This window comes from Peromyscus maniculatus, chromosome 16 (genome assembly GCF_049852395.1).
Source record: "Peromyscus maniculatus bairdii isolate BWxNUB_F1_BW_parent chromosome 16, HU_Pman_BW_mat_3.1, whole genome shotgun sequence".
In the NCBI taxonomy this organism is placed as follows: domain Eukaryota; kingdom Metazoa; phylum Chordata; class Mammalia; order Rodentia; family Cricetidae; genus Peromyscus; species Peromyscus maniculatus.
This window is the reverse complement of record NC_134867.1, coordinates 20,989,320-21,061,408: the sequence shown is the minus strand read 5'-3', so window position 1 is coordinate 21,061,408 and position 72,089 is coordinate 20,989,320. Positions and strand designations below refer to the sequence as shown.

Here is a 72,089-nt window from a genome sequence, read left to right as displayed (position 1 = left end):
TAGTCAGGTAGACATCCAGTTGGAGGGGCTTCATTTTTATTTCTGAGCAGTCTAAACCAGAAAAGAACAAATAAAGTTTGCTGTTCAATAAGTATAGTGTCTTGACTTTGTTACTCACTTATCTTCCCTTCAGTGGTAGGAAGCTGTTGGTTTGACCACATCAGAGGCTGGTATGAACACAGACATGACTTCAATATTATGTTCCTGAGCTATGAAGATATGAAGAAGGTAAGATGAGAAAGATGTTTTGAAAATTATTTCTCATCTCTGAGTTTAAACAACACACTCCCAGATGTCCTCATATCACACTCTTCCCTGGGTTCAGTATTGAAGGAGGTTCCTGTCAGCCAGCCTCTCCTTTATTGATTGGTCTGTCCCGAGGCTTTCTTTCGCAAGTGGTCATCTCTTGTGATTCCTTCTAATGTATCCACCTGTGTCAATAAGACAACCTTATTTGTCTAGAATAGACTTATCTTTTAATGATATTATCAACCCTCTTTAATTATTTGTATTAGTAGATCCATTGGGGTATTGACATTCATGAACACAGCATGCATTGGTCTTATCCAATCACTCTTACTCCACCGATTGTTTTCTCAGGACTCTTACCAATTCCCAATAACCATAGTTTGACTTTCAGAAAGACCCTTACTTTTTTTTTTTATCTCCATAGGAAAGAGATTTGATTTCTATTTCTTTGTATTGCTTGATTTCACTTAATCTGATGTTTTAAGGTTCATCCATTACCGACACAGATTTTTACTTTTCTTTGTTGTATTTGAATACTAATGGACTAGATATTGTAACTGTAATTCTTGCTTGATAACTGTTCTTTATATGTAACTTTACTATGTTAAAGTTAAAACATTCCTTCTCAATTAGACAGAAAAGGGGAAATGCTGTGGGATAATGCTCTTTTTTTCCCTTTTATTTTATTTTACAATACCATTCAGTTCTACATTATCAGCCAGGGATTCCCTTGTTCTCCCCCCTCTTGCCCCTCTCCCCTTCCCCCCAGCACACCCCCCATTCCCACCTCCTCCAGGGCAAAGCCTCCCCCGAGGACTGAGATCAGCCTGGTAGACTCAATCCAGGCAGGTCCAGTCCACTCCTCCCTGACTGAGCCAAGCATCCCTGCATAAGCCCCAGAAACCAAGGTTGGATAAAGCACAGGGACAAATAGCCAAATGAATGGAAACACATGAACTATGAACCAAAGGCTGAGGGGCCCCCAACTGGATCAGGCCCTCTGAATAGGTGAGACAGTTGATTGGCTTGATCTGTTTGGGAGGTCCTGTGCTCATTGCATGAGTTGGCTGTTTGAAACCTGGCTCTTGTACACTGGTTTAATAAAACACTGATTAGCCAGTAGCCAGTCAATAAGTAAAGGTGTGGCGAGGAGACAAGGAGAATTCTGGGAAGAGGAAGGGCAGAGTCAGGAGTCACCAGCCAGACACAGAGGAAGCAAGATGACAAGGCAGAACTGAGAAAAGGTACCAAGGCATGTGGCTAAACATAAATAAGAATTATGGGTTAATTTAAGTGTAAGAGCTAATCAGTAATAAGCCTGAGCTAATGGCCAAGCAGTTATAAATAATATTAAGCCTCTGTGTGATTATTTTATAAAAGGCTATGGGACTGTGGGTGAGAGATTTGTCCCGACCACAGACCAGGCAAGCGACAGGAAATCTTCTGACTATACTTTGTGTCTAAATAATACTCTATTTTTGTATTTATAGTGTTTTTTTTATTCTTTTATACATTGATTGGCATCTAGGCACATTCCGTGCTTTGACTAGGGAGAAGAATGCAACAACATTGGATGCCAGTTAGGTTTTGGAATGCTGACTTTATTTTCATTGGAATACAACAAGGAATGTTGTCATTGTGTTATATTGTGGGCCTTTTTTTTTTTTTTTTTTATTCCGAGACAGGGTTTCTCTGTGTAGTTTTGGTGCCTGTCCTGGATCACCCTCTGCAGACCAGGCTAGCCTCAAACTCAAAGAGATCCATCTGCCTCTGCATCTCAAGTGCTGGGATTAAAGGTGTGTGCCATCACTGCCCCCTCGTGGGCCTATTTTTAATTGCGTAAGATCTACACTGTTATTCATGGTAAATGCTCTTGCACTCAATATCTAATCTGATACACTATTTTGAGTATCTTGGTTTTGTTTGTTTCTATGCTGGTAATTGAAACTGGAGTCTCATGCATGCCATACAAATGTTCTCCTTTTAATCTACATTCTCAGTCAGAGTCTAGGTTTTTGGATAATTTTTAATTTTGTCTCCTTGAATTAATAACCAGAGTTATAGTTAAAGTTTTCAGGTAATCTGATTCTATTTCTGTCTAATGTGCTTTCCATTTCTTCAAGTCCCTTCATGGTCATTGAACAGTGAAGCTATTTGTAGAAGTAAGTTACTAACTATGATGTAGTTATTGTATGGGCCACATAAGTTCCTTTCACATGAAAGAAAGATAAAGAAAGGAAAGCTGGGTGAGAATGCCATGAGGAGCAAGTCAGTAGGGAGCATTCCCCACAATCTACCTCAGTTCCTGACTTCAGTTCCTGACTTCTCTTGATGATGGACTATCACCTACAAGGTGAAATAATTCCTTTTCTTCCCACATTGTTTTGGTCAGTGTTTTATCACAATAGAAGTCAGACAGATATAGATAAAGTGTTCTGTAAATAGTTGTTATATCTTTTTAATCTGTAGTGAAATTTAACTGAGTTTTTTATGTTGATTTTTAATTTGGATGGCCTATTTAGAATTGAAAATGAGGTGTTGAAATCAGCTACCAATATTTTCTCAGGGTCTATCTGGACTTTTTTTTTCCATTGTTTTTTTTTTTCATAAAAATGGAAGTCACAATTTCATATTTAAAATTTTAGTATATATGTTTTATCAAACATTTTGTTTCAAGTAACAGTAATTTAATGCATAGCCATTTATAGAAATTACGACAGTCGATTAAAATGACTGATGGAGTTCCAGAAAAAGAATTTGTGTCACATTCTCTATTTATAGAATGACTATAGCATTTTTGGGTTCCATGATATTTTACTAACTTTTGAAATCTGGAAAATATGAATACTGCAAACTTAACCACTTCTTTCAAGGTTATTTACCCATTTAGTATCTTTTCAAATAAATTTTGCAATGGGTTTTTCTATTTTAATTGAGATCTTAAGAACTTCACTGAATGCAGATTGTTTTGGATATTACCTTAAAGTTACTGTTTTGCAATTCTTTTATATTAGACAATTGTCTGTTTGTTATCTTGTATTTCTTCAGTAATGGCTGGATATTTCAATAGGCTAGTCTCACTGCCTTTCTTAACTTTAATGCTAAGATTTTCAGTGTTGTTGATGCAGTTTCCTTATTAATGTATAGAAATTCACCTGGTATTTGTGTGGTTTTGATTTTGTACACTACACCATTGTAAAACGGCATTGGTATTTGTTAGCATTTTCTGCACTGGAAACCACATGAGCTACTTAGCATGCTTCTAGATTACAATCTCTTTTACCTTTTATTGCCCAATTGTTCTGTTCTTTATTATCAATGTTGTAGTAAAGAGAGGTCGGAATGTTTGAGTGATTCCAACACCACCTGAAAGTCTTTATATCTATATCTACTACTAAGATTGATTATATGTGTTTACATGCAGCCTTTTGATTTGAAATACTTTCTACTGCTATGTGCTATGTTTTACAGAAATGAAAGTTTTTTTCTATTATCAATTGAAATAATCATATTAATTTATTTTCCCCTTTGCTTTTGTTCAGCCATCTTTGCTGTCCAGGAGGGAATTTTAGTGTTCATGTCACATGGTTGGCTGAAACTCACACCTCCATCATAAAGTCATTAATTTCTCAACCCATGACTTCTCTAGGACCTCAGGAACTCAGTGCTTAAAATCTGCAGTTTTCTGGAGAAAAAACTGAGTAAAGAAGATGTGGATGCTGTTGTGAGACAAGCTACGTTTCAGAACATGAAATCTGACCCACGAGCAAATTATGATAATATTATAAAAAATGAAATCGGGGAGAGAAACAAAGGCTATTTCTTGCGCAAAGGTGAGAAACACCTTTATATGTAGTAGTAAAAGTACTGATACTTCCCCGAATCTCTTCCCTTGGAGCAAAAGTACTGTGCTTCCAATGTGTTTCTCCAGGTGATAAGGGCACTGGGAACCTAGAGAACATAATAAATCTTAATGGACACTGAACTAATAGTTTCTCCAGAAATTTAATGGTATTTTAGTAAGAAACATGATAGTTTTACAAGTGTGGCTTTCCTTCTTTAGAGCTCATATGACTCAACTCTTTGAAGGCATGTCCGCAGTCTTGACCTAGGCAATGGATATTTTAGAGGAAACAGTTCTAAACTGGGTGATTTTATTTATTTTGAAAGAAAGTCATGCTACGTGGTCCAGGCTGGATCACAGACACTGTGTAGCTCAGGCTGGCCTAGAACTTGGTTTCCTCCTGCCTCTTGCTTGCAAGTGCTGGGAATAGATTTGAGGCATCACGTTTGGATTAGTCCAGAAGAATTTTTATTTTACTTCTGTTTATTTCCTTCAGGATATTATAAAATATATCCTGCTGTATATCTGGAGTGAAGGAGGTTAAATTGCTCCATCCTCGTGTGCCACCCTCCTTCATTACAGTAATTACAGTTGTGTCTTCTGTGATTTGCTTTTGTATCAACCAACCGAGATTTTATTTTCACTTCTGAGACATGGCCTCATGCATGTGACTCAGGCCGGTTTTGAACTTGCTATGTGTAACTCAGGGTTACCTCTAACTCCTAGCATTGCCTCTACCTCCCACGTGGTGGGGACACAGGCATGGACAAACATATGCAGGTATTGTGACCTAATTGTGTGTCAGCAGCTGTCAAGAAAGAATGGCCTCCTCTCTACTGATACTCTTTAACCTCATAAGTCAAAATTTTAATTTATTATATCATTTAATGTAACATTCCATAATGTAATTTGACGTGTGTTTTGATTACTTTCCGATAATTCATCACTTACCATTATAATGATGGACATTGGCTGTAAATAATTTTTGAATGTTTTATTGAAATTGTTGTAGATTTTGATAACTACAAAAATGTTCCTTTTTTTCCCTCTTCTCCCATTTAATATCCCTTTACTTCTTATTCTCCAACTAGACCAATGCTCATCAAGTCTCATACCAATGCTAGTTTGCTGTCCTTCAAATGCAAGGAAAACAGTTTGTATAATCACATGTTCTAGCAGAAAATATCATGTGCTTGTTTCCATTTTAAAAGGCTGTAATGGTGGTTGTAAATATGTGCACTGTAGAATGGTAACAGTGGCGACAGCGTTGACCTCTGTGACCTTAGCTTCATTAATTGAAAGTCTTTGGATTTAATTTTACAATGAAAATTGAGGAATTGACAAGTTTGAATCTTATGTATGTCTCTCCCCCCCACACACACACATGAAGCACACATTTGGGGTAAATAACAAAATAATTTTTTTAAAAGTCCTCTAATTGTGGCACTCTGCAATTACATTTTTTTCTGGCCTTTACATACTCTTTAATTTTTATTAGAAATTTTAATTAAGATATTGTATCATTTGCCTCTTTACCTGCCCTTCTAACCCTTGGCGTGCCCCTTCCCTCCCGCCTCTCCCATGTGCTCTCCTCTCTCCCTCTTAAACTGACTGCCTTGTTTTGATTCTTATTGTTACATATGTCAGTGCCTAAGTATATAAACACAACCTGCTGACCTCTTCTAGCAAGAGTCCAGAGTCGAGAGTCGTGTGGTGTATGGATTCAGGGCTAACCACTTCGTATTGGTTAACCAGTTAGTGGGCTCATCCTTGAATGGTCAGTTCTCCTTCTCTCAGCCCTCACTAGTTGCCTCTTCAGTGTCTAGGGGTGGGACCCTTGAAAGTTCCTCCTTCCTTGTTAGCGTGCCCATTGACGTTATCATTGTTCAGGCCCTGCTTAGGCAGCTATGTTCTTCAGATATCATGGGGTAGAGCATCTCTGTCACTTCTAGGAGGCACAGTATCACTCTTAAGATCTTTCTGCCCCCTCTTCCACAATGTTCCCTGAGTCTTAGGTTCAGGATTCCTGTTTTAGGTGTGTTCCTTGGTGCTGAACTCTGCAGAAGCCATCAGTGCTGCATTATGAACTGCTATGTTTTTCTGTAATGGTTTCTGTTTGTTTAAAGAGAAATTTCTTTGATGAAGCATGAGAGCTACACTTATCTGTGGTATAGGGATATATTTTAGAATGCAGCTAGGAATCATTCTCGTATTTTAAACTGGTGGCAGTAGATTCTTTTCTAAAAACCATGACCTTTCTGGGGTGTGGCGTCACATGCCTTTAATCCCAGAACTTTGGAGGCACATGGAGGCCAATCTCTAAAATTAAAGCCAGCCTGCTCTACAAAGCAAGTTCCAGGACAGCCAGCATTACATAAAGAAGCCCTGTCTCAAAAAAAAAGTAAAAAATAAAAATAAAATAAAATCCACGACCTTACAAGCCTTAAGTAGTTATCTTTATCCCAGCAATGTGGAGCTGACTCAACATATGTAAGTCCATAAATGTAATGAACCATATAAATGTACCTAGAGACAATAATCACATGATTATCACAAAAGATGCAGAAAAAGCATTTGACAAAATCTAACATACTTTTATGATATCAGTTCTAGAGAGACTCGGAGTGGAGGGAACACACCTTCACATAATAAAGCCTATCTATGACAAATGTACAGCCGACATTATCCTGAATTGAGAAAACCTTAAAGCTGTCTCATGAAAACCAGGAATGAGACAGGACTGTCCACTGTGTCCACTTCTCTTTTTAACAAAGCGACTGAAGCAGTAGCACAAGGCAAGAGAAGGAAATTCAAGAGATACAAACAGGAAAAGAAGAAGCCAAATTATCCCTATTTGAATATGATATGATATTATACATAAAAGAACCCTAAAATTCCAACAAAAACCTGTAGAAACAACCAACAATTTCAGCAGAGTTCTGAATATATGGAACCAGTTTACAAAAATATGTAGCCTTTCTACACATCAACAACATACATGTAAAGAAAGACATGATGGACATAATCCCACTTACAAGAGCATCAAAGGCAATAAAATATCCTCGAATAAACCCCACTAAGAAGGTGAAAGACCTCTGCAATGAAAAGCTGAAATCTGTGAATAAATTTTAGGAAGACATTAGAAACTGGAAAGACCTCCCATGTTCACGAATTGGGAGATTTAAGATAGATAGAGAAAATGACTATCTTACCAAAAGGAATTTATGGATACAGTGCAACTCCAATCAAAATATCCGCAACATTCTTCCCAGAAATATAAAAAAGGCCAACCCAAAATTCATATGAAATTATAAAATACCTTGGATAGCCAAAGCAAGCATGACCAAAAAGAATAATATTGTAGGGATTTCCATTTTCGATTTTAAAATACATTATAAAGCTATAATAATAAAATCACTATGGTACTGACATAAAATAGACATATAGACCAGTGAGATAAAATGAAAGACTGAAACATGAGCATATGCAGCTACAACCTTGGGATATATGCTGCATTGTATCAATTAATATTTCTCATGTATTTATATTTGTTAGGGTTTTTGTTTTCTGCTAAAGATTGGTTATGACTGGTTAGATAATGCAAGGGACAGTGATCTAATGTATTTGTTGTGTTATTGCATAGGTTTCTTTCACTGCTCAGTCTTCCATAAAGAAAGGTGAGGTACTAAACTCCACAGAGAACTCACAATGACTTTGCATGGGTTGGAGAAGATACTGAAGTTGCTCAGAGTGACCTTTGCTTTGATAGTTTCATTTACTCACCTATGTGCCTATCCCTGTGCTTATCCCACTAGGTACCATTGGAGACTGGAAACATCATTTAACTGTGCAGCAGAATGAAAGATTTGACATGATATTCAAGAGGAACATGAAAAATTTTCCCTTGAAGTTTGTCTGGGATGTAAATGAAGAATAGAATTCTAATGTTAGTATAAAAGAAACATAAAAGTCAATTAAGCAGAAGGCCTAATTTTATATCAATATTGATATGTTCTGTATCTTAATCATTAAATGCCAAACTTTATTAAGGAACAAAATGAGTAAACTATGCCTGGATAAATTGCAATAAGTTTAATGAATGATTTCCAATTTCAAAATTAAATTAGTTTGGTTCTAGTTAGCATTGGTACTGTGCACTAAAAGCATAAAACATGAGCCGGGCGGTGGTGGCGCACGCCTTTAATCCCAGCACTCGGGAGGCAGAGGCAGGCAGATCTCTGTGAGTTCGAGGCCAGCCTGGGCTACCAAGTGAGTTCCAGGAAAGGCGCAAAGCTACATAGAGAAACCCTGTCTTGAAAAAACCAAAAAAAAAAAAAAAAGCATAAAACATGGTGCTTTGTGATGTAGGAAAATCACTGCAAAGAGTTCTCTTTTTTTTTTAAATTTATTTATTATTATGTATACAGTGTTCTGTCTGCATGTATCCCTGCAGGCCAGAAGAGGGCACCAGATCTCATTGCAGATGGTTGTGAGCCACCATGTGGTTGCTGGGAATTGAACTCAGGACTTTTGGAAGAGCAAGCAGTGCTCTTAACCTCTGAGCCATCTCTCCAGCCCCCCAAAGAGTTCTCTTTAGTGGACAATTTTTCTTCATCTTCCATGATGAAATTTTGGATCAAGAACTCTGGAGAAATGGCTCAGCCTGTAGAAGACTCTGGTTAAATTCCCAGCACCAACATGGCAGCTCATAATTATCTATAACTCCAGTCCATGTGATCAAACACTCTCATACAGACATGAGTGTGGGCAGAACACCAATGGAAATAAAAATTAAATTTTTTTGTATAAAAAAAGAAAACATCTTCCCATTCACACAATGAATCTTGAACTTTCGCTGATTCAAGAAATCAGGAGGGGGATGTAGATGTAACCAACCGTCTTATTAAATAAGAAACACAGAAACAATGTAAAAGAGAAAGCCAAGAGGTCAGAGCTCAGAGCTAAAATCTCACCCTTCCTCCTCTGTGTCCCAGCTTCCCGAAAGAGAGCTATATCCTGTCTGTACGTATTTTTTATAGTATTATTGTTCTGCCTTCTCATTGGTTGTAAACCCAAACACGTGACTGCCTCGTCACTGTCTGAATGTACAGCCCCCTAGGTCTTAAAGGCATATGTCTCCAATGCTGGCTGTATCCCTGAAAACACAGAGATCTATGGGAGTAAAGGCGTGTGCCACCACTGCCACACTCTGTCTATGGCTCTAATAGCTCTGACCCCCGGGCAACTTTATTTATTAACATACAATCAAAATCACATTTCTGTACAATTAGAATACCACCACAGGGGGATATTAGAATTTTTAATTTGGAAAATTATAACCAAGCATTGAATAAAAATCAGAATTGACAAGAACTGGAAAAGAGGGAAGAAGATGTATTCCCTACTTTAATAGATCTAAACTTTTAGTTGATTATTTTTGTTGTTTGATGACTTTATACTTATATATAATGAATCGTTATTACTATTTTTATCAACATTTGTGGACAATGCACTTAAGATTTTCTTTCACCCTTACATATAATGTAATTGATACTGTGAACTAAATTTTAAGCTAGTGACTGGGGAAATATCTAGGACATACTTAAAAGTCTCCAAAGTCTGTCCTAGTGAATTAGATGCATGTGAATTTATTAACTCAGTTTTAAAATAGTAACAACAACAGTCTCACACCTGAGAGCTGAGCACACAGCAGTTACTACGTCCTTGAGGATGTGTACCTGAGCAGCCAGTGTACTTCCACAACGGCTCTCACTAGGCATGAGGAGTCGGGTGACAACCATTGGTTGTTCAACCACAAGGCTGGGTGCCTCAACAGTCCCTATCAGCCGGTAGAAGCCTGGAAGGTCCCTGGAGACCTGCTGGTCCCTATTCTACAACAAAGTCTTGAAAACACTGGTTCTGACATCAGGGAAGGGGTCAACATCAGCAGCAGCAGCAACAGGGCAAATCCCCAGGGTGGTGAGAGGGAAGGACAAGAGAACAAATGGAGGAAAGCTCTTCATTCTGCTATACCCTTTATCTGGACTATTACTAGCAGGTTCAACAATTGGGGAGGGTCTTTCCACATCAACCAAGGCAGGACACTTATTTAGGGGAGGCTGTCTACTTAGATATTCTGATTTATTGCACGTTGATGCTAAACCCAACCATAATATCTTCTATTCTTAATCACAGGTAGCAGTTTCTTTAGCCATGGTTTGTTGGCTGTAGAGACAGCCGTGTTCAATTCACACCTGTGATGAAGGGCAGGGGAGCCAAAATTCAGATGACTGAAATGATAGGGAAGTCTGGGGAATGATAGAAATAAATATAGATAAATAAATAGTAGATATAAATATGGTAGAGGTTTGAAGGGGGACATACATGGGCATTAAAGATTGTCTGGGAGTGTTACTGAGTGAAAGAGTTCTTTAACTCAGTCCCAAGAAAGAAAAAGAAGGAAAGAAAGAAAGAAAGAAAGAAAGAAAGAAAGAAAGAAAGAAAGAAAGAAAGAAAGAAAGGAAGAAAGGAAGGAAGAAAGAAAGAGGGGAGGGAGAAGAAGGAAAAGGGAAGAAGGGAGGAAGGGAGTGGGATGGTGGGTGGGTAAAGAAAAGGAGTCTAAGAAAAGAACCCCAGAAATGAGAGGTAGAAATAGGAGTGGAAATAAGAGAAATATATTGGAAGAGACTGCTAAATGGGATTATATGTTTCTCAAGGCCATCAAAGTTCCTAAGCAGAATAATGTTAACAAGAAAGAGAGTTGGTGGCGATGTAATAAATGGGAATTGAGCAATGGGTTCCAGGTGCAATGATGTTCCCATGGAAAAATGAGGTTCCAATAGGAGGGTTAGAGAAATGTCAATGGAAGACAGGAAGAAGTATTCCATTCCAGAGAGTAAAGGAATTATCATCCAGGAAGGAATAAAGAGAAGATAAAGCACATCAAGATCGAAGAGAAAAGGAATAACCCACAGTGAACAAGGAGCAAGAAGTGCCAGGACAGGAGGTGCCCTTCAGATGAATGTAGAATTCTTACCCAGAGAGTGCACCCTTAGATTCCAACCATCCAAATATACTTACCAGAGTCAATTAACAGTTGTTGGGATGCTAATTGATGGATAGTCCTCACCAATTACTCCCTTCAGTCAGAAGTGAAGTCATAAGCTCTGAACAAATACCTCCCTTGCTCATGGGCTAGATGGTGTGGACCATCTCAGCAGCAGAACAGCTTTGGACTGTACTCAGCTTTCCAGGACCCTACAATAAATCTCCCGTGCTGTAGTGAGTTTTCTCCCCTAATAAATTCCTTCACCCTTTAAGCAGACTCTGTGGATTTCTCACATTATCTGGCACCCAACGTGGGGCTGAGCCCCATGGCCTGTAGCCTCGACTACTCCCTATGCTCCCAGCTCCAAGTGAGTCCCGCAGAACTTCCAAGCTCCTTCTGCCCAGCCTCTGCCCCGCGGTGTCATGCATCTGTGCCATGTGCTGCTACCCACCAGCCCTTTCATTTGTCCCAGCTTGAACATACACTCTCTCCACATTGACCTGTTCTGATGGTGGACAGAGGTGACACAGGGTCTGAAATATTGTTTTGTAAATGCAAATGCTTCATAATTTCAGATGAATTTTCCACCACATGTCATTTACTTTAAAATATATTCCACAGGAACTGAGCCCTACTTAACACTTTTTAAGGTACATGCACCAACACCACACCATTTTAAAAGTTAGTTTATGTGTGGCTGTTGCTGAACACTACAGACAATGGGATTGTACGTGGTTTGGCTATAAAATTCTTTTCAAGGCAGAGGTGATGGCTCAATGTGCAAAATATGTGTCTTGGCCTTGCAAGCCTGAGGACCTGAGATGGAATCACTTAAACTCTTGTAGGCCAGATGTGGTAACATGTGTCTATAATCTTGACCTTCCAATGCTGAGGTGGTAGACAGAGACGGGAGAAACCCCAGATGTTCATGAACCAGCTGGACTACATACTCAGAAAATGAACATATCTCAACCAAGATTGAAGGCAATTGTACTCTGACCACCACACATACACCAGCCTGCACTCACATATTGTCATGTATATGCACAAATCTCTCTCTCATATACACATGCACAGCACATACACACACATGCACCAGACATACACTCATGCATACCAGACCAAGAAGAATGAGTCATAAGGCTCCAAACAGAAAAAAATGTTAGCAAGAAGTTAATGCTGCTCACCCTGGTGTGATTTTAGCACAGTGTGCACATGTGTGGTATAATAAGAATGTACCCATTAATATCTGAAAATAATATCCATCAATGAGAAGTTTAAAATACTACAAAAAGATTTCCTATGGGACATAGAATACAAGGAATAGGAATAATTTCACAATCATTATCAGGAAATCAGAACAAAACAACTGTACAATTAAAAAGAGCCCTGATTTAATCTTTTCTAATATTATTGCCAAATAAAAATAAAAATCAAACAAATACTACATTGGTTCATTGGCATACATGGGATAATAAAAAAAAAGCCCCAGTGGCTTGAAGATGCATGGTATTAACATAGATGTTTATTACTTAATACTGCCTCAGGATTGAAAACAAGATTGTTATCTATTTTTGCAGGTACCCTCTGTATTCAAGAGATCCTCAGCTTGATTTATTTTGAGGGCCACCAGAACAGGACTGGAGACATCCAAATTATCAACAAAGCACCATTCTTAGAGTACAATGTTCATAATTTAGACTTTGTTAAAATGTTATCACCTCGCATCTTCTTTTCCCACTTTCCATATTACTTAGCACCAAAATGTCTCAAGGCAAAAAAGGATAAAGTATATCTCACTCTTTAAACAGATAAAATACTTTACATATTGAATAATAAAATTATTTCAGGATTTCTGCTATGATGCTACATCTCTCTGAACATTCTTGATTATGTCTCCTGGGAATTCTTCCACCAGTTTCCCTAGAATCCTTATCTGTGAATAGAACTTCAGAGTCACAAATACCAGAGTAGTCAACTTATGGAGGTGGTGTATTGTTTCTGAAGAAAGTGGATAATTAGTTATTGCTGAAACCAGCAAAAGACCAATTCTTATGTTTCCTCTCTAGTAACTTGACATGTTGAACTTAAATGTTTGCCAATGTGACAGTTATTGAATGCTTTTGCACACTGGCCTTAATTTGCTTATGTGTACCAGTTAATGAGATCAAGCATGTTTGATATTGATTATCATAATCAGTTCTGATTCTGTGAATGAGTTCTATCATCAGTCCAGTTTGTCATTATTATAATTTTAGTATAATTTTCCTATTGATTTAAATTTTGTCTCTTCTGGATACCAATATACTTGTGACTTTTCTCATGTTTTGGAACTTTGTATAACTCTGTGATTTAATTTGATTAGTCACATTCTTAATTTTAGTATCATCAAACATACTGACTTTTAAAATATAAATCATTTATTTTCTTTTTCATTACATTTTTATTACTTCAAAAATTCTTTTATTTTAAATATATTCTTCTCCTCCCCCAAGTACTTCCAGATCTTCTCCTCATCCCTATTCGTTCAACTTTAAGTTCTTTCTCAAAAAATCAAACAAAAGGGGCTGGAGAGATGGCTCAGTGCTTAAGAGCACTGACTGCTCTTCCAGAGGTCCTGAGTTCAATTCCCAGCATCCACATGGTGGCTCACAACCACCTGCAATGAGATCTGGCGCCCTCTTCTGGTATGGTGTTGGTGCATGTACCTTAAACTGTGTTAAGTAGGGCTCAGTTCCCGTGGAATCTATTTTAAAGTAAATGACATGTGGTGGAAAATTCATCTGAAATTATGAAGCATTTGCGTTTACAAATACAATATTTCAGACCCTGTGTCACCTCTGTCCACCAACAGAACAGGTCAATGTGGAGAGAGTGTATGCTCAAGCTGGGACAAACGAAAGGGCTGGTGGGTAGCAGCACATGGCACAGATGCATGACACAGCGGGGCAGAGGCTGGGCAGAAGGAGCTTGGAAGTTCTGCGGGACTCACTTGGAGCTGGGAGCATAGGGAGTAGTCGAGGCTACAGGCCATGGGGCTCAGCCCCACGTTGGGTGCCAGATAATGCGAGAAAGCCACAGAATCTGCTTAAAGGGTGAAGGAATTTATTAGGGGAGAAAACACACTACAGCACGGGAGATTTATTGTAGGGTCCTGGAAAGCTGAGTACAGTCCAAAGCTGTTCTGCTGCTGAGACGGTCCACACCATCTAGCCCATGAGCAAGGGAGGTATTTGTTCAGAGCTCATGATTTCACTTCTGACTGAAGGGAGTAATTGGTGAGGACTATCCATCAATTAGCATCCCAACAACTGTTAATTGACTCTGGTAAGTATATATTTGGATGGTTGGAATCTAAGGGTGTACTCTCTGGGTAAGAATTCTACATTCATCTGAAGGGCACCTCCTTTCCTGGCACTTTTTGCTCCTTGTTCACTGTGGGTTATTCCTTTTCTCTTCGATCTGGATGTGCTTTATCTTTTCTTTATTCCTTCCTGGATGATAATTCCTTTACTTTCTGGAATGGAATACTTCTTCCTGTCTTCCATTGACATTTCTCTAATCCTCCTATTGGAACCTCATTTTTCCATGGGAACATCATTGCACCTGGAACCCATTGCTCAATTCCCATTTATTACATCGCCACCAACTCTCTTTCTTGTTAACATTATTCTGCTTAGGAACTTTGATGGCCTTGAGAAACATATAATCCCATTTAGCAGTCTCTTCCAATATATTTCTCTTATTTCCACTCCTATTTCTACCTCTGATTTCTGGGGTTCTTTTCTTAGACTCCTTTTCTTTACCCACCCACCATCCCACTCCCTTCCTCCCTTCTTCCCTTTTCCTTCTTCTCCCTCCCCTATTTCTTTCTTTCTTTCTTTCTTTCTTTCTTTCTTTCTTTCTTTCTTTCTTTCTTTCTTTCTTTCTTTCTTTCTTTCTTTCTTTCCTTCTTTCTTTCTTTCTTTTTCTTTCTTGGGACTGAGTTAAAGAACTCTTTCACTCAGTAACACTCCCAGACAATCTTTAATGCCCATGTATGTCCCCCTTCAAACCTCTACCATATTTATATCTACTATTTATTAATCTATATTTATTTCTACCATTCCCCAGACTTCCCTAGCATTTCAGTCATCTGAATTTTGGCTCCCCCTGCCCTTCATCACAGGTGTGAATTGAACACAGCTGTCTCTACAGCCAACAAACCGTGGCTAAAGAAACTGCTACCTTTGATTAAGAATAGAAGATATTGCCAGGCGGTGGTGGCGCACGCCTTTAATCCCAGCACTTGGGAGGCAGAGCCAGGCGGATCTCTGTGAGTTCGAGGCCAGCCTGGGCTACCAAGTGAGCTCCAGGAAAGGCGCAAAGCTACGCAGAGAAACCCTGCCTCGAAAAAAAACCAAAAAAAAAAAAAAAAAAAGAATAGAAGATATTATGGTTGGGTTTAACATCAACGTGCAATAAATCAGAATATCTAAGTAGACAGCCTCCCCTAAATAAGTGTCCTGCCTTGGTTGATGTGGAAAGACCCTCCCCAATTGTTGAACCTGCTAATAATAGTCCAGATAAAGGGTATAGCAGAATGAAGAGCTTTCCTCCATTTGTTCTCTTGTCCTTCCCTCTCACCACCCTGGGGATTTGCCCTGTTGCTGCTGCTGCTGTTGACCCCTTCCCTGATGTCAGAACCAGTGTTTTCAAGCCTTTGTTGTAGAATAGGGACCAGCAGGTCTCCAGGGACCTTCCAGGCTTCTAGCGGCTGACAGGGACTGTTGAGGCACCCAGCCTTGTGGTTGAACAACCAATGGTTGTCACCCGACTCCTCATGCCTAGTGAGAGCCATTGTGGAAATACACTGGCTGCTCAGGTACACATGCTCAAGGACGCAGTAACTGCTGTGTGCTCAGCTCTCAGGTGTGAGACTGTTGTTGTTACTATTTTAAAACTGAGTTAATAAATTCACATGCATCTAATTCACTAGGACAGACTTTGGAGACATTTAAGTATATTCTAGATATTTCCCCAGTCATTAGCTTAAAATTTAGTTCACAGTATCAATTACATTATATGTAAGGGTGAAAGAAAAATCAAGTGCATTATCCACAAATGTTGGTAAAAATAGTAATAATGATTCATTGTATATAAGTATAAAGTCATCAAACAACAAAAATAATCAACTAAAAGTTTAGATCTATTAAAGTAGGGAATACATCTTCTTCCTTCTTTTCCAGTTCTTGTCAATTCTGATTTTTATTCAATGCTTGGTTATAATTTTCAGATTAAAAATTCAAATATCCCCCTCCTGATTTCTTGAATCAGCGAAAGTTCAAGATTCATTGTGTGAATGGGAAGATGTTTTTTTTTTTGATACAAAAAAATTTAATTTTTATTTCAATTGGTGTTCTGCCCACACTCATGTCTATATGAGAGTGTTTGATCACATGGACTGGAGTTATAGATAATTATGAGATGCCATGTTGGTGCTGGGAATTTACCCAGAGTCTTCTACAGGCTGAGCCATTTCTCCATAGTTCTTGATCCAAAATTTCATCATGGAAGATGAAGAAAAATTGTCCACTACAGAGAACTCTTTGCAGTGATTTTCCTACATCACAAAGCACCATGTTTTATGCTTTTAGTGCACAGTACCAATGATAACTAGAACCAAACTAATTTAATTTTGAAATTTGAAATCATTCATTAAACTTATTGCAATTTATCCAGGCATAGTTTATTCATTTTGTTCCTTAATAAAGTTTGGCATTTAATGATTAAGATACAGAAACATATTAATATTGATATAAAAGTAGGCCTTCTGCTTAATTAACTTTTATGTTTCTTTTATACTAACATTAGAATTCTATTCTTCATTTACATCCCAGACAAACTTTAAGGGAAAATTTTTCATGTTCCTCTTGAATATCATGTCAAATCTTTCATTCTGCTGCACAGTTAAATGATGTTTCCAGTCTCCAATGGTACCTAGTGGGATAAGCACAGGGACAGGCACATAGGTGAGTAAATGAAACTATCAAAGCAAAGGTCACTCTGAGCAACTTCAGTATCTTCTCCAACCCATGCAAAGTCATTGTGAGTTCTCTGTGGAGTTTAGTACCTCACCTTTCTTTATGGAAGACTGAGCAGTGAAAGAAACCTATGCAATAACACAACAAATACATTAGATCACTGTCCCTTGCATTATCTAACCAGTCATAACCAATCTTTAGCAGAAAACAAAAACCCTAACAAATATAAATACATGAGAAATATTGATACAATGCAGCATATATCCCAAGGTTGTAGCTGCATATGCTCATGTTTCAGTCTTTCATTTTATCTCACTGGTCTATATGTCTATTTTATGTCAGTACCATAGTGATTTTATTATTATAGCTTTATAATGTATTTTAAAATCTAAAATGGAAATCCCTACAACATTATTCTTTTTGGTCATGCTTGCTTTGGCTATCCAAGGTATTTTATAATTTCATATGAATTTTGGGTTGGCCATTTTTATTTTTCTGGGAAGAATGTTGTGGATATTTTGATTGGAGTTGCACTGTATCCATAAATTCCTTTTGGTAAGATAGTCATTTTCTCTATCTATCTTAAATCTCCCAATTCGTGAACATGGGAGGTCTTTCCAGTTTCTAATGTCTTCCTAAAAATTATTCACAGATTTAAACTTTTCATTGCAGAGGTCTTTCACCTTCTTGGTGGGGTTTATTCCAGGATATTTTATTGCCGTTGACGCTCTTGTAAGTGGGATTATGTCCATCATGTCTTTCTTAACATGTATGTTGTTGATGTGTAGAAAGGCTACATATTTTTTGTAAATTGGTTCCATATATTCAGAATTCTGCTGAAATTGTTGGTTGTTTCTACAGGTTTTTGTTGGAATTTTAGGGTTCTTTTATGTATAATATCATATCATATTCAAATAGGGATAATTTGGCTTCTTCTTTTCCTGTTTGTATCTCTTGAATTTCCTTCTCTTGCCTTGTGCTACTGCTTCAGTCGCTTTGTTAAAAAGAGAAGTGGACACAGTGGACAGTCCTGTCTCATTCCTGGTTTTCATGAGACAGCTTTAAGGTTTTCTCAATTCAGGATAATGTTGGCTGTACATTTGTCATAGATAGGCTTTATTATGTGAAGGTGTGTTCCCTCCACTCCGAGTCTCTCTAGAACTGATATCATAAAAGTATGTTAGATTTTGTCAAAGGCTTTTTCTGCATCTTTTGTGATAATCATGTGATTATTGTCTCTAAGTACATTTATATGGTTCATTACATTTATGGACTTACATATGTTGAGTCAGCTCCACATTGCTGGGATAAAGATAACTACTTAAGGCTTGTAGGGCCATGGATTTTATTTTATTTTTTACTTTTTTTTTTTTTTTGAGACAGGGCTTCTTTATGTAATGCTGGCTGTCCTGGAACTTGCTTTGTAGAGCATGCTGGCTTTAATCTTAGAGATTGGCCTCCATGTGCCTCCAAAGTTCTGGGATTAAAGGCATGTGACGCCTTGCCCCAGAAAGGTCATGGTTTTTAGAAAAAAACCTACTACCACCAGTTTAAAAGATGAGAACAATTCCTAGCTGCATTCTAAAACATATCCCTATACCACAGATGAGTGTAGCTTATCATCAAAGAAATTTCTCTTTAAAACAAACAGAAACCATTACAGAAAAACATAGCAGTTCATAATGCAGCTACCAATGGCTTCTGCAGAGTTCAGCACCAAGGAACACACCTAAAACAGGAATCCTGAACCTAAGACTCAGGGAACATTGTGGAAGAGGGGGCAGAAAGATCTTAAGAGTGATACTGTGCCTCCTAGAAGTGACAGAGATGCTGTACCCCATGATATCTGAAGAACATAGCTGCCTAAGCAGGGCCTGAACAATGATAACGTCAATGGGCACGCTAACAAGGAAGGAGGAACTTTCAAGGGTCCCACCCCTAGACACTGAAGAGGCAACTAGTGAGTGTGAGAGAAGGAGAACTGACCATTCAAGGATGAGCCCACTAACTGGTTAACCAATACGAAGTGGTTAGCCCTGAAACCATACACCACACGACTCTCGCTAGAAGAGGTCAGCAGGTTGTGTTTATATACTTATGCACTGACATACATAACACTAAGAATTAAAACAAGGCCGTCAGTTTAAGAGGGAGAGAGGAGAGCACATGGGAGAGGCGGGAGGGAAGGGGCACGCCAAGGGTTAGAAGGGCAGGGAAGGAGGCAAATGATACAATGTTTTAATTAAAATTTCTAATAAAAATTAAAGAGTATGTAAAGGCCAGAAGAAATGTAATTGCATAGTGCCACAATTAGAGGACTTTTACAAAAAATTATTTTGTTATTTACCCCAAATGTGTGCTTCATGTGTGTGTGTGTGGGAGAGACATACATATGATTCAAAGTTGTCAATTCCTCAATTTTCATTGTAAAATTAAATCCAAAGACTTTCAATTAATGAAGCTAAGGTCACAAAGGGCAACGCTGTCGCCACTGTTACCATTCTACAGTGCACATATTTACAACCACCATTACAGCCTTTAAAAATGGAAACAAGCACATGATATTTTCTGCTAGAACATGTGATTATACAAACTGTTTTCCTTGCATTTGAAGGACAGCAAACTAGCATTGGTATGAGACTTGATGAGCATTGGTCTAGTTGGAGAATAAGAAGTAAAGGGATGTTAAATGGGAGAAGAGGAAAAAAAGGAACATTTTTGTAAGTTATCAAAATCTACAACAATTTCAATAAAACATTCAAAAATTATATACAGCCAATGTCCATCATTATAATGGTAAGTGATGAATTATCGAAAAGTAATCAAAACACACGTCAAATTACATTATGGAATGTTACATTAAATGATATAATAAATTAAAATTTTGACTTATGAGGTTAAAGAGTATCAGTTTAGGGGAGGCCATTCTTTCTTGACAGCTGCTGACACACAATTAGGTCACAATACCTGCGTATGGTTGTCCATGCCTGTGTCCCCACCACGTGGGAGGTAGAGGCAATGCTAGGAGTTAGAGGTAACCCTCAGTTACACATAGCAAGTTCAAAACCGGCCAGAGTCACATGTATGAGGCCATGTCTCAGAAGTGAAAATAAAATCTCGGTTGGTTGATACAAAAGCGAATCACAGAAGACACAACTGTAATTACTGTAATGAAGGAGGGTGGCACACGAGGATGGAGCAATTCAACCTCCTTCACTCCAGATACACAGCAGGATATATTTTATAATATCCTGAAGGAAATAAACAGAAGTAAAATTAAAATTCTTCTGGACTAATACAAACGTGATGCCTCAAGTCTATTCCCAGCACTTGCAAGCAAGAGGCTGGAGGAAACCAGGTTCTAGGCCAGCCTGAGCTACACAGTGTCTGTGATCCAGCCTAGACCATGTAGCATGACTTTCTTTCAAAATAAATAAAATCACCCAGCTTAGAACTGTTTCGTCTAAACTATCCATTGCCTAGGTCAAGACTGCGGACATGCCTTCAAAGAATTGAGTCATATGAGCTCTAAAGAAGGAAAGCCACACTTGTAAAACTATCATGTTTCTTACTAAAATACCCTTAAATTTCTGGAGAAACTATTAGTTCAGTGTCCATTAAGATTTATTATGTTCTCTAGGTTCCCAGTGCCCTTATCACCTGGAGAAACACATTGGAAGCACAGTACTTTTGCTCCAAGAGAAGAGATTCGGGGAAGTATCAGTACTTTTATTACTACACATAGAGGTGTTTCTCACGTTTGCGCAAGAAATAGCCTTTGTTTCTCTCCCCGATTTCATTTTTTATAATATTATCATAATTTGCTCGTGGGTCAGATTTCATGTTCTGAAACGTAGCTTGTCTCACAACAGCATCCACATCTTCTTTACTCAGTTTTTTCTCCAGAAAACTGCAGATTTTAAGCACTGAGTTCCTGAGGTCCTAGAGAAGTCATGGGTTGAGAAATTAATGACTTTATGATGGAGGTGTGAGTTTCAGCCAACCATGTGATATGAACACTAAAATTCCCTCCTGGACAGCAAAGATGGCTGAACAAAAGCAAAGGGGAAAATAAATTAATATGATTATTTCAATTGATAATAGAAAAAACTTTCCTTTCTGTAAAACATAGCACATAGCAGTAGAAAGTATTTCAAATCAAAAGGCTGCATGTAAACACATATAATCAATCTTAGTAGTAGATATAGATATAAAGACTTTCAGGTGGTGTTGGAATCACTCAAACATTCCGACCTCTCTTTACTACAACATTGATAATAAAGAACAGAACAATTGGGCAATAAAAGGTAAAAGAGATTGTAATCTAGAAGGATGCTAAGTAGGTCATGTGGTTTCCAGTGCAGAAAATGCTAACAAATACCAATGCCGTTTTACAATGGTGTAGTGTACAAAATCAAAACCACACAAATACCAGGTGAATTTCTATACATTAATAAGGAAACTGCATCAACAACACTAAAAATCTTAGCATTAAAGTTAAGAAAGGCAGTGAGACTAGCCTATTGAAATATCCAGCCATTACTGAAAAAATACAAGATAACAAACAGACAATTGTCTAATATAAAAGAATTGCAAAACAGTAACTTTAAGGTAACATCCAAAACAATCTGCATTCAGTGAAGTTCTTAAGATCTCAATTAAAATAGAAAAACCCATTGCAAAATTTATTTGAAAAGATACTAAATGGGTAAATAACCTTGAAAGAAGTGGTTAAGTTTGCAGTATTCATACTTTCCAGATTTCAAAAGTTAGTAAAAAATCATGGAACCCAAAAATGCTATAGTCATTCTATAAATAGAGAATGTGACACAAATTCTTTTTCTGGAACTTCATCAGTCATTTTAATCGACTGTCGTAATTTCTATAAATGGCTATGCATTAAATTACTGTTACTTGAAACAAAATGTTTGATAAAAATATATGTACTAAAATTTTAAATATGAAATTGTGACTTCCATTTTTATGAAAAAAAAAAAACAATGGACAAAAAAAGTCCAGATAGACCCTGAGAAAATATTGGTAGCTGATTTCAACACCTCATTTTCAATTCTAAATAGGCCATCCAAATTAAAAATCAACATAGAAAACACAGTTAAATTTCATTACAGGTTAAAAAGATATAACAACTATTTACAGAACACTTTATCTATATCTGTCTGACTTCTATTGTGATAAAACACTGACCAAAACAATGTGGGAAGAAAAGGAATTATTTCACCTTGGAGGTGATAGTCCATCATCAAGAGAAGTCAGGAACTGAAGTCAGGAACTGAGGTAGATTGTGGGGAATGCTCCCTACTGACTTGCTCCTCATGGCATTCTCACCCAGCTTTCCTTTCTTTATCTTTCTTTCATGTGAAAGGAACTTATGTGGCCCATACAATAACTACATCATAGTTAGTAACTTACTTCTACAAATAGCTTCACTGTTCAATGACCATGAAGGGACTTGAAGAAATGGAAAGCACATTAGACAGAAATAGAATCAGATTACCTGAAAACTTTAACTATAACTCTGGTTATTAATTCAAGGAGACAAAATTAAAAATTATCCAAAAACCTAGACTCTGACTGAGAATGTAGATTAAAAGGAGAACATTTGTATGGCATGCATGAGACTCCAGTTTCAATTACCAGCATAGAAACAAACAAAACCAAGATACTCAAAATAGTGTATCAGATTAGATATTGAGTGCAAGAGCATTTACCATGAATAACAGTGTAGATCTTATGCAATTAAAAATAGGCCCACGAGGGGGCAGTGATGGCACACACCTTTAATCCCAGCACTTGAGATGCAGAGGCAGAGGGATCTCTTTGAGTTTGAGGCCAGCCTGGTCTGCAGAGGGTGATCCAGGACAGGCACCAAAACTACACAGAGAAACCCTGTCTCGGAAAAAAAAAAGGCCCACAATATAACACAATGACAACATTCCTTGTTATATTCCAATGAAAATAAAGTCAGCATTCCAAAACCTAACTGGCATCCAATGTTGTTGCATTCCTCTCCCTAGTCAAAGCATGGAATGTGCCTAGATGCCAATCAATGTACAAAAGAATAAAAAAAACACTATAAATACAAAAATAGAGTATTATTTAGACACAAATTATAGTCGGAAGATTTCCTGTCACTTGCCTGGTCTGTGGTCGGGACAAATCTCTCACCCACAGTCCCATAGCCTTTTATAAAATAATCACACAGAGGCTTAATATTATTTATAACTGCTTAGCCATTAGCTCAGGCTTATTACTGATTAGCACTTAAATTAACCCATAATTCTTATTTATGTTTAGCCACATGCCTTGGTACCTTTTCTCAGTTCTGCCTTGTCATCTTGCTTCCTCTGTGTCTGGCTGGTGACTCCTGACTCTGCCCTTCCTCTTCCCAGAATTCTCCTTGTCTCCTCGCCACACCTTTACTTATTGACTGGCTACTGGCTAATCAGTGTTTTATTAAACCAGTGTACAAGAGCCAGGTTTCAAACAGCCAACTCATGCAATGAGCACAGGACCTCCCAAACAGATCAAGCCAATCAACTGTCTCACCTATTCAGAGGGCCTGATCCAGTTGGGGGCCCCTCAGCCTTTGGTTCATAGTTCATGTGTTTCCATTCATTTGGCTATTTGTCCCTGTGCTTTATCCAACCTTGGTTTCTGGGGCTTATGCAGGGACGCTTGGCTCAGTCTGGGAGGAGGGGACTGGACCTGCCTGGACTGAGTCTACCAGGTTGATCTCAGTCCTCGGGGGAGGCTTTGCCCTGGAGGAGGTGGGAATGGGGGGTGTGCTGGAGGGAAGGGGAGGGGGGCAAGAGGGGGGAGAACAAGGGAATCCGTGGCTGATAATGTAGAACTGAATGGTATTGTAAAATAAAATAAAAGGGAAAAAAAGAGCATTATCCCACAGCATTTCCCCTTTGCTGTCTAATTGAGAAGGAATGTTTTAACTTTAACATAGTAAAGTTACATATAAAGAACAGTTATCAAGCAAGAATTACAGTTACAATATCTAGTCCATTAGTATTCAAATACAACAAAGAAAAGTAAAAATCTGTGTCGGTAATGGATGAACCTTAAAACATCAGATTAAGTGAAATCAAGCAATACAAAGAAATAGAAATCAAATCTCTCTCCTATGGAGATAAGAAAAAATGTAATGGTCTTTCTGAAAGTCAAACTATGGTTATTAGGAATTGGTAAGAGTCCTGAGAAAACAATCGGTGGAGTAAGAGTGATCGGATAAGACCAATGCATGCTGTGTTCATGAATGTCAATACCCCACTGGATCTACTAATACAAATAATTAAAGAGGGTTGATAATATCATTAAAAGATAAGTCTATTCTAGACAAATAGGTTGTCTTATTGACACAGGTGGATACATTAGAAGGAATCACAAGAGATGACCACTGGGAAAAGAAAGCCTCGGGGCAGACCAATCAATAAAGGAGAGGCTGGCTGACAGGAACCTCCTTCAATACTGAACCCAGGGAAGAGTGTGATATGAGGACATCTGGGAGTGTGTTGTTTAAACTCAGAGATGAGAAATAATTTTCAAAACATCTTTCTCATCTTACCTTCTTCATATCTTCATAGCTCAGGAACATAATATTGAAGTCATGTCTGTGTTCATACCAGCCTCTGATGTGGTCAAACCAACAGCTTCCTACCACTGAAGGGAAGATAAGTGAGTAACAAAGTCAAGACACTATACTTATTGAACAGCAAACTTTATTTGTTCTTTTCTGGTTTAGACTGCTCAGAAATAAAAATGAAGCCCCTCCAACTGGATGTCTACCTGACTATTTTAAAAGAGTTATTTTTGTGTAACAATTACACAAGGCTCATACCAACCTACCAACCTACCTATTTAGGGATGTAGCAAGACAGACATTGAGAAAGTCTTGGGTCAGGGGCTGGAGGGACTGCTCAGTGGTAAAAGCACTGCTGCTCTTGCTGAGGACCCGGATGTGATTCTCTGCACCCACATGGGGGATCAGAAACCATATGTAAGGTCAAGTGTCTGAATTCAAAGTTATCCTTAAGGGATGTTCATATTTCTCCTCTCTCTGAAGTCATGTATCTTCATTTCTCGTATCCTCTCTCTGAATAAGAGTGTTTCCTTGCTACAATGAAGCAGAACCTGACTATAATTTTAGCAGTGTGTGAGATCCTGATTCCACACCCCACAGCCCCTTTCACTAGTCAATTTTCCTCAGTAGTAGCATGTATAATTCCAGTTTCCCAACAAGTGTGTGCCACTGAGAGCACACCCTCACCCTCACCTTCTTCTGCGTGACTCTTTTTATGTCATTAGCTAGAAAGAATGCATAAAATGTTTGCAAGTCTCTTGTTGTCTAGCCAAAGTACTTCCCAAATAATACAACGCTGCAAGCTGGTACCCCTCAAATGGTGTGAACAACAGCAGGGTAATTATTGTGTATCAGATTATGTTGGTCCACTGCTCCCTCCATTCTTAGATATATGTTCCCTACTTTGAGATGGCTTAAATATCATCTGTACTTTATAAACTAGTGAGAGGGAATGAACAAAGTTACCTTTTCCATCTAGAAATTTTTCCAGATAATGGTCTATGGTATCTGTAGATTCTAAGGAAACCACCCAATTTGAAAAATGAAAAAACTAGATCAAAACATCTTTGGGATTTCTGTAAATGTAAAGAATCTGCAGAAAAAAAACATTGAGTTGCTTTAGTAATCCTTGGTTATTCTAATAAGTTCTGAACAATTATATACTATTTCTTATCCAAATAAATCTTTATTTTCATTTAGGTAATATTGATGAAAATGCAGGTGATTATCAACTTTTTGTTTCATGTTATAAAAATTGAATACTTCCATTTACATAGTTTTTCACATGTGTACAAGAACGCAGGTCATATCCTGGAAATATATTATTTGTAAAGTTGATAAATATGGTAAACATGTTTTCCATATAGTTTAATGCTATAGCAATTGATAGTCATTGAGTTTTTGAGCTACTTTATATATAGCACTGGAAATAAGTGGAAATATAAGAATGAACTATTATGTTGGTAAAAGCATTAACAGCATGCACATGTAATTTAAAAAGACATTTTTCTCTACTATTATAAATAATTAGCAAGTTTATTAAGAGTATCAGGAAAACAAATGCATTTCTAGTCTCGAAACAAGGAAATATCTCTTAAATAAGGTATTGTTGTTATATTAGGCTTTTGTTTGTGTTTTGAGAATGAACCTAAAGTTGAGTGGGTAGGGATGTGGAGAGGATCTGAAAGGACCTGGGGGAGGGGAAGAATATGTTCAAAATATATTTAAATTTAAAATTGCTTTAAATGATAAAAACACAATAAAAAGAAAATAAGTAAAAAATGAATTTATATTTTAAAAAGTCAATATGTTTGATTATACTTAAATTAAGAATGGTACTAACCAATTTGAACCACAAAGTTCTAAAACAGGAGAAAGGCCACAAGTATAAGTCTATTAGTATGCAGAAGTGATGGAATTCATATCAGTAGGAAAATTACACTAAAGTTATAATAATGAAAAGCTGGACCAGTGGTAGAACCTTTCCACCGAATTATAATAGGTCCTGGTCAATAAATATCAGCATGTGTCATCTCATTATTGAGTCCAGAAGGAAAACTTAAGACCACTGTGAGTGGGCATTCAATAACTGCCACACTGGCAAACATTTAAGCCCAACGTGCCAAGTTACTAGAGGAAAAAACGAGAAGTGATCCTTTGCTGGCTCCAGCAACAACTTCTGAAATACTACACCACCTCCATACGCTGACTACTCTGGTATTTGTGAGTCTGCTGTTCTATTCACATATAAAGGTTCTACAGAGGCTGGTGGAAGGGTGTCCAGGAGACACACTCAAGAATGTTCAGAGAGAGGTATCATCATAGCATAAATACTGAAATTATTTTGTTATCCAACACTTAAGATATTTTATCTGTTCAAAAAGTGACTAAGCTCCATGACATACTTTAGCCTTTTTCTCCTTGAGACCTTTCGGTACTAAGTAATATGCGAGGTGGGAAGAAAAGATGCGTGGTGACGGCATTTTGACATAGTCTAAATTGTGAATATTGTACTCAAAGAACGGTGCTCTGTCCACTGTTGGCACGTTTTCAGTCCTGTTTCGGTGTCCCTCAAAATAAATCAAGCTGAGGATCTGCTGAGTCCAGATGGTACCTGTGAAAATAGATAACAATCCTGTTTTCAGTCTTGAGGTAGGTTTAAGTAACAACTATCTGTGGTAATACCATCCATCTTAAAGTGATTGATGCTTTTTTAATATTCCATGTATGCTAACACACAAGGGTAGTTTTTATTTTATTTTTAATCCATACTTAACAATAACATTAGAAAAGATAAAATCAAGGGTTCTGAGCTCCCTTTTTAATTGTATAGTTATTTTGTTCTGATTTCTTGACAGTGATTATTCAAATTATTCCTATAGCTTCTCTGTATTCTATATTCCATGAGAAGCCTCTTTGTAGTATTTCAAACTTCTAATTGGCAACTATTATTTGTAGATTAATGGGTACGTTCTTATAATACCACACATGTTCACACTGTGCTAAAATTACTTCTTGGTACTGTTTGGAGCCTTATGACTTATTTCTTCTTGATCTTCATAAATATAATTATCTAGGGTATTGGATGCCCTCTCACTGTGTGTTACAGGCAGTCCTGTTCCTCTCTGAGACTGTCTTAGAAGTTCGCTGTCACAGTTTTAGAAAACTTAACAAAATTGACATGCATTCAGTTCCTTCCTTTTTGTGCTTCTTAAGCCCAATGCTAGGTGTCCAAGTTCCCGTGAATAAATACACTGTAGGGAAAGAAGAGGTCCAGGTTTCCGGTTTACTGACTGATTCTTGGGTTAGTAACCATTCAAGTAAGATAACAACAATGAAACTCTTTGGGAAATACTTACAAACACCCAACCCTATTTCCACTTCAAATGAGTGTGGGTGTGATCAAATGTAATGGTACTAGTGTTTGACCTTATTTATTAATGATGACTCAAAATGATTTGCCCATGTAAATTTTGACATGAGCATTCACTCTCATTATTCTGAGGATGAGATTATGGTGAATTCCATCAAACTGTCCCTGCGATTTTGAAATGACCGTTCTGGTGAAGATATCGCAGACTCCAGAGGTGTAACAACTAAAGTGTCTGATCTCTTGCATGGCTCATAACCATCCTTAACCATTGTTCTAGCCTTCATCCAAGACCTCCAGGAGCAGCTAGTCATTCTCTAGGGAATACCAGGTTATTTAAGGCACAAAACCAAGGGTGGGATAGGATGAAGATGCTTGGTTTACACTTTTCTCTCATTGCCATGATGAGGACAGGTTGGCAGTTGGCAGTATGGACCACAGCCAGGATACAGCTCATGTTGTAGTGTGTAAATGTACATCTAGACAAATGCGTCCCAGGTCCATAAAAGGAAGAATCTCCTAAAATATTTCTGTAAACCTTGGTGTGGTCATACACTGGAAAAATAAAATTAATCTCCAAATAACTATTTTGTCTCACAAAGAAATACCTAAGAGGAACTTCCAGAACACAGGAACAGGTGAAGATTGGTGGGAAATGACCCTTTAAAGGAAAGCCATGCTTGCTGTTGGCTGTACTGCTAACTGTAAAACAAAACAAAACACAAACCCCTCTATTTCTGACCAGTCTCTTGCTCCACAGGTATTTATAAAAATGCAGCAGTTTAACTTGCTAGTGTATACCAAGATGAAGTGTTTTTCAGAACTTGACAATTAAGGTCTAGAGTCCAGGATCTACAGTAAAATGAGATGGTTATTCTCATAGTCTTGAAGTTCTGTGACACACATAACCATTCCAGAAGTAGAAAGCAAGGCAGCACTTGAAGTGAACAATGAAATTGATTTTGAAATTTTATTTTTATCTTTGCATGCTTGTACATGTGCCTGTGTGTGTTTGTGGTGCATATCTGGTGATTGTGTATATGATGCACATGTGGTGGGCAAGTGTGTGTGTGAGAGAAAGATTGATGAATGCACATGTTCATATGTGAGTGCAGGTACATGCATGTGTGGTGGTCAGAGTACAATTGCCTTCAATCTTGGTTGAGGTATGTTCATTTTCTGAGTGTGCATTCCAGCTGGTTCACGAACATCTGGGGATTCTCCTGTCTCTGTCTACCACCTCACCACCGAAAGGTCAAAATTATAGACACATGTTACCACATCTGGCCTACAAGAGTTTACGTGATCTCATCTCAGGTCCTCAGGCTTACAAGGTCAAGACATACACTTTGCACAATGAGCCATCACCTCTGCCCTGAAAAGACTTTTATGAACAAACCACGTACAATCCCATTGTCAGTAGTGTTTGGCAACAACCACACATGAACTAATTTTTAAAAGGGCATGTGAAATTTTAAGGAGGATGGACTTTGTTTGTTTGTTTGTTTGTTTTTCAAGACAGGGTTTCTCTGTATAATTTTGGTGCCTGTCTTGGAACTCACTCTGTAGACCAGGCTGGCCTTGAACTCACAGACATTCACCTGGCTCTGCCACCTGAGTGCTGGGATTAAAGGCGTGTGCCACCGCCACCCAGCTTTTTTTTTTTTTTTTTAAGATTTATTTCTTAAATTGTATCAACCACAGTAAAACCAAGACCTCCAAGTATTGACCCTGGAGACTCAGAGTTACCACTGAAATAGGATTTTCCTGTCCCCAGCAGGACACAACTGCTCCAGCACTGCTCTGTACTGATGGACTTCACACCTCAAGAAAGTGTGTGTGTGTGTGTGTGTGTGTGTGTGTGTGCACTTCTGAGTGCAAAAGCCTCTTAAATTGTATTAACTAGACCTCAGTTCCTGTAGGATACTTTTAAAGGACACACATCCAGGTTCACATGCATGCACACAAACACATACAGATACACACATAAGTAAATAAATAAATAAGTAAATAATAAAATCTTTTTTTTTTTTTTTTTTTTTTGGTTTTCCGAGACAGGGTTTCTCTGTGTAGCTTTGCGCCTTTCCTGGAGCTCTCTTGGTAGCCCAGGCTGGCCTCGAACTCACAGAGATCCGCCTGGCTCTGCCTCCCGAGTGCTGGGATTAAAGGCGTGCGCCACCACCGCCCGGGAAAATCTTAATTTAAAAAAGGTGTAATGCTGGTACAAAAACAGACACAAAAATCAATGGAATAAAATACAAAACCCAGAATTAAACTCAAGTAGCTATGGCCACTTGATTTTTGAAAAAGATTTCAAAAGTATGCCCTAAAGAAAAGGCAATCTCTTCAACAAATGTTGCTAGCAAAAAGTGGATATTCATATGTAGAAGAATGAAACGAGATGTCTATATCTCTCCCCATCTTAAAATCAATTTCCAATGCACCAAAGACCTTTATGTAAAACCTGAAATTCTAAAATTGATAAGGGAAAGGTAAGGAAAACCCTTTGAGATATTGGCACAGACAAATCCTTTCTGAACAGGACTGCAGTTGCTTGGGAAGTGGCCCCTGTAACAAGTGGGACCTCGTGCACCTTAAAGGCTTCCTTACATCAAAGGAAACAACAGAGGGGAGGGACAGCCTACAGAATGGGACAAAGTCTTTACAAGGCATGGAGGAAGACTGTGTGGTTGCTGTTTAAGATAAAACAATAGTTACAAGCACACATACACACTGTTGGATCCAACTTTCTTTCATACCGTACAGAATTAAAGCTAGCTTATATTCACATATATAGAGTTAAACCTAAGTCACATGAGTGTTCATATACACATACATGTACATATTTCCATTTTTAACATAAACATTTTGCAATGGAGAATCAGCTATTTTTAAAATGAAGAAAACCAACCAGAATTAACATAACGTGGTTAAATCTCAAATATATCTTACAATTTCCCCTCAAATTCAGCATAGTTTACATACTTAGCTCTCTCTGGCCGTCTATAACTTCCATGTACCTCCAGATCAGGCCTTTCTCTATGTTTGCTCTTCTGGATCAGCCAGACATAGACAAATTCATTTTTTTCCTTTCATCTCACTATTCCAGTCTTTCACCTTCTCTTGCTTTTTAGACAACATGCAAATTTCCATCAAAGTCCGTTTTCTTGTGGTTTCTTCCCAGCAGTTTAGAACATCGAATAGGTATAACATTTCAAACAAGAATAGAAACATATAGATATATATGCATATTTCATAACAAAAAAACTTATAATTGCATTAATATATAAAAACCTGTATCAATGTGAAACATTTGAGATTAGCAGCAGGTTTTCTTATCTTAACCAATAATAATTTGTAATCAGTTCTCTTAAATGATGACAAGTATTTGTAATCCATTGAACTCAAATGACCACACTCCATGTATTTTTCTTTTCCTGTGGAGGCAAAAGCGTAATTTTTTCCCCAAACATAATATACTTTTGGCTTTTATTCTAAAGTAAAATCTTTTCAAAGTATGCAGGCTGGTCATTCAACATCCTTTCTCAATAAGTATCAGGACAAAGAAGGGTTAAAGTGGGCAGCTGCTGGCTAGCAGAAGAGACCTTGATCTTATCACAGTGAAGAAGAACTTGTCCTAGGAAGGGAGGGAGGGAGGGGAACAGTGGGCACAGAGTGTGTCCTTGGCCGCCAGTGTTCCTGAAAAAGAATTTTGTTAACTCCCCTGACTATAATAATTAACAATTAACCCCAGATTCTCTGTTCAGCTTTCACACAGCTTGTCGGTTGTAGACAGTAAATTCGCTGCCACTTCGCCCGTAGCTCCTGTCCCTGTCTGCCTGCACCGAGAACATGTGCCCTCACCCTCTGAAAGCTGCTGGCTGGCCCCAGGCTTCTCCTGCGGGCCAAGACCAGCTCCACCTGTGCTGCGGCCGGTAGCAAGACAGAGGGAGGCAGCCCTCGTCACGCCTCGCTCTCCTTCTCTTCCAGGAAAATGAGGGAGGTGAGTAGACAGACACAAACAACCCTTAAACAGATAACCAAATACCAGTATTTCAGCACTGAGACGATGGCCTCACTTGTGGTATCCCGTCTAACAGATGGCTTCTCTTGCGATACCCAAGCCACACCTGGCAGGAGCCACCAGCTTATCTCAGTTCAGTCAGGGGGACCCATTCCACTTAAACATATGGGATAAAACGGTAACATAGTAACAGAACACAGACCAAGACAAAGAGCCCTCACAAGTACATTTACTGTCCTGTGGTGAACAGATCTGAACACATATCCATGTGCTTGATGTGCTATTCACAATAATCAAGTTATAGAATCAGTCTATGATGCATTTTTAATTTGTATTCCAATGAATATTAAAGAGAAAGATCACCATAAATCTGAATACTCACTGAGATTTATTATGTATATTTATCTAGTCACAGTTTTTGCTCCTTCTTATGGAGTTGGTTTTTTTTTACTCATTTGAAGAAATTCTTCATAAAAAATGAATATCCGTATTTCTTTTTTTTGTATTTATTACAAATATTTTCTCATGAACTGGGTTGTCTATTCATCTGTTTATATTTTCAAACTTTAGTAAAAATCCCATGAGTGAAAGGAGGATTTTGTTGTACCTTCTACCAATTACAGTATCATAGATTATTTGCATTCTGTTCCAAGTGTAAGGCCTCCCTCTCTCCCATCCTCTCCATGTTCATAAGCTCCATACATCTATGACCCTGAAAGCATCCAGTTCAATGACATTCATATTAGCATGACCAGAAAGTCTTGGCTGAGCTATTTATTTTGCTAAGTAGTTTTCTACTATTGATATCCATATTTTATAGTATGCTTGCCTCATAACCTGGATTATTTTACAAATATTTCCTTAGTTTAAAGTGTTATGTAAAATGGGACAAGCTCAATGTCAGAAGCTTAAATTACCCTTAGATTGTGTTCTATTCTCTTGCCAGGAAATATTTGTTCAATGAACAGAATAAGAATCTCTCCCTCAGTCAAATTCTGTGTTTATGGGAACCTGAGAATCATTACCTAACAGCAGTGCATTGGGAAACAAATGGCTGAGAGATGGGAGAAGAACAGACCTTGAACAAAAGCCCAGTACTGTAGATTAAGTAGAAAGCCAAGGGCAGATAATATCTACATCAAAGAAGAGGAACAGGGTTGGAAGGATATCATTAAGAAGGTACTGGAAAATAAATTAATATATACAATGATTTTATAAAACTACTGGAACCTTCACTGGTAGGATCGGTTTTATGCAATGGTGGAAACAGATTAGGTGCAGTTAACAGAAGGATGGCGTCTCAGGGCTACTGTTGCTGTTGACCATGACCAAAGGAACTTGGGAAGGACAGGGTTTATTTGGCTTGTACATCCACATCACTGTTCATCATGGATGGAAGTCAGGACAGGAACTCAAACAGAGCAGGAACCGGGAGGCAGGATTTGGTGCAGAGACCATGGAGAGGTGCTGCTCGCTAGCTTGCTCTCCATGGCTTACATAGCCTGCTTTCTTATATAACACAGGACCACCAGTCCAGAGATGGCATGACTCACAATGGCCTCCCCATAAACCACTAATTAAGAACATGCTTTCTAGCCTGATGTTTTGGAGGCATTTTCTCAATTGAGGTTCCCTCCTTTCAGATAATTCTAGCTTGTGTCAAGTTGACATAAAACTAGCCAGCACAGATGGGAACTTAGTTTTCTCTCTGTTGCTGTGATAAAATCATGACCCAAAGCAACTTGGGCAGGAAAGAGTTTATTTTATTTTACCACTTATACCCCACCATGAACTTTAGGTTGGGTTGGAATAGGAACTTTAGGCAGGAACCTGGGGGCAGGACCTGAGGCAGAGTCTATGGAAGATTGCTGCTTACTGGCTTACTCTACATGGCTTGCTTAGTGTGCTCTTTTGTACAACCCAGCACAATCTATCCAAGGGTGGTGCTTCCCACAGTGGGCTCAGCTCCTTACACCAATCATTAACTAAGAAAATGCCACACAGACTCCTCCAGAGGCAGTTTTGATGAGGCCTCAACCAAGGTTCCCTTTTCACAGATGGCCTATCATGTGCCAAGTGGACAAAACAAAACAAAACAAAAAAACCAACAAAAATGAAAACAAACAGAAAAATCCATAACCAGGACCAACTGGGATAAAGGAAAGGGTAATAAAGCCCTGAAAAATTGAAACTACCCACTCAGATATTCTTAAAAGAATTTGGTCACCACCATGTTCCAGAATTTATCCAAGCAAGTTGTAGTTGTAGGTATCAAATATAACTTGCTGTTTGCACAATAATTCTCATAATTTAGTAAATGTGAAATTTTTCTTCCTTATCTCTATAATATTTAACTATAATCTCCTAATGTGTAACATTTCACTCTCCTAAGAACATCTGATACGATTTTCCTAGTTACCAGCACAATCTTACCCAATGTGTCTTGGTTGAGTTCACTTTACTTTTCCAAGAACACTTGTAATTGGCCAAGAAAAATGTGGCAGGGACTATTTATACCCCAGCAACCATCAGTTCCTGCTTTTCTTAACATTCCATCAGAACTGGTTTTGCTCCTTCCATTGATCTGCAAACTGTGAGTAGAAAGGAATAGATTTAGAGACTACCAAGGCTTTCCCTCTCTTCTGTATAATATATGTACAATTATCTTTTTATGGTCTGGGTATGGTGGTGCATGACTTCAATCCCAGCACTCTGGATGCAGAAGAAGGTGGATCTCTGTGAGTTGGAGGCCTATACAGTGAGTTCCAGGCCTGCCAGGACTACATGAAGAGACCTTGTCTCAATAGTTTTTTTCTTATTAATTTTGTTTTCCTCTTTTTCTTGAGGTTAAATACAAAAATACAGCTTTTTCATTGAATAATCATTTTTCCCATTGTCACTAAAAGCCTCTAATGTCTGTTTCCATAGTGAACCTTCTTCAGGCCCTCTTTCCTCTCTTTGTTTTAGAGAATGAAATTTTCTGTCTCTCTCCCATTGTCCCTCTTCTTCCTCTCTCTGCCTCCCCTCTCCTTATCTTTCTCATAAAAGACAGCCCAGGCGGGCCACTGAACACAATAAAGAACAAGTGAAAATTTCATCCTGTGTGCTCACAGCAGCATTCTGACATCCTATCCAGGATGGTCAGGATGGAATACATAACAGCTCTTTAAATGGTGTGTGGAAGGTGTTGTGGGTGTTAGGTGAGATGTGGCAGCGGCTCACCTCTGTTTCCTCTGTACTTCAGCAACAGTCTCTATGAATGGACTCTCCACTGGTCAGTGTTATGTGCTGTGCATTTTCTTCAGCACACTCCAGAGGATAAATCTAAGTTTTCTTTTTCAATACCAGTGCCATCTATCTCCACTGAAATTGCGTGTGTTCCTTTAGAACAACCTTTTTATTTCCAACACTCTATAGTCCGGATGCTTGGACTTGAACTGTCAGTTGGGGAACCTGCAAGGCAAGAGCTTCCCAATCAGGCATTATAAGTCATGGTCGAGTTAAGTGATTATCTGCCTGATAGATGTCTGTAAAGAAATTTGTCAGGTGTCCGCCACATGAAGGTAATCCCAATACAGACAATATCATCCATGCACATTGAGGCTAGCCTGGTCTACATACTGAGTTCTGGGCCAGCCTAGACTATATAGCGAGTGCTTGCTTCACCCAAATCATCCACACACCAAATTAAGTGTTGATTATTGACATGCAATTTAGTCGGTGCTTTATTTTTTAGATTTTATCAAATTGAATTTCTTGGGGACAGAATTTTTAAAAATAAACCACTGGCACGGGGAAGCATACTAGTGCTAAGGTACTGTCAGAACAGTGAAGCATTCTCTGACCACCTTATCCTTCAGCGAGTTCTCTGGCAGATTCAGTAAAGATATATGGCTTGATCAGACATTGACAAGATCGGGTTTATCTTGAGATTATTTGATTTAGATTTTTTAGTCCATTTATTATTTAGACTTAAATTGCAGTTCTGATATTAGATTCTTTGGAAATTAAAATCATGAAAAGTTTCATAGGAGACCTTGCAACTATAAGTTACAATAACTGTAACTATAGGTTCCTGTAATTATAAGTTACTTGCAGAAACACAAATGTTGCCCATTTCTAGAGCCACTAAGTAAATAAGTTGCAGAAGCCTCATTTTGAGGGAGCAGATTATCCAAACCTTACATCAAATACAAAAGATCACCCTGGAGAGTTTCTTACTTTTGTAAGAATTAAAACATGCAGGTTAAAAATAAACCCCACAAAATATTCTAGATTATCTGCGTGGACTGTGCCCAGTTTTTGGTTATGGAATCCTTTGAGGGTGGCTAGCTGGGCATCCTTGAATAATGTGGTTAACATCTCTGTAGCCCCATTTTTCCATCTGTATATTTAGGATTGTGATAATCCTTCTCACATGGAATTACAGGAAAATGTATTTAACATTTTACTCTTCTATTCCTCGTATTTCATGAGGTGATTTGAAAAATAAAGCATCATTAAAGTATTATGAAATTCAGATAGCATAATCTACGAAATTTGTTTTTCACAGTAAATATTTATATACATAAGATATTTAAATGGTGCTTGGCACATACTGACCTCCCAGTAATTATTACTCAGTACTGTATAATACTTGACACACAAAATGTATTCAATGTATTTACTTCTAGGTGAATAACCATGGACAGTACAAGTGAATACTTATTTAAATTTAAGGGATATAATTTTGAGAAATGTTTTGTGAACATTAAGCATTTAGAAACGATGGAAGATTTTGAAATTAGAGATGATGATGTCTTCCTAATCACGTATCCAAAATCTGGTAAGTGCCAGGAGTGGGCATGTGCTTTAATGTCTTGTCTTTGCTTTAGTATTATGTGGGCAAACATGGCTCCTGTCAACTCATCTGCAGCATCAAACCTGCACTTACATAACAATTTATGAGCAGGCAAAATCTAAATCAGACCCCAATCTGTGGGAGAGAAGGCCACCATTGGAGAGAGAACACAGTGTGCACTCTGGTAGAAAGTAGGAATGTTATAATAATGAGATGTGCCACATAGAGCCAGGAGCAGACACCCGGGGAGCACTGACCTGTTTGGTCTGTTGGACGGGGATGACATAGTATGAAAAAATTTCTCCTGGGTGCAAATATGCAAGTGCTTCATCGTTTAGGATGAATTTTCCATCATATATCACCTCCTTTAAAAGTGTCCTACAGGAACTGAGGTCTAGTTAATACAATTTAAGAAGCTTTTGCACTCAGCAGTGCACACACACACACACACACACACACACACACACACACACACACACACACACTTTCTTGAGGTGTGAAGTCCATCAGTACAGAGCAGTGCTGGAGCAGTAGTGTCCTGCTGTGGACAGGAAAATCCTATTTCAGTGGTAACTCTGAGTCTCCAGGGTCAATACTTGGAGGTCTTGGTTTTACTGTGGTTGATACAATTTAAGAAATAAATCTTAAAAAAAAAAAAAAAAAAAAAAAAAAAAAAAAAAAAAAAAAAAAAGCTGGGTGGCGGTGGCACACGCCTTTAATCCCAGCACTCAGGTGGCAGAGCCAGGTGGATCTCTGTGAGTTCAAGGCCAGCCTGGTCTACAGAGTGAGGTCCAAGACAAGCACCAAAATTATACAGAGAAACCCTGTCTTGAAAAACAAACAAACAAACAAACAAACAAAATCCATCCTCCTTAAAATTTCACATGCCCTTTTAAAAATTAGTTCATGTGTGGTTGTTGCCAAACACTACAGACAATGGGATTGTACGTGGTTTGTTCATAAAAGTCTTTTCAAGGCAGAGGTGATGGCTCATTGTGCAAAGTGTATGTCTTGACCTTGTAAGCCTGAGGACCTGAGATGAGATCACGTAAACTCTTGTAGGCCAGATGTGGTAACATGTGTCTATAATTTTGACCTTTCGGTGGTGAGGTGGTAGACAAAGACAGGAGAATCCCCAGATGTTCGTGAACCAGCTGGAATGCACACTCAGAAAATGAACATACCTCAACCAAGATTGAAGGCAATTGTACTCTGACCACCACACATGCATGTACCTGCACTCACATATGAACATGTGCATTCATCAATCTTTCTCTCACACACACACTTGCCCACCACATGTGCATCATATACACAATCACCAGATATGCACCACAAACACACACAGGCACATGTACAAGCATGCAAAGATAAAAATAAAATTTCAAAATCAATTTCATTGTTCACTTTAAGTGCTGCCTTGCTTTCTACTTCTGGAATGTTTACGTGTGTCACAGAACTTCAAGACTATGAGAATAACCATCTCATTTTACTGTAGATCCTGGACTCTAGACCTTAATTGTCAAGTTCTGAAAAACACTTCATCTTGGTATACACTAGCAAGTTAAACTGCTGCATTTTTATAAATACCTGTGGAGCAAGAGACTGGTCAGAAATAGAGGGGTTTGTGTTTTGTTTTGTTTTACAGTTAGCAGTACAGCCAACAGCAAGCATGGCTTTCCTTTAAAGGGTCATTTCCCACCAATCTTCACCTGTTCCTGTGTTCTGGAAGTTCCTCTTAGGTATTTCTTTGTGAGACAAAATAGTTATTTGGAGATTAATTTTATTTTTCCAGTGTATGACCACACCAAGGTTTACAGAAATATTTTAGGAGATTCTTCCTTTTATGGACCTGGGACCCATTTGTCCAGATGTACATTTACACACTACAACATGAGCTGTATCCTGGCTGTGGTCCATACTGCCAACTGCCAACCTGTCCTCATCATGGCAATGAGAGAAAAGTGTAAACCAAGCATCTTCATCCTATCCCACCCTTGATTTTGTGCCTTAAATAACCTGGTATTCCCTAGAGAATGACTAGCTGCTCCTGGAAGTCTTGGATGAAGGTTAGAACAATGGTTAAGGATGGTTATGAGCCATGCAAGAGATCAGACACTTTAGTTGTTACACCTCTGGAGTCTGCAATATCTTCTCCAGAACGGTCATTTCAAAATCGCAGGGACAGTTTGATGGAATTCACCATAATCTCATCCTCAGAATAATGAGAGTGAATGCTCATGTCAAAATTTACATGGGCAAATCATTTTGAGTCATCATTAATAAATAAGGTCAAACACTAGTACCATTACATTTGATCACACCCACACTCATTTGAAGTGGAAATAGGGTTGGGTGTTTGTAAGTATTTCCCAAAGAGTTTCATTGTTGTTATCTTAATTGAATGGTTACTAACCCAAGAATCAGTCAGTAAACCGGAAACCTGGACCTCTTCTTTCCCTACAGTGTATTTATTCACAGGAACTTGGACACCTAGCATTGGGCTTAAGAAGCACAAAAAGGAAGGAACTGAATGCATGTCAATTTTGTTAAGTTTTCTAAAACTGTGACAGCGAACTTCTAAGAAAGTCTCAGAGAGGAACAGGACTGCCTGTAACACACAGTGAGAGGGCATCCAATACCCTAGATAATTATATTTATGAAGATCAAGAAGAAATAAGTCATAAGGCTCCAAACAGTACCAAGAAGTAATTTTAGCACAGTGTGAACATGTGTGGTATTATAAGAACGTACCCATTAATCTACAAATAATAGTTGCCAATTAGAAGTTTGAAATACTACAAAGAGGCTTCTCATGGAATATAGAATACAGAGAAGCTATAGGAATAATTTGAATAATCACTGTCAAGAAATCAGAACAAAATAACTATACAATTAAAAAGGGAGCTCAGAACCCTTGATTTTATCTTTTCTAATGTTATTGTTAAGTATAGATAAAAATCAAATAAAAACTACCTTTGTATGTTAGCATACATGGAATATTAAAAAAGCATCAATCACTTTAAGATGGATGGTATTACCACAGATAGTTGTTACTTAAACCTACCTCAAGACTGAAAACAGGATTGTTATCTATTTTCACAGGTACCATCTGGACTCAGCAGATCCTCAGCTTGATTTATTTTGAGGGCCACCGAAACAGGACTGAAAACGTGCCAACAGTGGACAGAGCACCGTTCTTTGAGTACAATATTCACAATTTAGACTATGTCAAAATGCCGTCACCACGCATCTTTTCTTCCCACCTCGCATATTACTTAGTACCAAAAGGTCTCAAGGAGAAAAAGGCTAAAGTATGTCATGGAGCTTAGTCACTTTTTGAACAGATAAAATATCTTAAGTGTTGGATAACAAAATAATTTCAGTATTTATGCTATGATGATACCTCTCTCTGAACATTCTTGAGTGTGTCTCCTGGACAACACTCCACCAGCATCTGTAGAAACTTCATATGTGAATAGAACAGCAGACTCACAAATACCAGAGTAGTCAGCGTATGGAGGTGGTGTAGTATTTCAGAAGTTGTTGCTGGAGCCAGCAAAGGATCACTTCTCGTTTTTTCCTCTAGTAACTTGACATGTTGGGCTTAAATGTTTGCCAGTGTGGCAGTTATTGAACACCCACTCACAGTGGTCTTAAGTTTTCCATCTGGTCTCTATAATGAGATGACACATGCTGATATTTATTGACCAGGACCTATTATAATTCGGTGGAAAGGTTCTACCATTGGTCCAGCTTTTCATTAGTATAACTTTAGTGTAATTTTCCTACTGATATGAATTCCATCACTTCTGCATACTAATAGACTTATACTTGTGGCCTTTCTCCTGTTTTAGAACTTTGTGTAACTTTGTGGTTCAAATTGGTTAGTACCATTCTTAATTTAAGTATAATCAAACATATTGACTTTTTAAAATATAAATTCATTATTTACTTATTTTCTTTTTATTGTGTTTTTATCATTTAAAGCAATTTTAAATTTAAATATATTTTGAACATGTTCTTCCCCTCCCCCAGGTCCTTTCAGATTATCTCCGCATCCCTATCCACCCAAATTTAAGTTCTTTCTCAAAACACAAACAAAAGCCTAATACAACAACAATACCTTATTTAAGAAAGATTTCCTTGTTTCAAGACTAGAAATGCATTTGTTTTCCTGATACTCTTAATAAACTTGCTAATTATTTATAATAGCAGAGAAAATGTCTTTTTAAATTACATGTGCATGCTGTTAATGCTTGTCCAACATAATAGTTCATTCTTATATTTTCACTTATTTCCAGTGCTATATATAAAATAGCTCAAAAACTCAATGACTATCAATTGCTATAGCATTAAACTATATGGAAAACATGTTTACCATATTTATCAACTTTACAAATAATATATTTCTAGGATATGACCTGTGTTCTTGTACACACATGAAATACTATGTAAATGGAAGTATTCAATTTTTATAACATGAAACAAAAAGTTGATAATCAACTGCATTTTCATAAATATTACCTAGATGAAAATAAAGATTTATTTGGCTAAGAACTATTATATAATTGTTCAGAACTTATTAGAATAACCAAGAATTATTAAAGCAACTCGGTGTTTTTTTTTTCCTGCAGATTATTTACATTTACAGAAATCCCAAAGATGTTTTGATCTCGTTTTTTCATTTTTCAAATTGGGTGGTTTCCTTAGAATCTACAGATACCATAGACCAGTATCTGGAAAAATTTCTAGATGGAAAAGGTAACTTTGTTTATTCCCTCTCACTAGTTTATAAAGTACAGATGATATTTAAGCCATCTCAAAGTAGGGAACATATATCTAAGAGATGGAGGGGGCAGTGGACCAACATAATCTGATACACAATAATTACCCTGCTGTTGTTCACACCATTTGAGGGGTACCAGCTTGCAGCGTTGTATTATTTAGGAAGTACTTTGGCTAGACAACCAGAGACTTGCAAACATTTTATGCATTCTTTCTAGCTAATGACATAAAAAGAGTCCCGCAGCAGAAGGTGAGGGTGAGTGTGTGCTCTCAGTGGCACACACTTGTTGGGAAACTGGAATTGTACATGCTACTACTGAGGAAAATTGACTAGTGAAAGAGGCTGTGGGGTGTGGCATCAGGATCTCACACATTGCTAAAATTATAGTCAGGTTCTGCTTCATTGTAGCAATGAAACACTCTTATTCAGAGAGAGGATACGAGAAATGAAGACACATGACTTCAGAGAGAGGAGAAATATGAACATCCCTTAAGGATAACTTTGAATTCAGACACTTGACCTTACATATGTTTTCTGATCCCCCATGTGGGTACAGAGAATCACATCCGGGTCCTCAGCAAGAGCAGCAGTGCTTTTACCACTGAGCAGTCCCTCCAGCCCCTGACCCAAGACTTTCTCAATGTCTGTCTTGCTACATCCCTAAATAGGTAGGTTGGTAGGTTGGTATGAGCCTTGTGTAATTGTTACACAAAAATAACTCTTTTAAAATAGTCAGGTAGACATCCAGTTGGAGGGGCTTCATTTTTATTTCTGAGCAGTCTAAACCAGAAAAGAACAAATAAAGTTTGCTGTTCAATAAGTATAGTGTCTTGACTTTGTTACTCACTTATCTTCCCTTCAGTGGTAGGAAGCTGTTGGTTTGACCACATCAGAGGCTGGTATGAACACAGACATGACTTCAATATTATGTTCCTGAGCTATGAAGATATGAAGAAGGTAAGATGAGAAAGATGTTTTGAAAATTATTTCTCATCTCTGAGTTTAAACAACACACTCCCAGATGTCCTCATATCACACTCTTCCCTGGGTTCAGTATTGAAGGAGGTTCCTGTCAGCCAGCCTCTCCTTTATTGATTGGTCTGTCCCGAGGCTTTCTTTTCCCAGTGGTCATCTCTTGTGATTCCTTCTAATGTATCCACCTGTGTCAATAAGACAACCTTATTTGTCTAGAATAGACTTATCTTTTAATGATATTATCAACCCTCTTTAATTATTTGTATTAGTAGATCCAGTGGGGTATTGACATTCATGAACACAGCATGCATTGGTCTTATCCAATCACTCTTACTCCACCGATTGTTTTCTCAGGACTCTGACCAATTCCTAATAACCATAGTTTGACTTTCAGAAAGACCATTACTTTTTTTTTTATCTCCATAGGAAAGAGATTTGATTTCTATTTCTTTGTCTTGCTTGATTTCACTTAATCTGATGTTTTAAGGTTCATCCATTACCAACACAGATTTTTACTTTTCTTTGTTGTATTTGAATACTAATGGACTAGATATTGTAACTGTAATTCTTGCTTGATAACTGTTCTTTATATGTAACTTTACTATGTTAAAGTTAAAACATTCCTTCTCAATTAGACAGAAAAGGGGAAATGCTGTGGGATAATGCTCTTTTTTTCCCTTTTATTTTATTTTACAATACCATTCAGTTCTACATTATCAGCCACGGATTCCCTTGTTCTTCCCCCTCTTGCCCCCCTCCCCTTCCCCCCAGCACACCCCCCATTCCCACCTCCTCCAGGGCAAAGCCTCCCCCGAGGACTGAGATCAACCTGGTAGACTCAGTCCAGGCAGGTCCAGTCCCCTCCTCCCAGACTGAGCCAAGCATCCCTGCATAAGCCCCAGAAACCAAGGTTGGATAAAGCACAGGGACAAATAGCCAAATGAATGGAAACACATGAACTATGAACCGAAGGCTGAGGGGCCCCCAACTGGATCAGGCCCTCTGAATAGGTGAGACAGTTGATTGGCTTGATCTGTTTGGGAGGTCTTGTGCTCATTGCATGAGTTGGCTGTTTTAAACCTGGCTCTTGTACACTGGTTTAATAAAACACTGATTAGCCAGTAGCCAGTCAATAAGTTAAGGTGTGGCGAGGAGACAAGGAGAATTCTGGGAAGAGGAAGGGCAGAGTCAGGAGTCACCAGCCAGACACAGCGGAAGCAAGATGACAAGGCAGAACTGAGAAAAGGTACCAAGGCATGTGGCTAAACATAAATAAGAATTATGGGTTAATTTAAGTGTAAGAGCTAATCAGTAATAAGCCTGAGCTAATGGCCAAGCAGTTATAAATAATATTAAGCCTCTGTGTGATTATTTTATAAAAGGCTATGGGACTGTGGGTGAGAGATTTGTCCCGACCACAGACCAGGCAAGCGACAGGAAATCTTCCGACTATACTTTGTGTCTAAATAATACTCTATTTTTGTATTTATAGTGTTTTTTTTATTCTTTTATACATTGATTGGCATCTAGGCACACTCCATGCTTTGACTAGGGAGAAGAATGCAACAACATTGGATGCCAGTTAGGTTTTGGAATGCTGACTTTATTTTCATTGGAATACAACAAGGAATGGTGTCATTGTGTTATATTGTGGGCCTTTTTTTTTTTTTTTTTATTCCGAGACAGGGTTTCTCTGTGTAGTTTTGGTGCCTGTCCTGGATCACCCTCTGCAGACCAGGCTGGCCTCAAACTCAAAGAGATCCCTCTGCCTCTGCATCTCAAGTGCTGGGATTAAAGGTGTGTGCCATCACTGCCCCCTCGTGGGCCTATTTTTAATTGTGTAAGATCTACACTGTTATTCATGGTAAATGCTCTTGCACTCAGTATCTAATCTGATACATTATTTTGAGTATCTTGGTTTTGTTTGTTTCTATGCTGGTAATTGAAACTGGAGTCTCATGCATGCCATACAAATGTTCTCCTTTTAATCTACATTCTCAGTCAGAGTCTAGGTTTTTGGATAATTTTTAATTTTGTCTCCTTGAATTAATAACCAGAGTTATAGTTAAAGTTTTCAGGTACTCTGATTCTATTTCTGTCTAATGTGCTTTCCATTTCTTCAAGTCCCTTCATGGTCATTGAACAGTGAAGCTATTTGTAGAAGTAAGTTACTAACTATGATGTAGTTATTGTATGGGCCACATAAGTTCCTTTCACATGAAAGAAAGATAAAGAAAGGAAAGCTGGGTGAGAATGCCATGAGGAGCAAGTCAGTAGGGAGCATTCCCCACAATCTACCTCAGTTCCTGCCTTCTCTTGATGATGGACTATCACCTCCAAGGTGAAATAATTCCTTTTCTTCCCACATTGTTTTGGTCAGTGTTTTATCACAATAGAAGTCAGACAGATATAGATAAAGTGTTTTGTAAATAGTTGTTATATCTTTTTAATCTGTAGTGAAAATTAACTGAGTTTTCTATGTTGATTTTTAATTTGGATGGCCTATTTAGAATTGAAAATGAGGTGTTGAAATCAGCTACCAATATTTTCTCAGGGTCTATCTGGACTTTTTTTGTCCATTGTTTTTTTTTTTCATAAAAATGGAAGTCACAATTTCATATTTAAAATTTTAGTATATATATTTTTATCAAACATTTTGTTTCAAGTAACAGTAATTTAATGCATAGCCATTTATACAAATTACGACAGTCGATTAAACTGTTTGATGGAGTTCCAGAAAAAGAATTTGTGTCACATTCTCTATTTATAGAATGACTATAGCATTTTTGGGTTCCATGATTTTTTACTAACTTTTGAAATCTGGAAAGTATGAATACTGCAAACTTAACCACTTCTTTCAAGGTTATTTACCCATTTAGTATCTTTTCAAATAAATTTTGCAATGGGTTTTTCTATTTTAATTGAGATCTTAAGAACTTCACTGAATGCAGATTGTTTTGGATGTTACCTTAAAGTTACTGTTTTGCAATTCTTTTATATTAGACAATTGTCTGTTTGTTATCTTGTATTTTTTTCAGTAATGGCTGGATATTTCAATAGGCTAGTCTCACTGCCTTTCTTAACTTTAATGCTAAGATTTTTAGTGTTGTTGATGCAGTTTCCTTATTAATGTATAGAAATTCACCTGGTATTTGTGTGGTTTTGATTTTGTACACTACACCATTGTAAAACGGCATTGGTATTTGTTAGCATTTTCTGCACTGGAAACCACATGACCTACTTAGCATCCTTCTAGATTACAATCTCTTTTACCTTTTATTGCCCAATTGTTCTGTTCTTTATTATCAATGTTGTAGTAAAGAGAGGTCGGAATGTTTGAGTGATTCCAACACCACCTGAAAGTCTTTATATCTATATCTACTACTAAGATTGATTATATGTGTTTACATGCAGCCTTTTGATTTGAAATACTTTCTACTGCTATGTGCTATGTTTTACAGAAAGGAAAGTTTTTTCTATTATCAATTGAAATAATCATATTAATTTATTTTCCCCTTTGCTTTTGTTCAGCCATCTTTGCTGTCCAGGAGGGAATTTTAGTTTTCATATCACATGGTTGGCTGAAACTCACACCTCCATCATAAAGTCATTAATTTCTCAACCCATGACTTCTCTAGGACCTCAGGAACTCAGTGCTTAAAATCTGCAGTTTTCTGGAGAAAAAACTGAGTAAAGAAGATGTGGATGCTGTTGTGAGACAAGCTACGTTTCAGAACATGAAATCTGACCCACGAGCAAATTATGATAATATTATAAAAAATGAAATTGGGGAGAGAAACAAAGGCTATTTCTTGCGCAAAGGTGAGAAACACCTTTATCTGTAGTAATAAAAGTACTGATACTTCCCCGAATCTCTTCCCTTGGAGCAAAAGTACTGTGCTTCCAATGTGTTTCTCCAGGTGATGAGGGCACTGGGAACCTACAGAACATAATAAATCTTAATGGACACTGAACTAATAGTTTCTCCAGAAATTTAATGGTATTTTAGTAAGAAACATGATAGTTTTACAAGTGTGGCTTTTCTTCTTTAGAGCTCATATGACTCAACTCTTTGAAGGCATGTCCATATTCTTGACCTAGGCAATGGATATTTTAGAGGAAACAGTTCTAAGCTGGGTGATTTTATTTATTTTGAAAGAAAGTCATGCTACATGGTCTAGGCTGGATCACAGACACTGTGTAGCTCAGGCTGGCCTAGAACTTGGTTTCCTTCAGCCTCTTGCTTGCAAGTGCTGGGAATAGATTTGAGGCATCACGTTTGGATTAGTCCAGAAGAATTTTAATTTTACTTCTGTTTATTTCCTTCAGGATATTATAAAATATATCCTGCTGTATATCTGGAGTGAAGGAGGTTAAATTGCTCCATCCTCGTGTGCCACCCTCCTTCATTACAGTAATTACAGTTGTGTCTTCTGTGATTTGCTTTTGTATCAACCAACCGAGATTTTATTTTCACTTCTGAGACATGGCCTCATGCATGTGACTCAGGCCGGTTTTGAACTTGCTATGTGTAACTGAGGGTTACTTCTAACTCCTAGCATTGCCTCTACCTCCCACGTGGTGGGGACACAGGCATGGACAACCATACGCAGGTATTGTGACCTAATTGTGTGTCAGCAGCTGTCAAGAAAGAATGGCCTCCCCTAAACTGATACTCTTTAACCTCATAAGTCAAAATTTTAATTTATTATATCATTTAATGTAACATTCCATAATGTAATTTGACGTGTGTTTTGATTACTTTTTGATTATTCATCGCTTACCATTATAATGATGGACATTGGCTGTAAATAATTTTTGAATGTTTTATTGAAATTGATGTAGATTTTGATAACTTACAAAAATGTTCCTTTTTTTTTCCTCTTCTCCCATTTAACATCCCTTTACTTCTTATTCTCCAACTAGACCAATGCTCATCAAGTCTCATACCAATGCTAGTTTGCTGTCCTTCAAATGCAAGGAAAACAGTTTGTATAATCACATGTTCTAGCAGAAAATATCATGTGCTTGTTTCCACTTTAAAAGGCTGTAATGGTGGTTGTAAATATGTGCACTGTAGAATGGTAACAGTGGCGACAGCGTTGCCCTCTGTGACCTTAGCATCATTAATTGAAAGTCTTTGGATTTAATTTTACAATGAAAATTGAGGAATTGACAAGTTTGAATCGTATGTATGTGTCTACACACACACACACACACACACACACACACACACACACACACACGAAGCACACATTTGGGGTAAATAACAAAATAATTTTTTGTAAGAGTCCTCTAATTGTGGCACTATGCAATTACATTTCTTCTGGCCTTTACATACTCTTTAATTTTTATTAGAAATTTTAATTAAGATATTGTATCATTTGCCTCCTTCCCTGCCCTTCTAACCCTTGGCGTGCCCCTTCCCTCCCGCCTCTCCCATGTGCTCTCCTCTCTCCCTCTTAAACTGACGGCCTTGTTTTGATTCTTAGTGTTACATATGTCAGTGCATAAGTACATAAACACAACCTGCTGACTTCTTCTAGCGAGAGAGTCGTGTGGTGTATGGTTTCAGGGCTAACCAGTTCGTATTGGTTAACCAGTTAGTGGGCTCATCCTTGAATGGTCAGTTCTCCTTCTCTCAGCACTCACTAGTTGCCTCTTCAGTGTCTAGGGGTGGGACCCTTGAAAGTTCCTCCTTCCTTGTTAGCGTGCCCATTGACGTTATCATTGTTCAGGTCCTGCTTAGGCAGCCATGTTCTTCAGATATCATGGGGTATAGCATCTCTGTCACTTCTAGGAGGCACAGTATCACTCTTAAGATCTTTCTGCCCCCTCTTCCACAATGTTCCCTGAGTCTTAGGTTCAGGATTCCTATTTTAGGTGTGTTCCTTGGTGCTGAACTCTGCAGAAGCCATTGGTAGCTGCATTATGAACTGTTATGTTTTTCTGTAATGGTTTCTGTTTGTTTTAAAGAGAAAATTCTTTGATGATAAGCTACACTTATCTGTGGTATAGGGATATGTTTTAGAATGCAGCTAGGAATTGTTCTCGTCTTTTAAATTGGTGGTAGTAGGTTTTTTTCTAAAAACCATGACCTTTCTGGGGCATGGCATCACATGCCTTTAATCCTAGCACTTTGGAGGCACATGGAGGCCAATCTCTAAGATTAAAGCCAGCATGCTCTACAAAGCAAGTTCCAGGACAGCCAGCATTACATAAAGAAGCCCTGTCTCAAAAAAAAAGTAAAAAATAAAAATAAAATAAAATCCACGACCTTACAAGCCTTAAGTAGTTAGCTTTATCCCAACAATATGGAGCTGACTCAACATATGTAAGTCCATAAATGTAATGAACCATATAAATGTACTTAGAGACAATAATCACATGATTATCACAAAAGATGCAGAAAAAGCATTTGACAAAATCTAACATACTTTGATGATATCAGTTCTAGAGAGACTCGGAGTGGAGGGAACACACCTTCACATAATAAAGACTATCTATGACAAATGTACAGCCGACATTATCCTGAATTGAGAAAACCTTAAAGCTGTCTCATGAAAACCAGGAATGAGACAGGACTGTCCACTGTGTCCACTTCTCTTTTTCACAAAGCGACTGAAGCAGTAGCACAAGGCAAGAGAAGGAAATTCAAGAGATACAAACAGGAAAAGAAGAAGCCAAATTATCCCTATTTGAATATGATATGATATTATACATAAAAGAACCCTAAAATTCCAACAAAAACCTGTAGAAACCACCAACAATTTCAGCAGAGTTCTGAATATGTGGAACCAATTTACAAAAAATATGTAGCCTTTCTACACATCAACAACATACATGTTAAGAAAGACATGATGGACATAATCCCACTTACAAGAGCGTCAACGGCAATAAAATATCCTCGAATAAACCCCACCAAGAAGGTGAAAGACCTCTGCAATGAAAAGTTTAAATCTGTGAATAGTTTTTAGGAAGACATTAGAAACTGGAAAGACCTCCCATGTTCACAAATTTGGAGATTTAAGATAGATAGAGAAAATGACTATCTTACCAAAAGGAATTTATAGATACAGTGCAACTTCAATCAAAATATCCACAACATTCTTCCCAGAAATATAAAAAAGGCCAACCCAAAATTCATATGAAATTATAAAATACCTTGGATAGCCAAAGCAAGCATGACCAAAAAGAATAATGTTGTAGGGATTTCCATTTTAGATTTTAAAATACATTATAAAGCTATAATAATAAAATCACTATGGTACTGACATAAAAAAGACATATAGACCAGTGAGATAAAATGGAAGACTGAAACATGAGCATATGCAGCTACAACCTTGGGATATATGCTGCATTGTATCAATATTTCTCATGTATTTATATTTGTTAGGGTTTTTGTTTTCTGCTAAAGATTGGTTATGACTGGTTAGATAATGCAAGGGACAGTGATCTAATGTATTTGCTGTGTTATTGCATAGGTTTCTTTCACTGCTCAGTCTTCCATAAAGAAAGGTGAGGTACTAAACTCCACAGAGAACTCACAATGACTTTGCATGGGTTGGAGAAGATACTGAAGTTGCTCAGAGTGACCTTTGCTTTGATAGTTTCATTTACTCACCTATGTGCCTATCCCTGTGCTTATCCCACTAGGTACCATTGGAGACTGGAAACATCATTTAACTGTGCAGCAGAATGAAAGATTTGACATGATATTCAAGAGGAACATGAAAAATTTTCCCTTGAAGTTTGTCTGGGATGTAAATGAAGAATAGAATTCTAATGTTAGTATAAAAGAAACATAAAAGTCAATTAAGCAGAAGGCCTAATTTTATATCAATATTGATATGTTCTGTATCTTAATCATTAAATGCCAAACTTTATTAAGGAACAAAATGAGTAAACTATGCCTGGATAAATTGCAATAAGTTTAATGAATGATTTCAAATTTCAAAATTAAATTAGTTTGGTTCTAGTTAGCATTGGTACTGTGCACTAAAAGCATAAAACATGGTGCTTTGTGATGTAGGAAAATCACTGCAAAGAGTTCTCTGTAGTGGACAATTTTTCTTCATCTTCCATGATGAAATTTTGGATCAAGAACTCTGGAGAAATGGCTCAGCCTGTAGAAGACTCTGGGTAAATTTCCAGCACTAACATGGCAGCTCATAATTATCTATAACTCCAGTCCATGTGATCAAACACTCTCATACAGACATGAGTGTGGGCAGAACACCAATGGAAATAAAAATTAAATTTTTTTTGTATCAAAAAAAAACATCTTCCCATTCACACAATGAATCTTGAACTTTCGGTGATTCAAGAAATCAGGAGGGGGATATTAGAATTTTTAATCTGGAAAATTATAACCAAGCATTGAATAAAAATCAGAATTGACAAGAACTGGAAAAGAGGGAAGAAGATGTATTCCCTACTTTAACAGATCTAAACTTTTAGTTGATTATTTTTGTTATTTGATGACTTTATACTTATATACAATGAATCATTATTACTATTTTTACCAACATTTGTGGATAATGCACTTGATTTTTCTTTCACCCTTACATATAATGTAATTGATACTGTGAACTAAATTTTAAGCTAGTGACTGGGGAAATATCTAGAACATACTTAAATGTCTCAAAAGTCTGTCCTAGTGAATTAGATGCATGTGAATTTATTAACTCAGTTTTAAAATAGTAACAACAACAGTCTCACACCTGAGAGCTGAGCACACAGCAGTTACTATGTCCTTGAGGATGTGTACCTGAGCAGCCAGTGCATTTCCACAATGGCTCTCACTAGGCATGAGGAGTCGGGTGACAACCATTGGTTGTTCAACCACAAGGCTGGGTGCCTCAACAGTCCCTATCAGCCGCTAGAAGCCTGGAAGGTCCCTGGAGACCTGCTGGTCCCTATTCTACAACAAAGGCTTGAAAACACTGGTTCTGACATCAGGGAAGGGGTCAACAGCAGCAGCAGCAGCAACATGGCAAATCCCCAGGGTGGTGAGAGGGAAGGACAAGAGAACAAATGGAGGAAAGCTCTTCCTTCTGCTATACCCTTTATCTGGACTACTATCAGCAGGTTCAACAATTGGGGAGGGTCTTTCCACATCAACCAAGGCAGGACACTTATTTAGGGGAGGCTGTCTACTTAGATATTCTGATTTATTGCACGTTGATGCTAAACCCAACCATAATATCTTCTATTCTTAATCACGGGTAGCAGTTTCTTTAGCAACGGTTTGCTGGCTGTAGAGAGAGCTGTGTTCAATTCACACCTGTGATGAAGGGCAGGGGGGCCAAAATTCAGATGACTGAAATGCTAGGGAAGTCTGGCAAATGGTAGAAATAAACATAGATAAATAAATAGTAGATATAAATATGGACATACATGGGCATTAAAGATTGTCTGGGAGTGTTACTGAGTGAAAGAGTTCTTCAACTCAGTCCCAAGAAAGAAAAAGAATGAAAGAAAGAAGGAAAGAAAGAAAAAAGAAAGAAAGAAAGAAAGAAAGAAAGAAAGAAAGAAAGAAAGAAAGACAGAAAGAAAGAAATAGGGGAGGGAGAAGAAGGAAAAGGGAAGAAGTGCGGAAGGGAGTGGGAAGGTGGGTGGGTAAAGAAAAGGAGTCTAAGAAAAGAACCCCAGAAATGAGAGGTAGAAATAGGAGTGGAAATAAGAGAAATATATTGGAAGAGACTGCTAAATGGGATTATATGTTTCTCAAGGCCATCAAAGTTCCTAAGCAGAATAATGTTAACAAGAAAGAGAGTTGGTGGCTATGTAATAAATGGGAATTGAGCAATGGGTTCCAGGTGCAATGATGTTCCCATGGAAAACTGAGGTTCCAATAGGAGGGTTAGAGAAATGTCAATGGAAGACAGGAGGAAGTATTCCATTCCAGAGAGTAAAGGAATTATCATCCAGGAAGGAAGAGAAGATAAAGCACATCAAGATCGAAGAGAAAAGGAATAACCCACAGTGAACAAGGAGCAAGAAGTGCCAGGACAGGAGGTGCCCTTCAGACGAATGTAGAATTCTTACCCAGAGAGTACACCCTTAGATTCCAACCATCCAAATATACTTACCAGAGTCAATTAACAGTTGTTGGGATGCTAATTGATGGATAGTCCTCACCAATTACTCCCTTCAGTCAGAAGTGAAGTCATAAGCTCTGAACAAATACCTCCCTTGCTCATGGGCTAGATGGTGTGGACCATCTCAGCAGCAGAACAGCTTTGGACTGTACTCAGCTTTCCAGGACCCTACAATAAATCTCCCGTGCTGTAGTGAGTTTTCTCCCCTAATAAATTCCTTCACCCTTTAAGCAGACTCTGTGGATTTCTCACATTATCTGGCACCCAACGTGGGGCTGAGCCCCATGGCCTGTAGCCTCGACTACTCCCTATGCTCCCAGCTCCAAGTGAGTCCCGCAGAACTTCCAAGCTCCTTCTGCCCAGCCTCTGCCGCTCTGTGTCATGCATCTGTGCCATGTGCTGCTACCCACCAGCCCTTTCGTTTGTCCCAGCTTGAGCATACACTCTCTCCACACTGACCTGTTCTGTTGGTGGACAGGGGTGACACAGGGTCTGAAATATTGTTTTTGTAAACGCAAATGCTTCATAATTTCAGATGAATTTTCCACCACATGTCATTTACTTTAAAATAGATTCCACGGGAACTGAGCCCTACTTAACACAGTTTAAGGTACATGCACCAACACCATACCATTTTAAAAGTTAGTTTATGTGTGGCTGTTGCTGAACACTACAGACAACGGGATTGTACGTGGTTTGGCTATAAAATTCTTTTCAAGGCAGAGGTGATGGCTCAATGTGCAAAATATGTGTCTTGGCCTTGCAAGCCTGAGGACCTGAGATGGAATCACTTAAACTCTTGTAGGCCAGATGTGGTAACATGTGTCTATAATCTTGACCTTCCAATGCTGAGGTGGTAGACAGAGACAGGAGAATCCCCAGATGTTCATGAACCAGCTGGACTACATACTCAGAAAATGAACATATCTCAACCAAGATTGAAGGCAATTGTACTCTGACCACCACACATACACCAGCCTGCACTCACATATTGTCATGTATATGCACAAATCTCTCTCTCATATACACATGCACAGCACATACACACACATGCACCAGACATACACTCATGCATACCAGACCAAGAAGAATGAGCCATAAGGCTCCAAACAGAAGAAAAAGTTAGCAAGAAGTTAATGCTACTCACCCTGGTGTGATTTTAGCACAGTGTGCACATGTGTGGTATAATAAGAATGTACCCATTAATATCTAAAAATAATATCCATCAATGAGAAGTTTAAAATACTACAAAAAGATTTCCTATGGGACATAGAATACAAGGAATAGGAATAATTTCAACAATCATTATCAGGAAATCAGAACAAAACAACTGTACAATTAAAAAGAGCCCTGATTTAATCTTTTCTAATATTATTGCCAAATAAAAATAAAAATCAAACAAATACTACATTGGCTCATTGGCATACATGGGATAATAAAAAAAAAGCCCCAGTGGCTTGAAGATGCATGGTATTAATATAGATGTTTATTACTTAATACTGCCTCAGGATTGAAAACAAGATTGTTATCTATTTTTGCAGGTACCCTCTGTATTCAAGAGATCCTCAGCTTGATTTATTTTGAGGGCCACCAGAACAGGACTGGAGACATCCAAATTATCAACAAAGCACCATTCTTAGAGTACAATGTTCATAATTTAGACTTTGTTAAAATGTTATCACCTCGCATCTTCTTTTCCCACTTTCCATATTACTTAGCACCAAAATGTCTCAAGGCAAAAAAGGATAAAGTATATCATCACTCTTTAAACAGATAAAATACTTTACATATTGAATAATAAAATTATTTCAGGATTTCTGCTATGATGCTACATCTCTCTGAACATTCTTGATTATGTCTCCTGGGAATTCTTCCACCAGTTTCCCTAGAATCCTTATCTGTGAATAGAACTTCAGAGTCACAAATACCAGAGTAGTCAACTTATGGAGGTGGTGTATTGTTTCTGAAGAAAGTGGATAATTAGTTATTGCTGAAACCAGCAAAAGACCAATTCTTATGTTTCCTCTCTAGTAACTTGACATGTTGAACTTAAATGTTTGCCAATGTGACAGTTATTGAATGCTTTTGCACACTGGCCTTAATTTGCTTATGTGTACCAGTTAATGAGATCAAGCATGTTTGATATTGATTATCATAATCAGTTCTGATTCTGTGAATGAGTTCTATCATCAGTCCAGTTTGTCATTATTATAATTTTAGTATAATTTTCCTATTGATTTAAATTTTGTCTCTTCTGGATACCAATATGCTTGTGACTTTTCTCATGTTTTGGAACTTTGTATAACTCTGTGATTTAATTTGATTAGTCACATTCTTAATTTTAGTATCATCAAACATACTGACTTTTAAAATATAAATCATTTATTTTCTTTTTCATTACATTTTTATTACTTCAAAAATTCTTTTATTTTAAATATATTCTTCTCCTCCCCCAAGTACTTCCAGATCTTCTCCTCATCCCTATTCGTTCAACTTTAAGTTCTTTCTCAAAAAAATCAAACAAAAGAGGCTGGAGAGATGGCTCAGTGCTTAAGAGCACTGACTGCTCTTCCAGAGGTCCTGAGTTCAATTCCCAGCAACCACATGGTGGCTCACAACCACCTGCAATGAGATCTGGCGCCCTCTTCTGGTATGGTGTTGGTGCATGTACCTTAAACTGTGTTAAGTAGGGCTCAGTTCCCGTGGAATCTATTTTAAAGTAAATGACATGTGGTGGAAAATTCATCTGAAATTATGAAGCATTTGCGTTTACAAAAACAATATTTCAGACCCTGTGTCACCCCTGTCCACCAACAGAACAGGTCAGTGTGGAGAGAGTGTATGCTCAAGCTGGGACAAACGAAAGGGCTGGTGGGTAGCAGCACATGGCACAGATGCATGACACAGAGCGGCAGAGGCTGGGCAGAAGGAGCTTGGAAGTTCTGCAGGACTCACTTGGAGCTGGGAGCATAGGGAGTAGTCGAGGCTACAGGCCATGGGGCTCAGCCCCACGTTGGGTGCCAGATAATGTGAGAAAGCCACAGAGTCTGCTTAAAGGGTGAAGGAATTTATTAGGGGAGAAAACTCACTACAGCACGGGAGATTTATTGTAGGGTCCTGGAAAGCTGAGTACAGTCCAAAGCTGTTCTGCTGCTGAGATGGTCCACACCATCTAGCCCATGAGCAAGGGAGGTATTTGTTCAGAGCTTATGACTGCACTTCTGACTGAAGGGAGTAATTGGTGAAGACTATCCATCAATTAGCATCCCAACAACTGTTAATTGACTCTGGTAAGTATATTTGGATGGTTGGAATCTAAGGGTGTACTCTCTGGGTAAGAATTCTACATTCGTCTGAAGGGCACCTCCTGTCCTGGCACTTCTTGCTCCTTGTTCACTGTGGGTTATTCCTTTTCTCTTCGATCTGGATGTGCTTTATCTTCTCTTTATTCCTTCCTGGATGATAATTCCTTTACTCTCTGGAATGGAATACTTCCTCCTGTCTTCCATTGACATTTCTCTAACCCTCCTATTGGAACCTCATTTTTCCATGGGAACATCATTGCACCTGGAACCCATTGCTCAATTCCCATTTATTACATTGCCATCAACTCTCTTTCTTGTTAACATTATTCTGCTTAGGAACTTTGATGGCCTTGAGAAACATATAATCCCATTTAGCAGTCTCTTCCAATATATTTCTCTTATTTTCACTCCTATTTCTACCTCTCATTTCTGGGGTTCTTTTCTTAGACTCCTTTTCTTTACCCACCCACCTTCCCACTCCCTCACTCCCTTCTTCCCTTTTCCTTCTTCTCCCTCCCCTATTTCTTTCTCTTTCTTTCTTTCTTTCTTTCTTTCTTTCTTTCTTTCTTTCTTTCTTTCTTTCTTTCCTTCTTTCTTTCTTTCTTTTTCTTTCTTGGGACTGAGTTAAAGAACTCTTTCACTCAGTAACACTCCCAGACAATCTTTCATGCCCATGTTTGTCCTCCTTCAAACCTCTACCATATTTATATCTACTATTTATTTATCTATATTTATTTCTATCATTCCCCAGACTTCCCTAGCATTTCAGTCATCTGAATTTTGGCTCCCCCTGCCCTTCATCACAGGTGTGAATTGAACACAGCTGTCTCTACAGCCAACAAACCATGGCTAAAGAAACTGCTACCTGTGATTAAGAATAGAAGATATTATGGTTGGGTTTAGCATCAACGTGCAATAAATCAGAATATCTAAGTAGACAGCCTCCCCTAAATAAGTGTCCTGCCTTGGTTGATGTGGAAAGACCCTCCCCAATTGTTGAACCTGCTGATAGTAGTCCAGATAAAGGGTATAGCAGAAGGAAGAGCTTTCCTCCATTTGTTCTCTTGTCCTTCCCTCTCACCACCCTGGGGATTTGCCCTGTTGCTGCTGCTGCTGCTGTTGACCCCTTCCCTGATGTCAGAACCAGTGTTTTCAAGCCTTTGTTGTAGAATAGGGACCAGCAGGTCTCCAGGGACCTTCCAGGCTTCTAGCGGCTGATAGGGACTGTTGAGGCACCCAGCCTTGTGGTTGAACAACCAATGGTTGTCACCCGACTCCTCATGCCTAGTGAGAGCCATTGTGGAAATGCACTGGCTGCTCAGGTACACATCCTCAAGGACATAGTAACTGCTGTGTGCTCAGCTCTCAGGTGTGAGACTGTTGTTGTTACTATTTTAAAACTGAGTTAATAAATTCACATGCATCTAATTCACTAGGACAGACTTTGGAGACATTTAAGTATGTTCTAGATATTTCCCCAGTCACTAGCTTAAAATTTAGTTCACAGTATCAATTACATTATATGTAAGGTTGAAAGAAAATCTTAAGTGCATTGTCCACAAATGTTGATAAAAATAGTAATAACGATTCATTATATATAAGTATAAAGTCATCAAACAACAAAAATAATCAACTAAAAGTTTAGATCTGTTAAAGTAGGGAATACATCTTCTTCCCTCTTTTCCAGTTCTTGTCAATTCTGAATTTTATTCAATGTTTGGTTATAATTTTCCAAATTAAAAATTCTAATATCCCCCTGTGGTGGTATTCTAATTATACAGAAATGTGATTTTGATTGTATGTTAATAAATAAAGTTGCCCAGGGGTCAGAGCTATTAGAGCCATAGACAGAGTGTGGCAGTGGTGGCACACGCCTTTAATCCCATAGATCTCTGTGTGTTCAGGGATACAGCCAGCATTGGAGACATATGCCTTTAAGACCTAAGGGGCTGTACATTCAGACAGTGACGAGGCAGTCACGTGTTTGGGTTTACAACCAATGAGAAGGCAGAACAATAATACTATAAAAAATACGTACAGACAGGATATAGCTCTCTTTCGGGAAGCTGGGACACAGAGGAGGAAGGGTGAGATTTTAGCTCTGAGCTCTGACCTCTTGGCTTTCTCTTTTACATTGTTTCTGTGTTTCTTATTTAATAAGACAGTTGGTTACATCTACATCCCCCTCCTGATTTCTTGAATCAGCGAAAGTTCAAGATTCATTGTGTGAATGGGAAGATGTTTTTTTTTTTATACAAAAAAATTTAATTTTTATTTCCATTGGTGTTCTGCCCACACTCATGTCTGTATGAGAGTGTTTGATCACATGGACTGGAGTTATAGATAATTATGAGCTGCCATGTTGGTGCTGGGAATTTAACCAGAGTCTTCTACAGGCTGAGCCATTTCTCCAGAGTTCTTGATCCAAAATTTCATCATGGAAGATGAAGAAAAATTGTCCACTAAAGAGAACTCTTTGGGGGGCTGGAGAGATGGCTCAGAGGTTAAGAGCACTGCTTGCTCTTCCAAAAGTCCTGAGTTCAATTCCCAGCAACCACATGGTGGCTCACAACCATCTGCAATGAGATCTGGTGCCCTCTTCTGGCCTGCAGGGATACATGCAGACAGAACACTGTATACATAATAATAAATAAATTTTTTTTTTTTAAAAAAAGAGAACTCTTTGCAGTGATTTTCCTACATCACAAAGCACCATGTTTTATGCTTTTAGTGCACAGTACCAATGCTAACTAGAACCAAACTAATTTAATTTTGAAATTTGAAATCATTCATTAAACTTATTGCAATTTATCCAGGCATAGTTTACTCATTTTGTTCCTTAATAAAGTTTGGCATTTAATGATTAAGATACAGAACATATCAATATTGATATAAAATTAGGCCTTCTGCTTAATTGACTTTTATGTTTCTTTTATACTAACATTAGAATTCTATTCTTCATTTACATCCCAGACAAACTTCAAGGGAAAATTTTTCATGTTCCTCTTGAATATCATGTCAAATCTTTCATTCTGCTGCACAGTTAAATGATGTTTCCAGTCTCCAATGGTACCTAGTGGGATAAGCACAGGGATAGGCACATAGGTGAGTAAATGAAACTATCAAAGCAAAGGTCACTCTGAGCAACTTCAGTATCTTCTCCAACCCATGCAAAGTCATTGTGAGTTCTCTGTGGAGTTTAGTACCTCACCTTTCTTTATGGAAGACTGAGCAGTGAAAGAAACCTATGCAATAACACAGCAAATACATTAGATCACTGTCCCTTGCATTATCTAACCAGTCATAACCAATCTTTAGCAGAAAACAAAAACCCTAACAAATATAAATACATGAGAAATATTAATTGATACAATGCAGCATATATCCCAAGGTTGTAGCTGCATATGCTCATGTTTCAGTCTTCCATTTTATCTCACTGGTCTATATGTCTATTTTATGTCAGTACCATAGTGATTTTATTATTATAGCTTTATAATGTATTTTAAAATCTAAAATGGAAATCCCTACAATATTATTTTTTTTGGTCATGCTGGCTTTGGCTATCCAAGGTATTTTATAATTTCATATGAATTTTGGGTTGGCCTTTTTTATATTTCTGGGAAGAATGTTGCGGATATTTTGATTGGAGTTGCACTGTATCCATAAATTCCTTTTGGTAAGATAGTCATTTTCTCTATCTATCTTAAATCTCCCAATTCGTGAACATGGGAGGTCTTTCCAGTTTCTAATGTCTTCCTAAAAACTATTCACAGATTTAAACTTTTCATTGCCGAGGTCTTTCACCTTCTTAGTGGGGTTTATTCGAGGATATTTTATTGCCTTTGACGCTCTTGTAAGTGGGAATATGTCCATCATGTCTTTCTTTACATGTATGTTGTTGATGTGTAGAAAGGCTACATATTTTTGTAAACTGGTTCCATATATTCAGAACTCTGCTGAAATTGTTGGTTGTTTCTACAGGTTGTTGTTGGAATTTTAGGGTTCTTTTATGTATAATATCATATCATATTCAAATAGGGATAATTTGGCTTCTTCTTTTCCTGTTTGTATCTCTTGAATTTCCTTCTCTTGTCTTGTGCTACTGCTTCAGTCGCTTTGTTAAAAAGAGAAGTGGACACAGTGGACAGTCCTGTCTCATTCCTGGTTTTCATGAGACAGCTTTAAGGTTTTCTCAATTCAGGATAATGTCGGCTGTACATTTGTCATAGATAGTCTTTATTATGTGAAGGTGTGTTCCCTCCACTCCGAGTCTCTCTAGAACTGATATCATAAAAGTATGTTAGATTTTGTCAAAGGCTTTTTCTGCATCTTTTGTGATAATCATGTGATTATTGTCTCTAAGTACATTTATATGGTTCATTACATTTATGGACTTACATATGTTGAGTCAGCTCCACATTGCTGGGATAAAGCTAACTACTTAAGGCTTGTAAGGTCGTGGATTTTATTTTATTTTTATTTTTTACTTTTTTTTTGAGACAGGGCTTCTTTATGTAATGCTGGCTGTCCTGGAACTTGCTTTGTAGAGCATGCTGGCTTTAATCTTAGAGATTGGCCTCCATGTGCCTCCAAAGTTCTGGGATTAAAGGCATGTGATGCCATGCCCCAGAAAGGTCATGGTTTTTAGAAAAGAACCTACTGCCACCAGTTTAAAAGACGAGAACAATTCCTAGCTGCATTCTAAAATATATCCCTATACCACAGATAAGTGTAGCTCTCATGCTTCATCAAAGAAATTTCTCTTTAAACAAACAGAAACCATTACAGAAAACCATAACAGTTCATAATGCAGCACCGATGGCTTCTGCAGAGTTCAGCACCAAGGAACACACCTAAAACAGGAATCCTGAACCTAAGAGTCAGGGAACATTGTGGAAGAGGGGGCAGAAAGATCTTAAGAGTGATACTGTGCCTCCTAGAAGTGACAGAGATGCTCTACCCCATGATATCTGAAGAACATAGCTGCCTAAGCAGGGCCTGAACAATGATAACGTCAATGGGCACGCTAACAAGGAAGGAGGAACTTTCAAGGGTCCCACCCCTAGACACTGAAGAGGCAACTAGTGAGGGCTGAGAGAAGGAGAACTGACCATTCAAGGATGAGCCCACTAACTGGTTAACCAATACGAAGTGGTTAGCCCTGAAACCATACACCACATGACTATTGCTAGAAGAGGTCAGCAGGTTGTGTTTATGTACTTAGGCACTGACATACGTAACACTAAGAATCAAAACAAGGCCGTCAGTTTAAGAGGGAGAGAGGAGAGCACATGGGAGAGGCGGGAGGGAAGGGGCACGCCAAGGGTTAGAAGGGCAGGGAAGGAGGCAAATGATACAATATCTTAATTAAAATTTCTAATAAAAATTAAAGAGTATGTAAAGGCCAGAAAAAATGTAATTGCATAGTGCCACAATTAGAGGACTTTTACAAAAAATTATTTTGTTATTTACCCCAAATGTGTGCTTCATGTGTGTGTGTGTGGGAGAGACATACATATGATTCAAACTTGTCAATTCCTCAATTTTTATTGTAAAATTAAATCCAAAGACTTTCAATTAATGACGCTAAGGTCACAGAGGGCAACGCTGTCGCCACTGTTACATTCTACAGTGCACATATTTACAACCACCATTACAGCCTTTTAAAATGGAAACAAGCACATGATATTTTCTGCTAGAACATGTGATTATACAAACTGTTTTCCTTGCATTTGAAGGACAGCAAACTAGCATTGGTATGAGACTTGATGAGCATTGGTCTAGTTGGAGAATAAGAAGTAAAGGGATGTTAAATGGGAGAAGAGGGAAAAAAAGGAACATTTTTGTAAGTTATCAAAATCTACATCAATTTCAATAAAACATTCAAAAACTATTTACAGCCAATGTCCATCATTATCATGGTAAGCGATGAATTATCGAAAAGTAATCAAAACACACGTCAAGTTACATTATGGAATGTTATATTAAATGATATAATAAATTAAAATTTTGACTTAGGAGGTTAAAGAGTATCAGTTTAGGGGAGGCCATTCTTTCTTGACAGCTGCTGACACACAATTAGGTCACAATACCTGCGTATGGTTGTCCATGCCTGTGTCCCCACCACGTGGGAGGTAGAGGCAATGCTAGGAGTTAGAGGTAACCCTCAGTTACACATAGCAAGTTCAAAACCGGCCTGAGTCACATGCATGAGGCCATGTCTCAGAAGTGAAAATAAAATCTCGGTTGGTTGATACAAAAGCAAATCACAGAAGACACAACTGTAATTACTGTAATGAAGGAGGGTGGCACACGAGGATGGAGCAATTTAACCTCCTTCACTCCAGATACACAGCAGGATATATTTTATAATATCCTGAAGGAAATAAACAGAAGTAAAATAAAAATTCTTCTGGACTAATCCAAACGCGATGCCTCAAGTCTATTCCCAGCACTTGCAAGCAAGAGGCAGGAGGAAACCAAGTTCTAGGCCAGCCTGAGCTACACAGTGTCTGTGATCCAGCCTGGACCACGTAGCATGACTTTCTTTCAAAATAAATAAAATCACCCAGTTTAGAACTGTTTCCTCTAAAATATCCATTGCCTAGGTCAAGACTGCGGACATGCCTTCAAAGAATTGAGTCATATGAGCTCTAAAGAAGGAAAGCCACACTTGTAAAACTATCATGTTTCTTACTAAAATACCATTAAATTTCTGGAGAAACTATTAGTTCATTGTCCATTAAGATTTATTATGTTCTCTAGATTCCCAGTACCCTTATCACCTGGAGAAACACATTGGAAGCACAGTACTTTTGCTCCAAGGGAAGAGATTCGGGGAAGTATGAGTACTTTTATTACTACACATAAAGGTGTTTCTCACCTTTGCGCAAGAAATAGCCTTTGTTTCTCTCCCCAATTTCATTTTTTATAAAATTATCATAATTTGCTCGTGGGTCAGATTTCATGTTCTGAAACGTAGCTTGTCTCACAACAGCATCCACATCTTCTTTACTCAGTTTTTTCTCCAGAAAACTGCAGATTTTAAGCACTGAGTTCCTGAGGTCCTAGAGAAGTCATGGATTGAGAAATTAATGACTTTATGATGGAGGTGTGAGTTTCAACCAACCCTGTGACATGAACACTAAAATTCCCTCCTGGATAGCAAAGATGGCTGAACAAAAGCAAAGGGGAAAATAAATTAATATGATTATTTCAATTGATAATAGAAAAAACTTTCTGTAAAACATAGCACATAGCAGTAGAAAGTATTTCAAATCAAAAGGCTGCATGTAAACACATATAATCAATCTTAGTAGTAGATATAGATATAAAGACTTTCAGGTGGTGTTGGAATCACTCAAACATTCCAACCTCTCTTTACTACAACATTGATAATAAAGAACAGAACAATTGGGCAACAAAAGGTAAAAGAGATTGTAATCTAGAAGCATGCTAAGTAGATCATGTGGTTTCCAGTGCAGAAAATGCTAACAAATACCAATGCCGTTTTACAATGGTGTAGTGTACAAAATCAAAACCATACAAATACCAGGTGAATTTCTATACATTAATAAGGAAACTGCATCAACAACACTAAAAATCTTAGCATTAAAGTTAAGAAAGGCAGTGAGACTAGCCTATTGAAATATCCAGCCATTACTGAAAAAATACAAGATAACAAACAGACAATTGTCTAATATAAAAGAATTGCAAAACAGTAACTTTAAGGTAACACCCAAAACAATCTGCATTCAGTGAAGTTCTTAAGATCTCAATTAAAATAGAAAAACCCATTGCAAAATTTATTTGAAAAGATACTAAATGGGTAAATAACCTTGAAAGAAGTGGTTAAGTTTGCAGTATTCATACTTTCCAGATTTCAAAAGTTAGTAAAAAATCATGGAACCCAAAAATGCTATAGTCATTCTATAAATAGAGAATGTGACACAAATTCTTTTTCTGGAACTCCATCAATCATTTTAATCAACTGTCGTAATTTCTATAAATGGCTATGCATTAAATTACTGTTACTTGAAACAAAATGTTTGATAAAAATATATATACTAAAATTTTAAATATGAAATTGTGACTTCCATTTTTATGAAAAAAAACAATGGACAAAAAAAGTCCAGATAGACCCTGAGAAAATATTGGTATCTGATTTCAACACCTCATTTTCAATTCTAAATAGGCCATCCAAATTAAAAATCAACATAGAAAACTCAGTTAAATTTCATTACAGATTAAAAAGATATAACAACTATTTACAGAACACTTTATCTATATCTGTCTGACTTCTATTGTGATAAAACACTGACCAAAACAATGTGGGAAGAAAAGGAATTATTTCACCTTGGAGGTGATAGTCCATCATCAAGAGAAGTCAGGAACTGAAGGCAGGAACTGAGGTAGAGTGTGGGGAATGCTCCTCATGGCATTCTCACCCAGCATTCCTTTCTTTATCTTTCTTTCATGTGAAAGGAACTTATGTGGCCCATACAATAACTACATCATAGTTAGTAACTTACTTCTACAAATAGCTTCACTGTTCAATGACCATGAAGGGACTTGAAGAAATGGAAAGCACATTAGACAGAAATAGAATCAGATTACCTGAAAACTTTAACTATAAGTCTGGTTATTAATTCAAGGAGACAAAATTAAAAATTATCCAAAAACCTAGACTCTGACTGAGAATGTAGATTAAAAGGAGAACATTTGTATGGCATGCATGAGACTCCAGTTTCAATTACCAGCATAGAAACAAACAAAACCAAGATACTCAAAATAATGTATCAGATTAGATATTGAGTGCAAGAGCATTTACCATGAATAACAGTGTAGATCTTATGCAATTAAAAATAGGCCCACGAGGGGGCAGTGATGGCACACACCTTTAATCCCAGCACTTGAGATGCAGAGGCAGAGGGATCTCTTTTAGTTTGAGGCCAGCCTGGTCTGCAGAGGGTGATCCAGGACAGGCACCAAAACTACACAGAGAAACCCTGTCTCGGAAAAAAAAGGCCCACAATATAACACAATGACAACATTCCTTGTTGTATTCCAATGAAAATAAAGTCAGCATTCCAAAACTTAACTGGCATCCAATGTTGTTGCATTCTTCTCCCTAGTCAAAGCATGGAATGTGCCTAGATGCCAATCAATGTATAAAAGAATAAAAAAAAACACTATAAATACAAAAATAGAGTATTATTTAGACACAAAGTATAGTTGGAAGATTTCCTGTCGCTTGCCTGGTCTGTGGTCGGGACAAATCTCTCACCCACAGTCCCATAGCCTTTTATAAAATAATCACACAGAGGCTTAATATTATTTATAACTGCTTGGCCATTAGCTCAGGCTTATTACTGATTAGCTCTTACACTTAAATTAACCCATAATTCTTATTTATGTTTAGCCACATGCCTTGGTACCTTTTCTCAGTTCTGCCTTGTCATCTTGCTTCCTCTGTGTCTGGCTGGTGAACCTGACTCTGCCCTTCCTCTTCCCAGAATTCTCCTTGTCTCCTCGCCACACCTTTACTTATTGACTGGCTACTGGCTAATCAGTGTTTTATTAACCAGTGTACAAGAGCCAGGTTTCAAACAGCCAACTCATGCAATGAGCACAGGACCTCCCAAACAGATCAAGCCAATCAACTGTCTCACCTATTCAGAGGGCCTGATCCAGTTGGGGGCCCCTCAGCCTTTGGTTCATAGTTCATGTGTTTCCATTCATTTGGCTATTTGTCCCTGTGCTTTATCCAACCTTGGCTTCTGGGGCTTATGCAGGGATGCTTGGCTCAGTCTGGGAGGAGGGGACTGGACCTGCCTGGACTGAGTCTACCAGGTTGATCTCAGTCCTCGGGGGAGGCTTTGCCCTGGAGGAGGTGGGAATAGGGGGTGTGCTGGGGGGAAGGGGAAGGGGGCAGGAGGGGGGAGAACAAGGGAATCCGTGGCTGATAATGTAGAACTGAATGGTATTGTAAAATAAAATAAAAGGGAAAAAAGAGCATTATCCCACAGCATTTCCCCTTTTCTGTCTAATTGAGAAGGAATGTTTTAACTTTAACATAGTAAAGTTACATATAAAGAACAGTTATCAAGCAAGAATTACAGTTACAATATCTAGTCCATTAGTATTCAAATACAACAAAGAAAAGTAAAAATCTGTGTCGGTAATGGATGAACCTTAAAACATCAGATTAAGTGAAATCAAGCAATACAAAGAAATAGAAATCAAATCTCTTTCCTATGGAGATAAAAAAAAAAGTAATGGTCTTTCTGAAAGTCAAACTATGGTTATTAGGAATTGGTCAGAGTCCTGAGAAAACAATCGGTGGAGTAAGAGTGATTGGATAAGACCAATGCATGCTGTGTTCATGAATGTCAATACCCCACTGGATCTACTAATACAAATAATTAAAGAGGGTTGATAATATCATTAAAAGATAAGTCTATTCTAGACAAATAAGGTTGTCTTATTGACACAGGTGGATACATTAGAAGGAATCACAAGAGATGACCACTGGGAAAAGAAAACCTCGGGACAGACCAATCAATAAAGGAGAGGCTGGCTGACAGGAACCTCCTTCAATACTGAACCCAGGGAAGAGTGTGATATGAGGACATCTGGGAGTGTGTTGTTTAAACTCAGAGATGAGAAATAATTTTCAAAACATCTTTCTCATCTTACCTTCTTCATATCTTCATAGCTCAGGAACATAATATTGAAATCATGTCTGTGTTCATACCAGCCTCTGATGTGGTCAAACCAACAGCTTCCTACCACTGAAGGGAAGATAAGTGAGTAACAAAGTCACGACACTATACTTATTGAACAGCAAACTTTATTTGTTCTTTTCTGGTTTAGACTGCTCAGAAATAAAAATGAAGTCCCTCCAACTGGATGTCTACCTGACTATTTTAAAAGAGTTATTTTTGTGTAACAATTACACAAGGCTCATACCAACCTACCAACCTACCTATTTAGGGATGTAGCAAGACAGACATTGAGAAAGTCTTGGGTCAGGGGCTGGAGAGACTGCTCAGTGGTAAAAGCACTGCTGCTCTTGCTGAGGACCCGGATGTGATTCTCTGCACCCACAAGGGGGATCAGAAAACATATGTAAGGTCAAGTGTCTGAATTCAAAGTTATCCTTAAGGGATGTTCATATTTCTCCTCTCTCTGAAGTCATGTGTCTTCATTTCTCGTATCCTCTCTCTGAATAAGTGTGTTTCCTTGCTACAATGAAGCAGAACCTGACTATAATTTTAGCAATGTGTGAGATCCTGATTCCACACCCCACAGCCTCTTTCACTAGTCAATTTTCCTCAGTAGTAGCATGTATAATTCCAGTTTCCCAACAAGTGTGTGCCACTGAGAGCACACCCTCACCCTCACCTTCTGCTGCGTGACTCTTTTTATGTCATTAGCTAGAAAGAATGCATAAAATGTTTGCAAGTCTCTTGTTGTCTAGCCAAAGTACTTCCTAAATAATACAACGCTGCAAGCTGGTACCCCTCAAATGGTGTGAACAACAGCAGGGTAATTATTGTGTATCAGATTATGTTGGTCCACTGCCCCCTCCATCTCTTAGATATATGTTCCCTACTTTGAGATGGCTTAAATATCATCTGTACTTTATAAACTAGTGAGAGGGAATAAACAAAGTTACCTTTTCCATCTAGAAATTTTTCCAGATACTGGTCTATGGTACCTGTAGATTCTAAGGAAACCACCCAATTTGAAAAATGAAAAAACGAGATCAAAACATCTTTGGGATTTCTGTAAATGTAAATAATCTGCAGAGAAAAAAAACACCGAGATGCTTTAGTAATTCTTGGTTATTCTAATAAGTTCTGAACAATTATATAATAGTTCTTATCCAAATAAATCTTTATTTTCATCTAGGTAATATTTATGAAAATGCAGTTGATTATCAACTTTTTGTTTCATGTTATAAAAATTGAATACTTCCATTTACATAGTATTTCACATGTGTACAAGAACACAGGTCATATCCTAGAAATATATTATTTGTAAAGTTGATAAATATGGTAAACATGTTTTCCATATAGTTTAATGCTATAGCAACTGATAGTCATTGAGTTTTTGAGCTATTTTATATATAGCACTGGAAATAAGTGGAAATATAAGAATGAACTATTATGTTGGTACAAGCATTAACAGCATGTACATGTAATTTAAAAAGACATTTTCTCTGCTATTATAAATAATTAGCAAGTTTATTAAGAGTATCAGGAAAACAAATGCATTTCTAGTCTTGAAACGAGGAAATATTTCTTAAATAAAGTATTGTTGTTATATTAGGCTTTTGTTTGTGTTTTGAGAAAGAACTTTATTGTACTTAAATTTGGGTGGATAGGGATGTGGAGAGGATCTGAAAGGACCTGGGGGAGGGGAAGAATATATTCAAAACATATTTAAATTTAAAATTGCTTTAAATGATAAAAACACAATAAAAAGAAAATAAGTAAATAATGAATTTATATTTTAAAAAGTCAATATGTTTGATTATACTTAAATTAAGAATGGTACTAATCAATTTGAACCACAAAGTTACACAAAGTTCTAAAACAGGAGAAAGGCCACAAGTATAAGTCTATTAGTATGCAGAAGTGATGGAATTCATATCAGTAGGAAAATTACACTAAAGTTATAATAATGAAAAGCTGGACCAGTGGTAGAACCTTTCCACCGAATTATAATAGGTCCTGGTCAATAAATATCAGCATGTGTCATCTCATTATTGAGCCCAGAAGGAAAACTTAAGACCATTGTGAGTGGGCATTCAATAACTGCCACACTGGCAAACATTTAAGCCCAACGTGTCAAGTTACTAGAGGAAAAAACGAGAAGTGATCCTTTGCTGGCTCCAGCAACAAGTTCCGAAATACTACACCACCTCCATACGCTGACTACTCTGGTATTTGTGAGTCTGCTGTTCTATTCACATATAAAGGTTCTACAGAGGCTGGTGGAAGGGTGTCCAGGAGACACACTCAAGAATGTTCAGAGAGAGGTATCATCATAGCATAAATACTGAAATTATTTTGTTATCCAACACTTAAGATATTTTATCTGTTCAAAAAGTGACTAAGCTCCATGACATACTTTAGCCTTTTTCTCCTTGAGACCTTTTGGTACTAAGTAATATGCGAGGTGGGAAGAAAAGATGCGTGGTGACGGCATTTTGACATAGTCTAAATTGTGAATATTGTACTCAAAGAACGGTGCTCTGTCCACTGTTGGCACGTTTTCAGTCCTGTTTCGGTGGCCCTCAAAATAAATCAAGCTGAGGATCTGCTGAGTCCAGATGGTACCTGTGAAAATAGATAACAATCCTGTTTTCAGTCTTGAGGTAGGCTTAAGTAATAACTATCTGTGGTAATACCATCCATCTTAAAGTGATTGATGCTTTTTTAATATTCCATGTATGCTAACACACAAAGGTAGTTTTTATTTATTTTTAATCTATACTTAACAATAACATTAGAAGAGATAAAATCAAGGGTTCTGAGTTCCCTTTTTAATTGTATAGTTATTTTGTTCTGATTTCTTGACAGTGATTATTCACATTATTCCTATAGCTTCTCTGTATTCTATATTCCATGAGAAGCCTCTTTGTAGTATTTCAAACTTCTAATTGGCAACTATTATTTGTAGATTAATGGGTACGTTCTTATAATACCACACATGTTCACACTTTGCTAAAATTACTTCTTGGTACTGTTTGGAGCCTTATGACTTATTTCTTCTTGATCTTCATAAATATAATTATCTAGGGTATTGGATGCCCTCTCACTGTGTGTTACAGGCAGTCCTGTTCCTCTCTGAGACTTTCTTAGAAGTTCGCTGTCACAGTTTTAGAAAACTTAACAAAATTGACATGCATTCAGTTCCTTCCTTTTTTGTGCTTCTTAAGCCCAATGCTAGGTGTCCAAGTTCCTGTGAATAAATACACTGTAGGGAAAGAAGAGGTCCAGGTTTCCGGTTTACTGACTGATTCTTGGGTTAGTAACCATTCAAGTAAGATAACAACAATGAAACTCTTTGGGAAATACTTACAAACACCCAACCCTATTTCCACTTCAAATGAGTGTGGGTGTGATCAAATGTAATGGTACTAGTGTTTGACCTTATTTATTAATGATGACTCAAAATGATTTGCCCATGTAAATTTTGACATGAGCATTCACTCTCATTATTCTGAGGATGAGATTATGGTGAATTCCATCAAACTGTCCCTGCGATTTTGAAATGACCGTTTTAGAAGATATCGCAGACTCCAGAGGTGTAACAACTAAAGTGTCTGATCTCTTGCATGGCTCATAACCATCCATAACCATTGTTCTAGCCTTCATCCAAGACCTCCAGGAGCAGCTAGTCATTCTCTAGGGAATACCAGGTTATTTAAGGCACAAAACCAAGGGTGGGATAGGATGAAGATGCTTGGTTTACACTTTTCTCTCATTGCCATGATGAGGACAGGTTGGCAATTGGCAGTATGGACCACAGCCAGGATACAGATCATGTTGCAGTGTGTAAATGTACATCTAGACAAATGGGTCCCAGGTCCATAAAAGGAAGAATCTCCTAAAATATTTCTGTAAACCTTGGTGTGGTCATACACTGGAAAAATAAAATTAATCTCCAAATAACTATTTTGTCTCACAAAGAAATACCTAAGAGGAGCTTCCAGAACACAGGAATAGGTGAAGATTGGTGGGAAATGACCCTTTAAAGGAAAGCCATGCTTGCTGTTGGCTGTACTGCTAACTGTAAAACAAAACAAAACACAAACCCCTCTATTTCTGACCAGTTTCTTGCTACACAGGTATTTATAAAAATGCAGCAGTTTAACTTGCTAGTGTATACCAAGATGAAGTGTTTTTCAGAACTTGACAATTAAGGTCTAGAGTCCAGGATCTACAGTAAAATGAGATGGTTATTCTCATAGTCTTGAAGTTCTGTGACACACGTAAACATTCCAGAAGTAGAAAGCAAGGCAGCACTTGAAGTGAACAATGAAATTGATTTTGAAATTTTATTTTTATCTTTGCATGCTTGTACATGTGCCTCTGTCTGTTTGTGGTGCATATCTGGTGATTGTGTATATGATGCACATGTGGTGGGCAAGTGTGTGTGTGAGAGAAAGATTGATGAATGCACATGTTCATAGGTGAGTGCAGGTACATGCATGTGTGGTGGTCAGAGTACAATTGCCTTCAATCTTGGTTGAGGTATGTTCATTTTCTGAGTGTGCAGTCTAGCTGGTTCACGAACATCTGGGGATTCTCCTGTCTTTGTCTACCACCTCACCACCGAAAGGTCAAAATTATAGACACATGTTACCACATCTGGCCTACAAGAGTTTACGTGATCTCATCTCAGGTCCTCAGGCTTACAAGGTCAAGACATACACTTTGCACAATGAGCCATCACCTCTGCCTTGAAAAGACTTTTATGAACAAACCACGTACAATCCCATTGTCTGTAGTGTTTGGCAACAACCACACATGAGCTAATTTTTAAAAGGGCATGTGAAATTTTAAGGAGGATGGATTTTGTTTGTTTGTTTGTTTGTTTTTCAAGACAGGGTTTCTCTGTATAATTTTGGTGCCTGTCTTGGACCTCACTCTGTAGACCAGGCTGGCCTTGAACTCACAGAGATCCACCTGGCTCTGCCACCTGAGTGCTGGGATTAAAGGCGTGTGCCACCGCCACCCAGCTTTTTTTTTTTTTTTTTTTTTAAGATTTATTTCTTAAATTGTATCAACCACAGTAAAACCAAGACCTCCAAGTATTGACCCTGGAGACTCAGAGTTACCACTGAAATAGGATTTTCCTGTCCCCAGCAGGACACTACTGCTCCAGCACTGCT

General features: G+C 37.9%; 3 protein-coding genes and 1 pseudogene across 9 annotated transcripts in view; 2 read left to right on the top strand and 2 right to left on the bottom strand.

The window, feature by feature from the left end:
- Nucleotides 1-8,183, top strand: part of LOC143268861 (amine sulfotransferase-like) — an 18,640-nt gene extending 10,457 nt beyond the window's left edge. For all 3 annotated transcript variants that reach the window (XM_076552454.1, XM_076552455.1, XM_076552453.1), the window contains exons 5-7: nucleotides 134-228; nucleotides 3,899-4,082; nucleotides 7,909-8,183. In XM_076552454.1, coding sequence (XP_076408569.1) covers nucleotides 134-228; nucleotides 3,899-4,082; nucleotides 7,909-8,030 — 401 coding nt within the window. In that variant the 3' untranslated portion in view covers nucleotides 8,031-8,183. The remainder of the gene's footprint in view (nucleotides 1-133; nucleotides 229-3,898; nucleotides 4,083-7,908) is intronic.
- An 8,661-nt stretch (nucleotides 8,184-16,844) lies between these two features.
- Nucleotides 16,845-28,415, bottom strand: LOC143268995 (amine sulfotransferase-like; annotated as a pseudogene). Its single transcript, XR_013045246.1, has 6 exons — nucleotides 28,307-28,415; nucleotides 27,179-27,408; nucleotides 25,740-25,866; nucleotides 24,759-24,853; nucleotides 20,923-21,106; nucleotides 16,845-17,120 (listed from the first exon to the last, which is right to left on the bottom strand). The product of XR_013045246.1 is annotated as an amine sulfotransferase-like (transcript).
- A 3,501-nt stretch (nucleotides 28,416-31,916) lies between these two features.
- Nucleotides 31,917-50,702, top strand: LOC143268859 (amine sulfotransferase-like). 4 transcript variants are annotated; one of them, XM_076552450.1, is made up of 8 exons: nucleotides 31,917-32,146; nucleotides 33,114-33,346; nucleotides 36,841-36,992; nucleotides 40,113-40,321; nucleotides 41,645-41,771; nucleotides 42,659-42,753; nucleotides 46,410-46,593; nucleotides 50,428-50,702. In XM_076552450.1, the coding sequence occupies exons 3-8, from the start codon at nucleotides 36,851-36,853 to the stop codon at nucleotides 50,547-50,549; spliced, it is 879 nt and encodes a 292-aa protein (XP_076408565.1). In that variant the 5' UTR covers nucleotides 31,917-32,146; nucleotides 33,114-33,346; nucleotides 36,841-36,850; the 3' UTR covers nucleotides 50,550-50,702. The 4 variants fall into 4 exon arrangements, with proteins under 4 accessions (XP_076408565.1, XP_076408563.1, XP_076408564.1 ...); XM_076552448.1 differs by lacking the exon at nucleotides 33,114-33,346; XM_076552449.1 differs by lacking the exons at nucleotides 31,917-32,146; nucleotides 33,114-33,346 and adding an exon at nucleotides 34,625-34,760.
- Nucleotides 50,703-58,977: 8,275 nt separating this feature from the next.
- LOC143268860 (amine sulfotransferase-like) lies at nucleotides 58,978-69,541 on the bottom strand. Its single transcript, XM_076552452.1, has 5 exons — nucleotides 69,320-69,541; nucleotides 67,860-67,986; nucleotides 66,878-66,972; nucleotides 63,063-63,246; nucleotides 58,978-59,252 (listed from the first exon to the last, which is right to left on the bottom strand). Exons 1-5 carry the CDS (start codon nucleotides 69,395-69,397, stop codon nucleotides 59,131-59,133), a joined length of 606 nt encoding a protein of 201 aa, XP_076408567.1. The 5' UTR covers nucleotides 69,398-69,541; the 3' UTR covers nucleotides 58,978-59,130.
- Nucleotides 69,542-72,089: the final 2,548 nt, after the last annotated feature.

Excerpts from the sequence above, each read along its gene's own strand:
- LOC143268859 (XM_076552448.1), top strand. The coding sequence starts at position 36,851 with ATGGACAGTACAAGTGAATACTTATTTAAATTTAAGGGATATAATTTT. Across the intron at positions 36,993-40,112 it reads AATCACGTATCCAAAATCTG|GTACCATCTGGACTCAGCAG; the intron begins GTAAGTGCCAGG and ends CTATTTTCACAG. Across the intron at positions 41,772-42,658 it reads AAAATTTCTAGATGGAAAAG|TGGTAGGAAGCTGTTGGTTT; the intron begins GTAACTTTGTTT and ends TCTTCCCTTCAG.
- LOC143268860 (XM_076552452.1), bottom strand. The coding sequence starts at position 69,397 with ATGCCGTCACCACGCATCTTTTCTTCCCACCTCGCATATTACTTAGTA. Across the intron at positions 63,247-66,877 it reads GCTATGAAGATATGAAGAAG|GACCTCAGGAACTCAGTGCT; the intron begins GTAAGATGAGAA and ends TGACTTCTCTAG. Across the intron at positions 59,253-63,062 it reads AGGCTATTTCTTGCGCAAAG|GTACCATTGGAGACTGGAAA; the intron begins GTGAGAAACACC and ends TTATCCCACTAG.